Source organism: Mytilus galloprovincialis, chromosome 1 (assembly GCF_965363235.1).
Source record: "Mytilus galloprovincialis chromosome 1, xbMytGall1.hap1.1, whole genome shotgun sequence".
In the NCBI taxonomy this organism is placed as follows: Eukaryota; Metazoa; Mollusca; class Bivalvia; order Mytilida; family Mytilidae; genus Mytilus; species Mytilus galloprovincialis.
The window spans coordinates 74,964,160-75,025,107 of record NC_134838.1 but is presented as its reverse complement, the minus strand read 5'-3'; the positions used below and the strand labels follow the sequence as shown (position 1 = coordinate 75,025,107).

General features: G+C 33.7%; 1 protein-coding gene across 1 annotated transcript; it reads right to left on the bottom strand.

The window, feature by feature from the left end:
• Positions 1-7,912: 7,912 nt before the first annotated feature.
• Positions 7,913-39,147, bottom strand: LOC143083617 (sodium- and chloride-dependent creatine transporter 1-like). Its single transcript, XM_076259896.1, has 15 exons — positions 38,965-39,147; positions 38,008-38,178; positions 37,371-37,502; positions 32,737-32,881; positions 31,473-31,565; positions 29,629-29,761; positions 28,968-29,102; positions 24,821-24,924; positions 22,955-23,079; positions 21,963-22,075; positions 20,920-21,057; positions 18,104-18,206; positions 9,350-9,450; positions 8,758-8,928; positions 7,913-8,194 (listed from the first exon to the last, which is right to left on the bottom strand). Exons 2-15 carry the CDS (start codon positions 38,135-38,137, stop codon positions 8,048-8,050), a joined length of 1,770 nt encoding a protein of 589 aa, XP_076116011.1. The 5' UTR covers positions 38,138-38,178; positions 38,965-39,147; the 3' UTR covers positions 7,913-8,047.
• Positions 39,148-60,948: the final 21,801 nt, after the last annotated feature.

Sequence of the window (60,948 nt, the reverse complement as noted above, 5' to 3'; positions counted from 1 at the left end):
GTTAGTATAAGAGTCCCAGCTCAAGCCAAGCTTGACATTTTGCAGTTTCAAGTTAGCAGTTTTCATTTCCAACTTGGAAGATACATGATTCCAGTATTTCTATATATTTTCTATTTGTGTTGCTAGGAAGATAGGAAAAGATCAACATAATATTTAAATAAGGCAACAGTAGTATACCGTTGTTCGAAAGTCATAAATCGATTGAGAGAAACCGACCAATCCTGGTTACAAACTAAAACTGAGGGAAACACATCAAATATAAGAGAAAAATAACGAAACAATAGAAACACCAAAGTGCAACAAAAAACCCAAAGATAATGCCACACACACAGAAACGAACTATAAGATAACAATTGCCATTTTCCTGACTTGGTACAGGACATTTTAAGAATAATGGTGGGTTGAACCTTGTTTTGTGGCTAGCCAAATTGAATTATCCCGCTTTTATGGCAATGTTAAATATATAACTAAAATGAAAACATTTTAATTAACATGACAGGACTATAATACAAGTAAATGGAAGAACATTCAGGACAGAGAAATACACACATTAACAATACAGTAGCTAGAACATTACGACAGCTAATAGTTATCAAATTTATCAGGCTTTAAATTTTATACGCCAGACGCGTGTTTCGTCTACATAAGACTAACCAGCGACGCTCAGGTCAAAATAGTAAAGAAGGCCAAACAGAGATGGAGAGCATTGATGATTCAAAATTCCCAAAAGCTGTGCCAAATAAAGCCAAGGGGATGACCATTTGATATTCGGGAGGGGGGGGGGTCTTCTATATTTCCAACCACATATACATGTATTGCATACATACACAGTATTAAAGTTTGTTTGTATGTATCCTTTTTTAAAAGTATTGGCAAACATTTTGTTTTGAAGGGTTTGGGAGCCACTGAAGGCCCCAAAAGCTATAGAACAAATGATGCAAAATCATGCTTTCTGGGTGTTTCCCAGACCCTTTCTTAATCTGAAAATGCAATTTTTGACAATATTTTGGTTTCAAAGCAAAATGTATAGATTCAATGTAAGATTTCAGTTTCTAGGGACAGCATCAAAAGACCAATAAGAATGATAAAGCAAAAATGTGATTCAAATAGTTAAGTCTGTGGTTTCTGTTTTTTTAAACTCATGATCAAGTTAATAACAAAATTACTAAATTACAACAGGAATGCTGACACTAACAGAATACAGAAGGGCAATCAATGAACAAAAGACAAAAAAAAAGGAACATTGATCCCAAAAAATCAGAGGCTACGTCTGAGGGAGAACAGAGCTTGCTTCTTGCAAGGCACCTGCTGTGAACACAATTTGATAATGGAGACAGGCGTTTGATTTTCAAATTTCCTACATTAGGCATTTGCCTCAATGTAGTTTAATACGACCCTGTACTAAAAGTGTTCCTGAGAAAATATACATCCAAGTAAAATGAAACCAATAAGCAATTTGCAGAAATTTCAAGTATAATTTAATAATATTTATACTTTTATTATAAAAGATTTGGGAAGTGTTTCCCGATTTTTTTTGTTGGAAAAAAAGATGAATTTATGGAGAATCTGGTGCCATCTCATACTTTCGATTGGAACTGCTGAGTTATTTATTTTCAACACATAGCAAGTCAGGTAAATTTATTTTCAAAATCCTTCTGCTAAAATCTTATAAATAAACTATAAATATTAAATTTTTACCTTTTGTCCTTGGTCATTATGCAATGGTTTTTTAATAGATACATTTTTCACCCGATACTTCAAATTTGTTGAATAAAAAAGTAAAATCACAAAAATACTGAACTTAGAGGAAAATCAATTCGGAAAGTCCATAATCACATGGCAAAATCAAATAACAAAACGCATCAAAAACGAATGGACAAGAACTGTCATATTCCTGACTTGGTACAGGCATTTTCAAATGTAGAAAGTGGTGGATTAAACCTGGTTTTATTCAATTCAATTCAATTCAATATTTTATTGGAAAGAGCACAATAGAGGCGTGATCCAAATACAGATAATTATGATATTAAAACAACATACAGATGAAATAAAGATGCATGTAACAACAAGTTATAAGACAATTCTATGTATGTCATTACATTATAAACTGATATTGATACCATGATAAACTTATACATCAGTATTATTCTAGTTTTTCATAAATTTACTTAAAACACACAATATAAGATATATATGTTTATCATATACTTAGACTAAATATCATGTGATTTTTACCGTATGATAATAGCATTAAATTAAAGTATTTTCCATATTTTTCGAATTGGTGTTCAGCGGGCTGATATGAAAAGTTTATCACATGCTTCGATTGTTATCACATGCCTTTCCGTAACGTTATCACATGGCATTCCGGTGATACTCGGCAAATTCCGGAAAATACACCTCAATGCTACGTTTTCAGTGAAAAACATTACAAAGTAGTGCACAAAACAATTATTTGAATAGTGGGAAGTATATTGTGTAAAATGATTACATTAAATTAAAAAAAAAAAATATTAAATAAATGCAGTTTTTAAGTTTTTCTGAAACATAATTTAGAAAGTTACTTTAAAAAAGTTGACTTTTCCGAACAATGTTTGTTATGCCATATTGTTGAATTATTTTTAGTCGATTCGTCAATATTAAAATGTGGGTTTTTTCCTCTGTTGAGGCATATGATAGAAAGATTTCATATTTTGTATCAAATTTTGGGTCCGACGTCCGTGAACTTTTTACTCTTTCAACTTCTTTTCGGGAACCACGTAGAAGGATCAATATATTAATCTGTTATTTTTCTCTACTGTTGAAGCATATGATAAAAAGATCATAACATGTCATTTTTCATATCGCATGTATTATCAGCCCTCGGTCAACATCAGCCCTCGAGCCATGCGGCTCTTGGGCTGATATTGAACCTAGGGCTGATAATACATGCGATATGAAAAATGCCATGTAATAATCTGATAATATGCACAAACTACTGTAGAAGATTATTACCTGATGAAACGGTATGGTGGTCTCTCAAATCAAGAGCTTCTTCAATATACATACAAATAGGTTTTAATTCTTTTTCAGACATAGGATTTTATATTTTGGTAAAATTTTCATCCAAATTATTTGAATTAATATCATTAATTTTATATTTAGATCTAATTTTGTTATATTGCGGACATTCAATCAAGACTTGTATCTTATTTTCAATTTTTCCTGTGCAAAATTTACAAAATCTCTCATTAGAGGGTATTTTTGGTCTTGCATACCTACCAGTTTCTATTGCCAATGAGTGTGCACTTATTCTTAATTTAGTGAGTTTTTTCTAAGGTATTTAGGAATATTAAAGTTTAAATATTCTTGTTGTTTAAATTCAGTATAAATTTTACTAAAAAATAAAAGTTTACCACAGTTTCCATCTTTTATCTGAGATAGTTCAAATATAATTTTATTTTTGTAGAAATCTTCTAGTTTCTGTTTGAAATTACTATTACAATGCTTGTTTAAGGGTATTCCAATATATTTCATTAATTCAGATAGTTTATTAGACCATGAATTTTCTCTATTTGTAAGAGTTTTGTCCACTTCAAAAGCAGCCTTAGGAATTTCATGCGGACCAATATCACTGAGACGCACATAGTATTTATACATAAGTTGATAACATTTAATGCTAATGGGTAAAGTGCCCAATTCACACCGCGCTGCTAGATAGGAAGACTTTCCATGAACCCCAAGTATGTTTTTAAATATGGAGTTTTGTGTTTTTTCTAATCTAATTTTGGCTAATGCTTCAAAATTTGGTTTGAATTCTGATATCCATACTTCTGATCCATAAGTTAAAATAGGAATTATCATTGAATTAAAAAGCTGGAGCCAAGTCTTAACAGACAAATTTTCACTATATGGTAGTTTTTTCTTCAATGCAAAATAGCGCTAACCCTCTCACTTTGATGACAGTCTCATCAAATTCCGTTATATTTACATTGAAGCGTTAACTAAACAGACATAATAAATAAAATAATTGAAATATGGGTACATGTATCAGTCAATATCGTATAACAATTTTAAAAGGAACAATTTAACAGAACACAAATCATCTGTCTACAAACACATTCATTGATATGTGTAACTGACGTCAGAAAATTTTATACGTACCATAAATTTGTCGTTCAATGTGCATACAAACAATTTTAAATTTACATAGGTAATGTTAGCATAAAGGGTTTAAAAATCAAAAGTATGTAAGATTAAATTTCAGCAACAGACCGAGATTGAAAATAGTCTAAAAGCTATATATAGAATTTATAAGAATCCACAAATAGTCAATTCCACTACGCGATTGAATGATTTTGACGTTAACTTATGGTTCAACGTATTTTGTTATTCATAATAGAAATATATCATAATGACATAAACTAGAACAATATCATACTGACGGGATCTTTTAAAGTACAGAGTCACGTTATAAGAACCAACGAAATACAAAAAGTCGCATATACAAAGCACGCCACCAAAAAATGAAAGACAATACAAACACTTTGACGAGATGTATAAGTACCGAGCCACGTCAAACGGATATCACATAAAACCATTCAACAGTACTAGTCAAAGTAATATTAATAATAGAAGAGGGACAAATGAAAGAACTATAAAACACGTTCTTAAGATGATAAACAACATCTGTACGCAGCATCTATACATCAAGATCATCGTGTATTATTTGTGAAGTAGATACGGAATATTAATCAACAAGATCTTCGTACCTTCCGATGAACTTTTCTAGAAAAAGGACTTTGACATACCCCTGGTTCATCAACTTTCTACTCAGACACTGATGACGTTTTACAAAGGCTGAGTATAGGAGCTGCAAGCTCTTGCATATCGAATAAGTTGGGAAATATATATCCCATATGCAGGTAAAGTTGGTATATTGCTACTAATGTGGGGGAAATTTATAATTTCAAAATTAAAATCGTCTCGTTTGTCATAGATTCTGGTACTGAGATGACTGTGTAAGTCAAATTCGAGATATTAGTCTAAAAATGAGGCAGATGAAGCCGTGTCTGTTGTTTCTTTAATCTCTAGTTCTGGGGGATATATTAATGGAATCCAATCAGAAAAGTTCGGATTGTTTATGGAAATAACATCATCAATATATCTGAAAGTGAAATTAAATAATCTGGCTTCTTTGATCCTCTTGTTTTTGACAAGTGTCTGGAGGAATTCCGATTCATAAGAAAATAAGAAGAGGTCGGCAAGAAGAGGCGCACAGTTCCTATAGGAATGCCGACATTTTGTTTAAAAAGACTACCTCCAAACTCAACAAATATGTTGTCGATAAGAAATAAAGACAACAGTAGTATACTGCTGTTCAAAACTCCTAAATCTATGGACAAAAAACTAAATCGGGATGACAAACTAAAACTGAGGGAAACGCATTAAATATAAGAGGAGAACAACGACACAACATTAAAATGTAACACACACAGCAACAGACTTAGCATTAGACAAAATCCGATGAAAATAACCACTATAACATCAAAACCAAATACATGAATTTAGGATTGAAAAGTACCGTGACACGTCTTATAGTAATGTGAATTCACACTCAAATATAGGAGAAAACAAACGACACAACGGGAACACAACGTAAAAATGTTACACATACAGAAACGAACTATGATATAACAATGGCCATTTTCCTGACTTGGTACAGCACATTTTTAAAGAAAAAAAATGGTGGGTTGAACCTGGTTTTGTGGCATGCCAAACCTCGCATTTTAATGGCATTGTTAAATATAACATTAAAATGACAACATAATAATACAGGACTTCAATACAAATAAATAGGGTAACGTATTAGGCAAAGAAACACATGAATAATAGCTACTCCAGCATACTGACCACTTGTTCTTCTGTGTAGCATGTTTTACCTTTTTGTTTGTCACTATTAACGAAATATGCCTTATGAAATCCCAAAGTACTAAATTTATAGCGTATGCTACCATTTTTATGTTGAAAGGCATTGTGGATTATTTCTTTAAGGCGATTTTTCAATTTCACATGGGGAATGGTGGTATACAGGGTTGAAAAATCAAAAGTTTTGATAGAACTAATTTCAGAAAAAGACCGAGATTTAAAATTGTCTAGAAGTTCTTTAGAATTTTTAAGAATCCACATATGGTTAATACCACTACGCGATCAAACAGTTTCACAGTATTTCTGAAGACCCTCTTTCACTGCGGACAGAATTTTAGTCAATCTAATGGACAACTCTTTAATGGAACATGAAGATGAGCCAGCAATATACCGTTGTTTGTACGGAATTTGAATTTGAATCCAGTCTTTCACATATGAATTTCAAATGTTGTGTATGTTAATAAATGTTGTTTCTTTTAATTTTTCTATATGTTTTATATTCGATCAAAAGCTCCCACAGAGGTGATAATAACGAACCTGGAACTGAGAAATCACTGGTCCTGATAATGCTTCCTGTCATCGTTAATACGAGTTTGAGACTAATCGACCAGTACTCCATGGCCATCATCGTGGTTAGCGGGATGCCAAGCTGACAAATCTGGCCCTGAAAGCAGCCGTTTTGAAGACATAACATCCAAATATTTAACAAAAGAAAAACCAAAACACTTCACAAAACCAAGATGGCGACCTACCAAAATGGCGTCCTCTAACCGATGGCACAAAATAATTTAAACGCTCACCAAACGTCTTCGGGCACCGAGCCGACCGTGCAAGGGATGTATATCCAGTCAAGGTCGTTGAACACTTTCATCATCAAAAAACAACCTCATTAGTCTTTTGGTTTGTGGGAAATGGCAGTCAAACGAGATATTTGGACACTCAACCATTCATAGATTGAAATGATACAAGTCATTCTTATTCATAAAAGAGGGACGAAAGATACCAAAGGGACAGTCAAACTCATAAATCCAAAAACAACTGACAACGCCATGGCTAAAAACGAAAAAGACAAACAAACAACAGCACACACGACACAACATAGGAAACCAAAGAATAAACAACACGAACCCCACCAAAAAAATAGGGGTGATCTCAGGTGCTCCGGAAGGGTAAGCAGATCCTGCTCCACATGTGGCACCCGTCGTGTTGCTTATGTGATAACAAATCCGGTAAATAGTCTAATTCGATAGGTCACATTCATGAAAGGGAAGGGGATTGTAGTTACGACGTAAGGAACATGTGCGATATAATTTGTGAAATGGTTATTCCATAACGGTCAACCAACTCGTGATGGCGTCCGTAAAATTTACGAAGGGATGATTTCAACTTCACCATTTGGAACTCTTGGTTTAATAGCTTCCTTGTGAGCAGCAACCCTCTATCAAGAAAATCATGATAAGAAATGCAAGCACGGGAATATCGTATCAATTGGGAGATATATACCCCGTATGCAGGTGCTGCTGGAATGTTGCTACTTAGAAATGGAAAGTTCACAATTGGAATGCTCAAATCATCTCTTTTGTCGTAAAGTTTTGTTTTCAACCGACCCTCAGTGTCAATTTCTAGATGTAAGTCAAGATATGAGGCCGACTTAACTGTATCTGTATTAAGCAGATCATGCTTTTTTTCTGAGGCTTGAAAAGATAAACAGATGCTTTGATACCAGTTGGCGTTCATTGTCACTGAACTAGTATATATTTGTTTAGGGGACAGCTGAAGGACGGCTCCGGGTGCGGGAATTTCTCGCTACATTGAAGACCTGTTGGTGACCTTCTGCTGTTGTTTTTTTCTATGGTCGGGTTGTTGTCTCTTTGGCACATTCCCCATTTCCATTCTCAATTTTATTATTGAGTAAAATTGGTAAATGAGGTATTTTGTAAAAAAAGTCCATTGAAAAATTGTTTTGAACATGACCTTTCCTTAAAAAAAAATAATAGCAAAAACGTCAAGCTATAATCTTGAGGCAAACTCAAAATATTATTGTACATAAATATTATATCATGATTATTTATAATTATTATGTCAAGTCATCAACATTTGCGTATCTTGAACATATCATTTCTTTGTACACGTTTTGATTTTAAGCATCGACAAATGTCTCAGATAACGGCATCGAATTTTCGTCCAAGTCATCTTCACAAGCCCAAAACAACTGGCTTTTATCAGCTTTCCATTTCTGTGGTATTCGACTAGCTTTAAGTATTGGTGTTTTCGTTGAAACGAATCGCTGCAATTTAGAACCATTCGCATTAAATTATATTATCATTATAACATTATAGATACATAACTGTGAACAGGATGGTTCAATTGTGTTCCGATGTAAGAAAGTCTTATAATATCTTGAGTTAATATGCAAAAATTATTTCACTTTATGTTATGAAAACTTTTCCTCAAATTGACAATTTTATAAGTTTTTGCTCTGTTACTGTACTGTATGTCCTTAAAGTTTCGTATGTATTGCGATAATATCGAGTCTCACTATAAATGGAGCAGGACATGCTGACCCTTACGCAGCACTTGATTTTACCCACGGTATGGTTGTTAATTTCTGTGTCATTTGGTCTCCCATGTAGAGAGTATCATTGGCAACCATACCACAGCTTATTTTTTATAAGTAGCTTATAAATGATGTTTATTCTGAATTTTATTATTCAAACAATGGTAATGCTTATCTGAAACACACATACACAATAAAGAAAGCGTTTAATGTATAGACGGTCTTCGCCAATCAAGTGTTACCATTTAAGACATGAATAAAATGGTCAATATAAAAATGATATATATACGAACCTCGGTTAAAGAACCTTCTGCTTTCAATAATTTAATGATACTATACGTTGGAATACATATAATAGATACCGCTGCAAGCATAATTCCAAATGCTTGAGCCCAGTCTGGGTATACATATGTTGTGTTGTACTTAATTGGTTTGAATTTGATGATTTGAAACAGCAATATACCCTAAAAGGAAAAACATTCAAATCATGACCTGGCACAAAATATGACATATATTATTCAAATTACATAATTTGATTTTTCCATCTTATATGATGTTAAAGGTAGCTTACCACTAATACCTACAACATTATATAACTTTGAGAATACTTGAAAAAAGTCAATTAATGTCACAATTATTAAGACGTCTTGCAGTTGCCAGACTGAATTATCGTTTGTACTTCTGTACAATTTAAGCAGTTTGCAATATTGTTAATTTTAATAAAAGTGTTGATAGTTATTTCTGATCTTGTACAATTACAAAATGTATTAATCATTATAGTCGCTTCGAATACCTAAAGAACATAGCAATAAGGCTGTATTCATTTTGGAATTTCTTCGATAATAATTTGTAAAAGTAAATAGTAACCAAATCCTTTATTCTTACCAAAGTTATTGCTGGCGTTATGAACTTCCAACATATAAACAGCCACTTGTTGATTCTGTATCCAATCATCAACTCGATAATGTCATAAAACTTATCTGCACCTGTATACATAGGACCTTGTATTAATCCAAATGCATTTATATAGGGATAACACAATATAATATATTCAACACTTACAAAACAAATTTTGACTATGAAAGCTTTGAATTCATACTCGTGTCGCAATGAGACGGGTTTATGCATTTATATACCGTTTCGGTTACGACGACTCTCACAAAAGAAAAATACTACAACATTGGAATTGCCTTTTAGTGTCTAGAAGCACTTCAAGGACATGTTTCTAGGAAATACAGCGGTGTTTTACTTGAAATAACAAAGTTACAATGCGCCTTTTTAGCTGCACTAGAGAAGTACTTTAAGTCAGTAAACTTTAATTGTGCCACAATTTTAAGATGCTCATTTTGCTTGTTTTTCTGATATAAGATATACCATCGAACTGTAAGAGAACAACTTGTTTAAATAAGATTGATTGATTAATTGTTGTTTATTTATCTTCAGATGACCAGTATTTCATTCGTATTCACGACAAACAATACAAAAAAAAACAAACCACAAAAACATCATATATGTGGGCTCTGTAAAGTGTGACGACCGGGACAATGAACGGGAACGTTGACAGCCACCAGAAAATGAGGATATGTTTGAAGGGGACAGGAAAACCCACAAGAGGTCGCATAAAAGGGTTGTAGCAAAGTTTTTTTTAACGTGCAGATATTACGACAGTATTCATTATTTAAACACCATCAGTTCGACTGGACGTGTGTGCGTTTTACAAATACATCCCGCAGAGCCAAACGGACACCACTCTTTAGAAATGGAATTGATATAATGACAAAATTACATGACAAAATATCGATTAGCTGCGCCAAAGGGTTACTATGTATGCCTGTTAGGTTTTGAGTAACCGTTGTGATAAGACTAGGTTGATTCTCAAGAAAATACTACTGTACAGTTCAATATTCTATTTAAGGAATGACTGTAATATTTTTTTCTGTCTATGAAGAAATAACATCAAAAATGTGATGCATAATGAATAACCCGCGTAGCGGGTTATTTTAAAACGTGCACCACATTTTTTATGTTATTTCGAATAGACAGAAAAAATATTACAGTCATTCCTTAATTATTTAATTCTAAATTCCGTTTTAAGCCGGCGTAAACCATGAAAAAACGTTGATGACGTCACGGTCATATGACAAAATTATGTCTATGAGCTGATAGACAAAACACTGTCAGACAATCAGAAGACGCGTTACATCCAAAATTAAATTATTCAAACATAAGCATAAAAGTTACAATATTCTACATAGATACGCGACGTCATATAGTTAGTGGCGACGGCACATATAGTAACGCTTTACGTTCCCGCAATCCTCGACATCCTGGGGGCCACCGAAATGGAAATTACTAAGAAATAAAAAAAAAATTACAATCACAAAGAATAAAAAAGATTCTACTGTTACTGTCTCTGTAATATATGATATTTGCAAATTTTACTTTAACTAAAATCACAATCTATAATACTAAAATTACGAGGTCAAATTTGTCAGCCGTCATCACGTAAAAACGACGAAACAAAGAATTCAACTTTATATATAACTAATATAGTACAAAGGTTTAGATTAAAAATTACACCACTCCAGGCCCTTTTGTTTTCCACGTAATTAATATTGCCAATAATTAAGAAGTTCCGGGTTGAGTCCGATACCGATACCAATAGTATATTCACCTGTTACCTATTACCTTATTTGTACGTTCCGCATCTGACAGGCGCACGACCAAACCGCGTATTCAGGATTATTATGCTATATACACGGGTCATATTCACAGGGTTGACACTACTAGATTGTCAAATTGTTACCTATTGTATCATTTTAATCAGTAAAACTTTCTAAGATAACAATACAAATGCTAAAAACCTGGACTAAAATAAGGCGTATAGGTACAGTTTTCAATTTGTTAGCGGGCATGACGTAAAACAGAGAATCAAAGAATTCAACTTTATAACTAATATAGGACAATGCTGTTGATTAAAAAATATTCCATTCCAGGACCTTTTGTTTTCCAACTAATTAATACTACAAATAATTGATAAGTTCCAGTTCGACGGATTCAAACAGAAAGATTTGAAAGCAGAGAAAACTGCGTATCTTATAATCGGCATGACTTTATCAGATGACAATACTAATATCAAAATAAGGCTTGCGCATAGTTATATACTTTAATTCAGTCACGGACCCGCGATATCACGGGTGTGTTCTAGTTGCCTTTAAATTTGCCCCTCGAACATCGAACGTCATTGAAAGTGAACACCACTGTTACAGTCCATAAAACGCTTTCTACAGTCCAGAATTACTATTATGTGGATGCTTTTATTCGTTCAGAGTTGTTTAACTCATTTGATATTGAAATAGTAGATAAAAGTGTTGAACGAATATTGTGGATATATTTTAATTGTAAATATAGTGATCTTACTTTTTCTCTTGGAATATGCTATTTACCACCAAGTATATCGACACGAATGAATGATCAAGAAAAATTCTTTGAAAATCTTTTACACCAAGTCTACTGTAATCAATTGAAAGGAAATACGATTATTTGTGGTGATTTTAATGCTAGATGTGGATTTAACACGGATTATATTGAAGGCATTGACGATGTTATACCTAGATCGGTTATTGATTCTATCGAAAACCATAACGGAGATCTATTTAGCGATTTTTTATCAGATGTCAATTTTGCTATGATAAATGGTCGTTTAGGCGTTAACGATTATACATATATATCACCAGCCGGAAAGTCTGTTGTGGATTATTTTTGTGTGCCGTATGAGCAATTAAACCGTATTTTAGATTTTAAAGTATTGCGAATGTCAGATGTAATTGATTCTGTGAATTATCACCCGGAAAGTATCCCAAATCATTCCATCCTACTATGTGATCTTAAATGTGTTATGAAACAAAATAGTGAAAACTACGATTGTAAAGTCAGTAAAAGGATCAAACGCAATACCAAAAACGTCCCAAATGATTTTCTTACAGACGAAAGTGTGCAACAAATGGTTCGAGACACAATTACGAAAATAGAAAATTTTATTCACGTCGACCAGGATATCCAAAGTGCTTATAATGAATTTCAAGAGCTTGTCCAACGTGAAATGAGCAATAGATTACCAGTGGTGAAACAAATACAAAACAAAAGGTCGAAATCCTTTTATAAACCGTATTGGAACGAAACACTACAGAAACAGTGGAATATTGCTTGCGAATATGAAAAACAATGGCTGAAATTTCATGGATCTCCACAACGTAAAAAACTCATGAAAGATAGATACTGCTACGAAAGGAAAACTTTCGATAAACTTAACCGGAAATTTAAAAGAAAATTCAACATTCAGAAAGAAAGAGATTTACAAGAGCAGCTGAATTCGAATTGTAAGCGTGATTTCTGGAGAAGTATAGGAAAACTGGGTATTGCAAACGAAAGAACGGAAAATATACCATGGGAAATCGTGAACCCGGATGGTACGGTAAATACAGACAGGGATGACGTTCTCAATACTTGGAAGTCCGATTTTGAAACATTGTACACAAGAAATGATGACAATGACGATCTTGATAATTTAGTCAATGAGGGAAACATAACTGATTTACCTGATCTTAATAATAACATAACTCGTGATGAAATAGTTAAAACCGTTGAACATACGAAATTACGCAAAGCAGCTGGATATGATGAAATTCCATCAGAGGTGCTAAAGAATGAAAGTGCGATCGACTTACTGCATGTTATATGCAACGGTTGTTTTGAACTGGGTAAAGTGCCTGAACAGTGGACATCTGGAGTTGTAAATCCCATATTGAAACCGGGAACAAACGATAAACGCCTCCCAACAAACTACAGGGGAATCACGATTACATCCGTACCGAGCAAAATCTACTGTAGTGTCTTGAATTCACGTTTATGTAAGCAGTTAGAGGACAACGATATCCTGTGTGAGGAACAAAATGGCTTTCGTCCAAAACGCAGTTGTGAAGAGCATATATATAGCCTTACTTCAATTATAACAAACAGAAAAATATCAAAACAGTCTACATTCGTCAGTTTTATAGATACTGAAGAGGAAGGCGTTTGATTCTGTATCTAGAAGCCTTTTATGGTATAAACTACGACGTGCAGGTATTCAAGGAAGATTCCTATCCGTCATACAGTCACTTTACGAGAATGTCAAATGTACAGTCCGCGTGAATGATAGATACACTCCATGGTTTGATGTTGACTGTGGTGTGAAACGAGGGTGTTTGTTATCACCGGCAATGTTTGCGATCTATATTAATGACTTGGCCGAACGCATTAACAATCTACAGTGCGGCATTCGAATAGGAGATGGTCTTTTAAGTATCCTTCTTTACGCCGATGATATAGCGCTTATTGCACCCGATGAAGATAGTCTGCAAAAAATGTTGGATGTTGTCTCCGATTGGTGTAGTCAGTGGAAGCTTGATGTTAATCCGTCCAAGAGTAACGTATTGCATTTCCGAAATCCATCTATCGATCGTAGTAACTTTAACTTTACTTGTTCCAGACAAAACATTGCCTATGCTACATCATATAAATATTTCGGCATGTGGTTAGATGAACATTTAACGTTCGACAAAGCCGTACGTGAACTATCAAAATCAGCGAGCAGAGCACTCGGTGCGTTATATGGCAAATTTATAAGCGCAGGTGGAATGACACACTCTGTATACTCCAAGTTGTATTCTACTATGGTTGAACCAGTGTTATTCTATTGTTCGGGAATATGGAGCGAAAAGTGCATTCAGTAATAAACTCTATCCAGAACAAAGCAGCTAAATTTTTCATGTCTGTTGGAAGGTACACTGCAAATACTGCGATTCGAGGAGATATGGGTTGGACCTCGTGTTTTACAAAACAAAGAACGATTATTAAGTCGGATATTGCGATCTGATGATACGCGTTTAACTCGAAAGATTAACGAGTGGACTAAAAATCGACGTAAAGGATGGTACGTTAAAGTGAAACGTTTTGCGGAAACCATTGATGCCACTGCTATTCTTAATGATACATTAATTTCTACAAAAACTGTTATGCGAACAATAAAGGAACGCTTTGATGTGGTTGATAACGATGAATTCAAACAAGCGTTATTTGACGATTCGAACAATGTAAACGGAAATAAATTAAGGACATACCGTTTATACAAAACAAACGTTAAAACTGAGCGATACCTTAAGCTACAACTCCCAAAAAATGTGCGTCGAACTGTTACCCTGTTCCGTAGCGGGTCTCTGCCGTTGGCGATCGACACAGGACGATATGCCCGACCGCGAACACCAGTAGATGAAAGACTATGCCGACTATGTAATAGCAACGATGTTGAAAGTGAAAAACATTTTTTGTTGTTTTGCCCATTATATGACGATATTAGATTTGAATTGTTTGCTAAAGCTAGAACTTTAATTGAAAGCTTCGATACTTTGGATATGGACAGTAAATTTATCGAAATAATGTCTTGTGAAGATATACACACTTTTTTGTCATATGCAATTTTTAAATCTTTTCAGAGACGAAAACTATTTAGCACATGAGAATTTATCAAGCAAAAATATTTAATGTTTTTCTATTTATATTTATAAACAGTGATTTTAACTCAAATTATTCAGTCATTTTGGAAAAACTTTTACTTTTTTGTAAGTTTATCTGTGATAATTAATATTTTTCTACTGTTAATTCTTATTTTTAAAGCTCAGTATGATGATAAGTTTATCTTTTTAAATCTTTTTTAAATTTTTAGAATTTGAATTTTTGAACATTTAGACTACAATGACTTGTTTAATGAAATCTTTTAACTTTTTGACTTTAGAAATGTTTGTACATAAGTGTCTCATAAGTCTACATAAGGCTGGATATTTGGTCTTTTTATTTTGTGTTGTTTATGAAATTGTGTATATATATGTAGGACTCGGAGGTGCGATGGGGACGCTGATGTGCGATGGTCACGCTGAGGTGCGATGGTCTACGCCGAAGTTCAATGGTCCTTTCGCTGAAGTGCGATGGTTTTGCAATAACGTTTGGACAATGTGACGATTTCAAATACAACGTTATTAAATTAAATTGTTCCGTGTTAAAGACCTTATTTTGACCTATAATGGTTTACTTTTACAAATTGTGACTTGGATGGAGAGTTGTTTTATTGGCGTTCATACCACATCTTATATCTACATAGGCAGGAGAATAAGATTTTGTAGATGAAGGTTTTATACTTACAAAGGAAAGGAAACAGAATGCAACGAACGATTCAATTCCCGAACAGTTTTGAGCATTAGAGGTGGGGGTTACAAAAATATGTCAAAAGAAGTCGGAAAAAAACCCCATTGGGGTAAGGCAATTAAAGAGAGTGGGCAGGACCTTTTTCGGGACGTCGGGAACGGGTGTTTTTAAGCTGGGGATTTTGGGATTGATCCTTTCGGGATCCGGGAATTCTTTTTTTTCGAATTTTAGGAATTTCGGGATTTAAATTTCTTTAAATTCGAGACCTCGGGATTTCACGTTTTCAAGTCCGGGATTTCGGGATCAGGACCTTCCAACGCCCCCCCCCCCACTAAAAGATGATCTTGGTATGCAGATGTGCTAACCGGTGTTTGCGGAAGCATGTATAATGCATGCCGAAAACGTTTTGTAAGACAAATAAAATGTATTAATCTTTATATTAATTTACTCTTCTCCTCACGTATACATCACATAATTTTGTGTGAACAACTTAATAATAAACTAAAATTGAGTATTAACAATGTTTTCGTGATATCAAGGAGGTATATTTTTGTTTTATTCTTGAGATGAAACCTGCTTTGTACGAAAAACGCAATTTGAAGAATTCTATTTTGCGTATACAGTTATCATCTTCTGCAATTGGTTAGGCCAAAATAAACCCGAATGGTCCAAACTTGGTGTACTTTGTGATGCTCAGCAGTGAAACAGGTAATCGTTAAGCTTTTTTTAACAGAAAAGGCGTCACGTCGCACTATATATTTATATATATGAGTCAAGCATGATTGTACTTAGTGGTTTTTATTTCTTAAAAAACTGTTACGGTATCAGATAAATAGATACATGAGTGTTGTGAGCAATTTCTTCGCTATGACATGACAAGAACAAGTTACTAGTATATTTGACAAAATTAAATGTGTCCTGTTGAGTTAGTTCTATAGACATAAAAGATAGAGCATCGCACTTCAGCGTACCCACCAACGCACTTCAGCGTATCTAACAACAAGTAAGCGTCACAATGCCACCATCGCACTTCAGCGTGGACCATCGTACTTCAGCGTGACCATCGCGGTTCGGAGTACCATCGCGGTTCCGAGTCCTACATATATATGTCTGATCAAATATGTGACACTATAATAAAATAAATCATAAATAATATATATAAATAATATATTTCAATCGTAAAAAGTCCTTTTCCTTCCTAATTCTGTAAAATTGGAATTAAATTTTCGCGGGAAGGAAGAGAATAATGCGTTTTACAATTTTCACTATTTGGTCCTTGTAATTCCAACGGATACAATTTAACAATTGGTCGGTTTGTTATACCCGTGTCTGTTTTGATGATAGCAGTTCGTATAAGTCCATCTTTTCCACAAATCAAATCCTTCAGGACGGCTAATCTCCACATATTAAGTCTATTAGAATCGTTGTGAACTTGTACGATGTACCCCTACTTCCATATTTTGAATGTTATAACCAGTTGCACGGTGAAATTCTAGTAAGGATGTTAAATATTCATTCCTCCAACATGTACGGATATATTAAATAAGTTGATGTTGTCTCTGAAGTTTTTTGTTACAAGACGAATGATTAGAATTGTGGAGGTTTTCAATATCATCCATTTCATGTGGTAGAGAATCCAATCTCCTCTCGTTAAGTAAGTGTGATGGCGTAAGTGGTTGTAGATCGGTTATGTCTGTTGATATATACGTAATCGGAAGTGTTATTTAGCATACTTTCCACTTCGGTTACTATTGTTCGAAGCATGTCTGACTCAATAGTAACAAAATTGATCGACCTAATACTTTCTTAATTGCATTTTTTGTAAGTCCTATAAGTCTTTCCCACCATCCACCAAACCATGGGGCTCTATTTGGGATAAATTTCCGTTTAGTTCCACGATCCACAACTTTTTGTTGAATTGATTCGGCTGCAGCTTTGAATGTATTAGCGTTATCTGACATCATTATTCTCGGAAGTGAACGACGTGCTACAAATCTCCTAAAAGCAAACATGATTGACTCCTCTGTCAGATCCGGTACAATTTCAAGATGCACTGATCGTGTTGCTGCACATGTAAACAGGCAAATATAAGTTTTGCAGTCAATGTTATTTTGTCCTTCTGTACATAAAGCGCCTGTAAAGTCGACACCTGATACAAAAAAGGGGTAATCGTCGTAAAGTCTATCTTTCGGAAGCGGCAGTGGCTCAGGTGCGCGGTTAGGTTTTCATGTTACTTTATTGCACTGTGTTCCCGCAATCCTCGACAATGCCCATATGATAGAAAAATTGTGTCAAGACGTCACAGGGTTGCATCACTTGGAAAGCAGCAAACTTTCGAAAAGTCTAGTGTTGCATAAATATGCAAAACAGTACTTGTCTTGACTACAGCAAACTACTTACCAAAAACCCATCCAATGACAATTGACTCCATAAAGCAGACAAACAACAATACCATTCCACTCGCAGAATAATAATCAAACAGTTGGAAAACGTACATCCCACCCTTTATAAAGAATAAAAAGTGACATATTGTTATAATTAAGTTTCTAAAAATGTGTTTACCAATTAATGTGAAGGGCCTGAAATTACATCACTTTATTTGTTGGTTATATACACCGCGTTGATTGTTGGCATTATTCCTTATTCTTTGTTGGCATCATACATTGTTATTAATTGACATCATACTTAAATTATATGTTGGCACCATACCTTGTTTTTGTTGTCATCACACCGTTGTTATTTGTTGGAATAGTATATGGTTATTCGGTGGCATTACACTTTATTTGTTTGAATCATACCTTGTTAGCATTACACCTTGTTATTTATTGGCATTATACCGTTGTTATTTGTTGAAATAGTTCCTGGTTATTTGGTGGCATTACACTTTATTTGTAGGAATCATATCTTGTTTTTTTTGTTGTTATCATAACACCTTGTTATTTGTTGGCACCATACCTTGTTATTTATTGTATACATTGTTATAAAATTATATTGGCACCATATCTTGTTTTTGTTATCGTTACACTTTGTTATTTTTTGGCATCATACTTTGTTATTTGTTGGCATCATATCTTGTTATTTATTTGCATCGCACCTTGTTATTTGTTTACATTACACCTTGTTATTTGTGGGAGTCAAATCTGCCGTAAACTTTAGTACAAGGGTTTTCTACGTTTTTGTTTGTTTTATTATATTTTTTTATCATTGAAAAAGGTGATGTTTTGTTGCTCCTGCAGTTGCGTGTAAAATTGTTGAAAATGAAAATTTGTACTTTACCATTATTTTTTGTTTAAAGCCTATACCTCAGATAAAACAGCTTAAACATAATTATGAATATAGTATAAATGTAACGTCTTTTAAGGTTCTAACTCCTTCTGGTAAAATTGACCTTAGCTTGTTTTGGCCCGTATAGGCAATTTAGCTCCTAACGTATCTACGAAGTAATATATCCCTAGATTCGAAATGTTTGGGTTTGAACGTTTCCGATTAAGGAAAATTCAAAAAAGCGAGAAAAAGTAACGTATGATGTTATTCTAAATTGAGAATGGAAATGAGGAATGTGTCAAGAGACAGCAACCCTATCAAAAGCAGAAAACAGCCGATGGGTCTTCACCACAGCGAGAAAATCCCGCACCCGGAACTTCATAATCATATCGAAATTGACATATTTTACATAAAATGGCCTTTGACAAATGATGTGTCATGTCGGGGCCTTTTACACCTTAGTATACAAACGGTGTTTTACACATAGTTTTGGGGCAAAATAGATATGAAAACAAGCCTTACCTAAAAAGATGTTTTACACACATTCATATCTTTGTAAAGTTTATTATTTCAATTGGTAAATGTATATACTAAGCAATACTTTTTGATTGTTAAATTCAAGGAGCCAAAGAAGTTGGTCTTACCAAGGCAGACCTTTTGGACAGCCGTTGTATCGTATTGACAATATTTGCACTTGCACTCCACTTTAATCAAAATAACTAAATTCTTGTTTCGAATCCCTGTGCAGTTTGTTGGTGTGCTCTATATACACATATTAACTTCACAGGAAGCACCAGTAAAAAAAAATCAAAGGATTATGTACACTAAGCTTTAAATAAAGAACAGACGCAGGGTCACAGAGTTGCTCGAATCAACACATTTGGAAGGCTGAATCAATTATGAAGTGTTGGAGCATTGAAAACTAGAAATTCTAAATATTTAGCGGTATATGGCTAAAGCTTTCTTTGCCTGGGGTAGAACAATGTGTTTCGAAATATTTCAATATTTACGAACAGAACATTTACAGGAAAGATCCGCATCAATGACATTTAATGTCAGCAAATCAGCACTGACTTTTGGGGCGTTAACAAGTAGAAATTAATCAAAGGATATATGCAAGTATGTATATCAAGAGTTAGTTCATACAGAATAGAGAATAAATCTGACAGGTGGAGTTTTACTTCGTAGACACAACCCAGCCATGATTTACCTGGTACTTCATTGTAAAAATATTTAAATTATTTATAGTTGTAATAAAATTAATGGTTGACCATGTTTGCGTTGTTTTTTTTTTTGTTTTTTTTTTTATCAAACTAGATGTTTTTTACACAAACAACATAGTTGGCTTTTCCAAAATGTTAAGCTGATGAATATACATGTACCAGAAACACATGATGATTTTTTACACAACCAAGTGAAAGTGTTTGAATTTTCATAATGTTATGACAGAAACACATGATGTTTTTTACACAACAAAATGAACGTGTTTGAATTTTCATAATGTTATGACAGAAACACATGACGTTTTTTACACAACCAAGTGAACGTGTTGAATTTTCATAATGTTATGACAGAAACACATGATGTTTTTTACACAACCAAGTGAACGTGTTTGAATTTTCATAATGTTATGACAGAAACACATGACGTTTTTTACACAACCAAGTGAACGTGTTGAATTTTCATAATGTTATGACAGAAACACATGATGTTTTTTACACAACCAAGTGAACGTGTTTGAATTTTCATTATGATATGACAGAAACACATGATGTTTTTTACACAACGAAGAGAACGCGTTTGAATTTTCATAATGTTATGACTAATGAATATGCCACAAACAGATGTAACGCACAACTCATTTAGATTGCTTATATATTTTTTGGTAATTTAGTGTCTATGAATATCCCGTGCCCCCCCCCCCCCTAATGGCTCTGTTCTAAATAACTTACCCTCGATGTCATACATAGACCGATCAGAAAACTGACAAAACAATAGACTGCCGCTATAACCATTCTCGACTTTGAAGTATTAAAACGTTTTGGAAGAGAATCCATGACATTTGTAAGAAATCCTTCTACAGCTACAAACTAAATAAAAACAACAATACATCTGGTACTATAAAGACCATTAAAACAATGTATATTTTAATTTTAAACAGATTTAAGTTCAGGAATTTTAGATATTACCACATGTACAATTTATTTATTTATTTTGCATATTGCAATCCTTTTTGTCTGTTTTCGAACACTCAAACTACAGTTGTTCCACATAATTTTTGTGTAATTGTCTGTTCATTGAACTAATTGATTTTTTTTCATGAAAAGTAGACATTGTAGAGATAACCACTATCAGTAGAGCTCCTTAAAATTGGTTAATACTATAATGGCAGAGTTATTCAAAATAGTATTTCATGGACAAACGCTTCCTTTACTTATAACATTTAAGCCCTTATACACTACTTATTGTCTTACTTGTTGCCAATGCGCATGTTGGAAAGTTCGTTAAAAGTGGATACAACCCATTGTTTTGCAATGTTGTAATAAAATTTTACGGACGCCATCACGAGTTGGTTAATCGTTATGGAATATCTGTTTCACAGATGGCGATGGTTATGTTTCTAACAACAATGCCGTCACCTTTTCCTTGACTGTGACTTATACCGAATGAGACGTATCACCGGGTTTGTTCTTACATTAGCAACACGACGGGTGCTACACGTGGAGAAGGATCTGCTTATCCTTCCGGGGCACCTGAGATTACCCATGGGTTTTGTTGGGGTTCGTGTTGGCCAGTCTTTTTTTTTCCGTGTTGTGTTTTGTGTACTGTTGTTTCAACTTGACTTTTCGTCGTATTTCATTTTTTTGCCATGTCATTGTTAGTTTGTTTTCGACTTATGTGTTCGAATAATCCTTTGGCATCTTTTGCCTCTCTTTTGTAACATATTAGCTTTTGGTAAAAACATAGATTTCGTGAAAAAAATACGTCATAACACCTGACTATCAATTCCAATCAGAAAAATCATGAAGAAGAAAAGAGCTGCCCATAATGGCGATACAGGCATCTGTGTAACAGCCTTCGGATAAGTTATAAACGCAAGTCCTGGACCTGTAATAAAAGCACTGATCGTAACAACTGTCAACAAATTATTGAAAGACTACAATTTACATACTCCGAGGACAAATGAAAGAGCAAGAAGTATTTAAAGGTTTAATCAGGTTAAAGAGAAATCAAGAACTGATAATAATTGTTATAGATTGAAATGGCCGCCTTACTGGTTGTACACTATTATATTAAAAGTCGGTGTTTAAGTCATAAATTGCTGATCTTGTATTGGCCGAAAGACGAATCGGTTGATTCCGTCATATTTCCATTTTGTATGAAAACAACCCATGCCGTTTCAACCCAATATCATATAATTATAAACTCCGTCCGCCTAATTAACCCAACAATAAATATTGTTTTGCATTGTACGTGTACTTCATTGTGGAAGCTCGTGTCATCATGAATGTTACATTTCATTTTGAAATGAAGGTTAATTTCAGAATGACGTGAGAGAATTAGCCAATCAATTTAACGTATTATAATGAAACATATAGGTAATGTAAATATTGCTATGTGTTAAAAATATTTGTACCAAATGAATGAAGTGACAATCACATTTTCAGCAAGGAGCGCGTTCGCATACCGACTGCGTTGTTTAAAATTAAGAAACGAAAACCTGGATAACGTGTCTGATGAAATAATCAACATACAAGTCACCTCTTCAATTTCGATAAAGTGGCTTTTTCGGATTATTTTGCATGTATTTTTCATTCTCTATTTTACAAGATAGTATAGATCATAGCTCATTAACACAGAGCGTTTGTGTGCAATGTTTAGGCTAAACTGTGGTTGGAAGACATTTTATACATTTTTATTCTCTAATATCTTTGTTCTTTTTCACGTGTTTTGCGCTTTTCTTTTTAGTGATAATACTGCACTAACCTGCATTCACCACATCCGATATATCTACATTTTGTTGTTTAGCCATAAAACCCAACACAGAGAAAACAACAAATCCACCAAAAACACTGGTACCACTATTTACTGATGCAATCACCATACACTGTCTATATAAAAACGGACTCTAGACTTAATCATTAACGAAATTAAAAAAAAACAACCCCACAGGCACTTACATATACACCTTTAAGTATATATGTAACATTAATTCAGTGAAACCTTTAGATTAATAGGTCAAATAAATGCAGAGACCAGTGTCTGAAAAAATCCCATGGCAAAGTAACTTTATATCGACTGGTTTCTGCGTTACGCTTGATCATGTACGCGTCCCTTTTGTCCTGGCTACAAGTCCTTTCTTATTCTCGTCATTTGTGGCTCAACGAATACGACTTATCAATAAATTTTCCTTGTCATGAGCTATGCAATGATGGGTGCCATTCCAGAAATAGGGACTGCTTACCCTTTTGGAGCATAAAGATGACGGTTGATCTTAGTTTTCGTTTGGATTGATGTTGCTTAACCTTTAGATAATTTGTTTTTGGATAGTGTTATGTGGAGTTATACTTAAATTGTATCGTCTATGTTGTCATGGTGCTTCCCGTCCTTCTATTTGTATTTTTAATTGCAGCATTCTATATTCTTTCCTTTTTTCATTTAGTCCGAATATCTATTTCAGCAGGTAACTGGTTTACGATTTTTTCTATACGTCTAGCGCTTGACTAAACAGGGTGGTACTAAACAATTTAAACTTCGTGTTGACCGAGTATCAAACATTTTCAGCAAAATCCTTTTAAAATCTTTCATGTATCCAGTCTTAACAAATTCAAGGTTGAAGAAGTTGCGCAACCGTGTGATGGTGCCAAATATGGAGCAGAATATGCTAGCCTTTATGAGTACCAGAGATCAGTCACGATCTTGGTGGTATATAAGTTGCTCAGTATTTAGTTGTGTTTTGCAGACTTGTGTTAGTCTATTTGTTGTTTTCGTTTTTTTGTTATTTTGTTGTCGGTTTTACTACTAATTATGATTTTTGATTGGACTTTTGATAACTTCTGTCTCTTTTTTGTAAAGCAATGCATAACGGTATAAATTACTAACGTTGCGTAATTGTTTAGGTTCATCAGAAAAGACGTTTAATGTTAACCGCCACTGTAAGTATGCATGTACCAGGTTTAATCCAATTTTCTTAATAAGGAAAATTAATGCCTGTACCAAGTCAGAAATATGACAACTGCATGTTTTCCATTCGTTTGATGTGTTTGAGCTTTTGATTTTGCCATTTTACAAGGGACTTTCCGATTTGAATTTTCCTTAGAGTTCGGTATTTTTTGTTATTTTACTTTTTAGTGTACAGTACATGCGTTTCTAGCAGAAAACTACAATTTGACGATTGTTAAACACACAATTAGTTTAACCATCTTTAAGTGACATTGTCATGTTTCACACAATTGGTTTAACCATTTCTAAGTGACATTGTCATGTTACACACAATTGGTTTAACAATCTCTAAGTGACATTGTCATGTTACACACAATTGGTTTAATTATCCCTAAGTGACATTGCCATGTTACACACAATTGTTTTAAACATTTCGAAGTGACATTGTCATGTTATAATACACAATTGGTTTAACTATTTCTAAGTGACATTGTCATGTTACATACAATTGGTTTAACCATTTCAAAGTGACATTGTCATGTTATAATACACAATTGGTTTAACCATTTCAAAGTGACATTGTCATGTTATAATACACAATTGGTTAAACCATTTCTAAGTGACATTGTCAAGTTACACAATTGGTTTAACCATTTCCAAGTGACATTGTCATGTTACTTTCACTTTTACCTGTAAAAATTAGTATGGAACTTGTTATAGCTGCCAAGGGTGATCATGCAACCTAGTGCAATGGCATATGAGAAGAAGATCTGTGTCCCGCCGTCAATCCAAACCTGTGACCATAGTATCAGATTGGATTAAAATTAAACATATATAATTTAATTTATAATTAAGTCTGACTTTTTTTTGTTTGTTTTATTTTGATTAATTTTCTTACTTTTGAGTAAGTATCAATTAGTAGCATTCTTATTTAATAACGAAAATCTTATCATATAAGTTTAAAATCTTCAACTTTGAGAACTGATTTTCTAAATGTATCCCGAGTCGTGCCTTCGTCCGTTTCATTCACGTGTAAGAAGGTCATTGACGAGAAAGTCCATTTACTGATGTTGTGTGCGAGTTCTCTTAACAGAATAAATTAACAATTTAATTGGCCGTTTCCGAATCTTAAGGACTATGGGTAATTTCATTGTTCGTACACCAAAATGAAAATAGCGTTACGTCATTGGTTGAATTTCTATTGTTTATCACGTTTTAAAACCAATCACAACGTTTTGGTGTACGCTTTTGAAAACATTACCCAGAATGCATTAGATTCTGAAACGGCGAATTGCACCAGATGCATTTCGACAAAAAATGTTTCTTCAGTGTTTTTGATTTCCTGCTTCATTTTTATTCAGTATTACTGTTTAATTCCTTTATATGATGATGTCTTAGGAATCTGTCCTACATGATACCTTTAAACAATGATGTCTTAGATAAAATATACCATATCCCTGTAAGGCCAAATCAAAATATATTGTTTGTTTTCCGTTACATAGACAAACATAGGTAGGTAGGTCGGAAATTATTATTTTTTATTTCATTTTTAGCTCACCTGGTCCGAAGGGCTAAGTGAGCTTTTCTCATCACTTGGCGTCCGTCGTCCGTCGTCGTCGTCCGTCGTCGTTAGCGTTTACAAAAATCTTCTCCTCTGAAACTACTGGGCTAAATTAATCCAAACTTGGCCACAATCATTTTTGGGGTATCTAGTTTGAAAAATGTGTCCAATGACCCGGCAATCCAACCAAGATGGCCGCCACGGCTAAAAATAGAACATAGGGGTAAAATGCAGTTTTTGGCTTATAACTCAAAAACCAAAGCATTTAGAGCAAATCTGAGGGGAAAAATATGTTTATCAGGTCAACATCTATCTGCCCTGAAATTTTCAGATGAATCGGACAACCTGTTGTTGGGTTGCTGCCCCTGAATTGGTAATTTTAAGGAAATTTTGCTGTTTTTGGTTATTATCTTGAATAGTATTATAGATAGAGATAAACTGTAAACAGCAATAATGTTCAGCAAAGTAAGATTTACAAATAAGTCAACATGACCGAAATGGTCAGTTGACCTCTTTAGGAGTTATTGCCCTTTATAGTCAATTTCTAACCATTTTTCGTAAATCTTAGTAATCTTTTACAAAAATCTTGTCCTCTGAAACTACTGGGCTAAATTAATCCAAACTTGGCCACAATCATCTTTGGGGTATCTAGTTTGAAAAATGTGTCCAATGACCCGGCAATCCAACCAAGATGGCCGACACGGCTAAAAATAGAACATAGGGGTAAAATGCAGTTTTTGGCTTATAACTCAAAAACCAAAGCATTTAGAGCAAATCTGACCGAAATAAAATTGTTTATCAGGTCAAGATCTATCTGCCCTGAAATTTTCAGATGAATCGGACAACCCGTTGTTGGGTTGCTGCCCCTGAATTGGTATTTTTAAGGAAATTTTGCTGTTTTTGGTTATTATCTTGAATAGTATTATAGATAGAGATAAACTGTAAACAGCAATAATGTTCAGCAAAGTAAGATTTACAAATAAGTCAACATGACCGAAATGGTCAGTTAACCCCTTTAGGAGTTATTGCCCTTTATAGTCAATTTCTAACCATTTTTCGTAAATCTTAGTAATCTTTTACAAAAATCTTGTCCTCTGAAACTACTGGGCTAAATTAATCCAAACTTGGCCACAATCATCTTTGGGGTATCTAGTTTGAAAAATGTGTCCGATGACCCGGCCATCCAACCAAGATGGCCGCCACGGCTAAAAATAGAACATAGGGGTAAAATGCAGTTTTTGGCTTATAACTCAAAAACCAAAGCATTTAGAGCAAATCTGACAGGGGTTAAATTGTTTATCAGGTCAAGATCTATCTGCCCTGAAATCTTCAGATTGATCGACCAACCCGTTGTTAGGTTGCTGCCCCTGAATTGGTAATTTTAAGGAAATTGCCGTTTTTTGTTATTATTTTGAATATTATTATAGATAGAGATAAACTGTAAACAGCAATAATGTATAGCAAAGTAAGACCTTAAAATAAGTCAACATGACCAATATGGTCAATTGACCCCCTAAGGAGTTATTGTCCTTTATTGTCCATTTTTAACAATTTTCATAAAATTTGTAAATTTGTAAATTTTTACTAACATTTTCCACTGAAACTACTGGGCCAAGTTCATTATAGATAGAGATAATTGTAAGCAGCAAGAATGTTCAGTAAAGTAAGATGTACAAACACATCACCATCACCAAAACACAATTTTTTCATGAATCCATCTGCGTCCTTTGTTTAATATTCACATAGACCAAGGTGAGCGACACATGCTCTTAAGAGCCTCTAGTTTTATTTACTTATTTTTTTAAGTTTCCTCCAATTACTAACATAAATTTTAGGTAGGTATTGATAACAGGAGTCTGTCATTATAACATCCTAGCTTCTTTGTGTCAACAGGGGTGATCTCATCCAGATCTGATAACACTTTTTAAAATTTTTACTTGAAACTATATAGAAATTGATAGATACAAGTAAAATTTACTGAAAAATTTCATACAGTAATACTGAATAAAAATGAAGTGGGAAATCTTGAAGAAATCAAGAGGAGCATTTTCTATTTTTACTTTGAAACTGAATTTTTAGGGGCGAGCAATTCCAAAGAACTAGTAATTTATTTGATGTGGCCTCAGAGAAATCTGTAATACATGATACCTTTACACAATGCTGCTATAGAGGAACAGGTCACACATGATATCTTTACATAATGATGCATTTGGGGAATCTATCTTTACATAATGATGCCTTAGGGGAATCTGTCATTAATATTGTATAATAACTTTATGCACTATGCCTTTATACAACAATGCCTTTATAGGGGAATCTGTCAGAAATGATTCAAGAGTATAATGATCCCTTATAGGAATCTGTTATATTATATAGTATGATACCTTTATACAGCGATGCCTTGGAGGAATCTGTCATGCACGTTTCCTTAATACAATGATGCCTTATAGGAATCTGTCATATAGTATATATTGTATAATTATACAAAGAAGCCTTAGAGGAATATATAAGACACAATGCCTTGATATAATGATGCCTTTGGGGAGTCTGTCAGACATGATGCCTTTATACATTGATGCCTTAGAGGAATCTGTCAGGCATGATGCCTTTATACAATGATGCCTTTGGGGAATCTGTCAGACATGATGCCTTTATATACAATGATGCCTTAGTGGTATCTGTCAGGCATGATTCCCGAGTACAATGATCCCTTATAGGAATCTGTTATGTAATGTAGTATGCTACCTTTATACACCAATAGGGGGAAAGGGGGGGGGGGGGTCTGTCATACACTATTTCTTGATACAATGATGCCTTATTGGAATCTGTCACATATATATATAGTCTTGTATGATAACTGTATACAGTGATGTCTTAGAGGATTCTGACATGTAGTATAGTATGATAACTGCATAAGTGGAATATGTCATACCTTAGACATGATACCTTTATATATTACTTTTATTTAATGATGCCTTAGAGGAATGTATCACACACGATGTATACGAACAATTTTTGGATTTATCCGCGATATTCCTTGGATTGATTCCTCTGAGGAACTTGCCAGCGTGACAATCTGTCTCGTGCATTCCATCATAAGTGTCAAAACTTTATTTTTTATTGAAGGTTATATTGTCGAGATCAACCATTTGTTACAAAATCCGACAGATGAAATGATTTGGCGTTTTTTGTTTGTTAATTTGAGTATTTAACTTAAAACAGTTTATATATAAAAAATAAACCAATTTGGGATACTTTTTTCACTATATCATTTACCTGCGGGTCAGAAAGTCGACTGAAGTCTGGGTTTAGATAATATTTAATCCCATAGATAGCACCATCTAATGTTACTGCCCTAATTAACAGTGTAGTCAGTACCAAGTAAGGAAATATAGCTGTGAAGTAAACTACCTGAAACATGGGAAATAAGAACTTTGTATATTATGAGAAAAAAACCGAAAAGACACCGTCTTTAAGATGGTCGAAAATTGACATTCTGAAGTTTTGACTGTCCTGATTTTTTAATTTTATTTCTAATGCCCACTTTAAAAGGTTCAAATATCAATGTGGGTTCCTACAGCTGTATAGTAACACAGTTGGTCTTTTGTTCTCGAGTGTACCCGATATACCACGTCATATCGTATCCATATATATCATATATCAGAGCCGCATGATTTACCAGATGATTTTCATTCAAGTCAAACGCGTTGTAAACAAAATTTAATTTGTTGGGAAAAAAGTCACAAATGGAATTTTTTGATAATTCAATTAAATCATTTAAATATCATATATGAATTTGTGAAGATGCAGCTAAAAGAAAATGTGGGGGAAAATCCCGATTGAAGGAAATTTAACAATTATAGTATATAGTAATAAAAGACCGGTAACATTTAGAAGTTATCTTCCCCTGATATACAAGTGGTAAGAATTTGATCACCTTGCCCGACCACTTTATTCCTCTCCAAACACAAAAATACACCATAATCCATACAAATAATAAACAGAGGACTGTTTCCCAAACCAATCCGCCTGGTTTGTCGATACCATCTGTTATCTGTAGAACACGTCTCCTAAAATGAAAGCAGTATCGACCCACATGACTAGTAAAGTATCTATTACACTATATGATTGCCAATGAGCCAACTCTTCATTTCAGTGGACATTTACTTGTTCATAATCATGTCACCAAATTTAATCCGTAAATCCTATTATGAACCCTTGTTTACAAAGAAAACCATAGAAATCGCAATCATTGGAATATAGCATCTGACTTAGAGAAACAATGCATCGACCGGCGGTATATCTTATGATAAAAAAAAATAAGCAAATATTTCGACCAAATAGGAGACCGTCAAGAACAGTTTTAACGGTCCTGTAAAACGTTATAAATTTACAGTATAAAACGAGCTAGTCACATGATTCCTTCAAAGGAAAGATGAATTTATTCATTTCTTTATTTCGTGTTCTTGGAGTGTGAAAAAGTATATGATAGGATTCACAACTAAAACGTTAGATACTTTCGAAATGATAAATGCTTAAGCACTATAAATAGGATAATATATTGATGATAAAGTTTACTTTTGAATTAAAATGCATTTAACTGACACCAACTGATGCAGTTGATACCTAAACGATCATACATAAACGATAAGTAAATAAATATTGATTATATTAAACTAAATAAATGAATGAATCTCTGAATTGAATTATAAACAAATATATTATGTTCAGGAGGATTATTTGCGAACAATAAATGTTAAAAGAAGGAATTTCTTCTCAAGACTGGTATTTTTTCGCAAATACTCTTCCTGAACATTTTATATCTTTTCAATTGCACTTAATACAAATATAGATGGTTATAATATTAGGTGGTTAAGTGAAACATTTGAAATACACTTCCATTATTCGTTTGCTTCAAGACGTTAGTAAAACAACCCCGCTTTTGATAAAGCGTTCAAAAGATCAAGCGTCATTTAAAGGTTAAAAACGGCATATACGTTTTGCCAATTCTGGACAGAGAGGGTAAAAATGCATATACTCCGGCGATGATGAAAGTATGAACATTCAAAAATGTTTTCAGAAAATACACGAAACACTAGCTATCAAGCAATCAAAATCCATGATACTTATATGAGATGTAAATATTTTTTTCACTCGAGACAGCTTTAATTCCAAGAAGTACGTTCATGTAAATATTTATTCAGAACTCGCATAAGCCACAAAATAAGGTATCATTATATGTATAATTATTGAAATTAAAAAAATAAATTCCAACCGTTTAATCTTGGTAATTGTTCATATATTTTTAAATATAAAAAAGAAGATGTGGTATGATTGCCAATGAGACAACTGTCCACAAGAGACCAAAATGACACAGACTGAATATCTATCAATTATTTTTAGTCGAAAATTACATGATTTTCTCTAAGCCAAACGTGTTCTATAGGCTTTCGCTCGCAATAATGACTGATCACTAGTAGTATTTTTTTTTTCGTATTGAAGAAAATCACACAATGAATTCTGTTGCTTGGAGAAATTTCCAAAACTTTGTAAATATGAGAAAAGAGTAAGATCTTTCGTCGGAGTGAAATTCGGATAATGTTACAGCTGAATTGATATTTTGTTGTAAAAATATAAATTTCCGATCCTATATCAGACATTCAATCCTTTAGGAGTTGTTTCTAGAAAATTTTCGTTCACCAACTTAATGTTGTCTACCTTGCTAAAATCCCTAAAACTCAAAATTAAACTGTATGGCTTAATTAAAAACCCATTGCTTACTCCCAAAATTCTACAGTTGAATCAACAGATGTCACATTTACTGTACAGTTATTTCCAGGACAGCTAACATTCCACTTCTCGCCAGAATAACACCTACAAAAAAACAGTTGTACAGATAAACGCTCTATCACCAATGAGGAGAGTGGTTTGATGTCATCATTTTGACAAATTTATATAATTATCAGCAATGATCAATGGCCACATTTCGAACTCCAATGAAAATTCTAACTGAGCTATTTTTTTTAGATTCGCCGTAGCTAATACTTTTGCTACATGATTTAAGTAACACATGCATTCGGACTATGAACTTCCATTATACAAATCAAATAAGTATTGCTAACTAACGTTGCCGCTCGCTCAGACAAATTTGAATTACAATTTTTGCTCACCATGAGTCAACGTGTCATGTGTTGATCACTAACACTGATGCGTGACATCTCCTCATACCTTAATATTAATACCACATGGTTTGTTTAGCTGCTGCATACATTAATATTACTACCACGTGGTTGGTATATCTGCATATGTTAATATTACTACCACGTGGTTGGTATATCTGCATATTTTAATATTACTACCACGTGGTTGGTATCTGCTGCATACGTTAATAGTACTACCACGTGGTTGGTAAATCTGCATAGTTACGTTAATATTACTACCACGTGGTTGGTATATCTGCATATGTTTATATTACTACCACGTGGTTTGTATATCTGCATATGTTAATATTACTACCACGTGGTTGGTATATCTGCTGCATACGTTAATAGTACTACCACGTGGTTGGTAAATCTGCATAGTTACGTTAATATTACTACCACGTGGTTGGTATATCTGCATATGTTAATAGTACTACCACGTGGTTGGTAAATCTGCATAGTTACGTTAATATTACTACCACATGGTTGGTATTTTCTGCATACGCTAATATTAATACCACGTGTCTGCTGCTGAAATTATTTGTGTACAATGTATATATGAATAAAATGTTTCAGTTTCTTTTCAAATTAGCATACCCAACATTGTATGTCTATGCAAAAAACATATCACGTGGGTTTATATCTTGTATGCTGTGTCGATAAAGTAAAGCATATGTCCATATAATGGAGATGTATGCTAATTATTCCAGTTATTAAGTATTCATTCATGAATACATTTTATATAGTTAAATATAATTTTACGTTAATATGTGTGCGTGTGTTTCAACGTTATGTTAATTCTTTAATGAAATTCAATTTTACTTATTTATCTACCGTGAACTTACCTCTCAGTATTCCATGAATTGTTACAGTGAGACCAAGGTAATGTTGTAGTCAAACTCATTATGAAATAAAAAACGGCCCATGCCATAATGAAGATGTAATAAATGTTCATCAGAAATAGTATTACTGTCATGGCAATACCTATACCTACAAAAAGCAAAAAAAAAGAAAAGAACAAAGAATACAGAAATGAAGGACCCTACATCCACATGCATCCTCATATGTGTAGGTCAAATTGGATATAAAATATAACATTTGATTCAATTATTTAAAAAAAGTATACAATTTCAACGAATATAATAATAATACTGAAGTACTGAACATCGGATGACCGCATGTTCTGGTGGATGGTCACAAGCACTTTACTCAGAAAAAAAATCACATCTCTATACCTGAAATTTAGGTTAAGGTACATAGATATATTTTTTTCTGAGACAAGTGTGTGTGTGGATGATGAATAAATGACAGGGAATTCAACCTCACCGTAATAACTATTATATTGTAGTGATATAATCATTTGAATTTTTTATCAGTATACCGGTTGAATTAAAATATTTACGTAAGCATCAATAACTTTATTTTTTCAAACAATTCCAGTAAATTACTATTCATTTCAGCAAACTAAGGAATTGACCATTTAACTTAAAAAAAGGGGGGGGGGTATGGTTTTTTTCTTACAAAAAATAATATTTTGATCCCCGATTTTATGAGAAAAAAATTATTGTGGTCAAGCAGATACAAAATAATGTTCTGATTACTGATTTTCCGAATACAGTATATAACAGTGCTAATTTCGAAAAAAAAAAATATTTGGGTGATAGCGTTGAAAAACTAAATAATTTTCTTACTCAGAAAAGATCCTTTTGAAGCTAAATGGTCGGTCTGTAAATGTATTTTTTTGATACATTTATATTGATAGGGATTGTGCCTGATATTCATATGATGAAGACATAATCTTTCAATCAGTTTATCGCCGCGAAATAGCCTTTTTGTGCTAATGCGGCGTAAAGCAACCAACAATCAATAAATCAAGCAGTTTAATTGGGGTCTGGAGCTGGCATGTCAGTTAACTGCTAGTAGTCTGTTGTTATTTATTTCATTTTGTTTATTTTATTTTGTTACATCTTCTGACATCGGACTCGGACTTCTCTTGAACTGACTTTTAATGTGCGTATTGTTATGCGTTTACTTTTCTACATTGGCTAGAGGTATAGGGGGAGGGTTGAGATCTCATAAACATGTTTAACCCCGCCGCATTTTTGCGCCTGTCCCAAGTCAGAAGCCTCTGGCCTTTGTTAGTCTTGTATTAGTTTTACTTTTAGTTTCTTGTGTATAATCAATCTAATTAAAAACTCACATGTGACCTCAAAGCGGGTTTCGTTAGATCTTCCACGCGACATATCAGAAACAGGAGCGATGAGAGATCGAATTTTAATTAGATTGGTGTATAATTTGGAGTTTAGTATGACGTCCATTATCACTTAACTAGTATATATATTTGTTTAGGGGCCAGCTGAAGGACGACTCCGGGTGCGGGAATTTCTCGCTGCATTGAAGACCTATTGATGACCTTCTGTTGTTGTCTGTTCTGTGGTCGGGTTGTTGTCTCTTTGACACATTTCCCATTTCCATTCTCAATTTTATATTGTTATTGAATTCATATATATTGAATTCATATATTTGGCAGCAAAAGTACGATTTTTTTTACGATTTTTTAAGGAGGAATGGGGGGATGGAATGGCACATCCTGCATTTTTTCAAAAAAAAAAAAGATCAATATAAAAAAGAAGATGTGGTATGATTGTCAATGAGACAACTCTCCACAAGAGACCAAATGACACAGAAATTAACAACTATAGGTCACCGTACGGCCTTCAACAATGAGCAAAGCCCATACCGCTTAGTCAGCTATAAAAGGCCCCAAAATGAAAAATGTAAAACAATTTAAACGAGAAAACTAACGGCCTAATTTATGTACAAAAAATGAACGAAAACCAAATATGTAACACATCAACAAACGACAACCACTGAATTACAGGCTCATGACAGGTACATACATACAAAATGTGACGGGGTTAAACATGTTAGCGGGATCCCAACCCTCCCCTAAATCTGGGACAGTGGTGTAACAGTACAACATAAGAACGAACTATAAAAATCAGTTGAAAAAGGCTTAACTCATCAGATGGATACAAATAGAAATACATCTAACAGAGTGGACGTGGCCGGGTACTTGTATATCCCAACAACAAAAAGACAATAAGTACAGATCTGAGAATACTCGCAGTCACTAGTCACTCGCTAGTTCAAAGTCACTAACAACTAATAAAAAAAATCATGCATCAAGCCTGTTTATTTTTTTTTTACCCCCTCCCCATTTCCCGTTTCCCTCCAATAAAAATCAAACAGCTTACTTTTGAAATCTTTTTTATACATTACTTTATACTTGCGAAGTTGCATTTTAAAAAGTCTCAAATGTGTACAACATTCATCTTTTAATTGAAATGGTTCTTTTATTTTAAAGTGATTAGATTCTTGAATTTTTGAAAAAAAAAATCTCGGCTGAAGGGAAGTGAAAAAAGTGTGTTTAAACTGTAACTTATATGGCCATTTAAGTTTCTAATATGTTTAGTTTTGCTACCTCTTCTAAATGCAAAATATACTAATTCTTTCTTGAAACGTCGTACAAGTCAGATACAAAACAAAGGTAACAAAAAAACAGACCGGAAACAACCTGCCGTATAGTTTTTCTGCACTCGCCTCGGATCTTGACCTGACTACTCGTGCAGAAAAACTATCCGGCAACGGTTGTCACCGGTCTGTTTATTTGTTACCTTTGTCTTGTCTGTATCTAATTATACGCTCGGTTATCAGTCAAAAACGCAAGTCACGTGGGTAGAAATTTCTGTGGCAACAATACACCGGAATGCCCTCACGGTCTTCCGCTCTAAAAATATTATCATAGTATACTAATATGAAATGTTCAAAATGTGTGTCATTCTAGTACCATGTCACATTTTTTTTAATGACATAAATATTCAGTCATGCTTGAATTGCAGGTGTTATGGTGATTTTACACAATATTCTTCTTCTACATTAGTATCTTTGTGATTAAATGATATCAATTCAAGCATTAAAAAATAAATTTCAAAGAACTTTTTTAAATTGCATATATAATATATGCATAAAATCAATAAAATGAATAAATTAGACAAGATTTACAATGTTGCGTGTATTCATCATAATTCATAATATTAATGTACGCATTGTTCACGCATAGAAATACATAAAATGAATTTATGTTACTATCATCCAACAATATTACTATACTATTTCAATTATTTTCGTGGGTGCCAATTTTCGTTGATTTATATAGGAAAACATGCATAGATATTGGACTTCATGGTTTTGATAAAGTCTACATAAAAGCCTATATAAATTTGTATTTCGTTTAGCATATAAATTCGTGGAGTACCTTTACCAAAGAAATCCACGAAAATTGGTATCCATCGAAAATTAATAAATCCTCAGTATTTTGTCAATCTAATATTTATATACTCATCATAAGGTGTAACAAAACATTCTCAAGTAAAATCAAGAAATTTTGTAAAATATTACACTAATTTCGTCATGGTTCCATGGTTTATCCCGGTCCTCCGGCTTTCTCCACCAACATAAACTGGCCGCCCAGACATAGACAGCGTTCTGAACGTGGCGTTAAGCTCCAATAATCTATCAGTCAATCATGGTTTTTTGATATTATAATTTGAAGTTTGAATTTCGTTTTATATTCAAAGGACTGTTTTTTTTTACATTAGTCTTGTGAGGGCAAACTTTAAATTAGATCATAAATGATAACTTTTAATGTTGCACTACATTTTGGGTCTTTTTGACTCTTCTCCTTTTGTAAGATACAAAAAATCTTCTTGTTCTGAGAACCTTAGACTAGAGCCATATTATTAAATGCGATAAACCTATCTCACAAAGAAAACTTCCTATCTCTGAGAGAAGTCAATGTGCTGTTATAAATTAGAAAATCTGAAAGATTCCTTTTGTATGTAACACTTATAAATATTGGGAAAAAATTGTATTATTTTTTTTAGTTGAACAAATATAATTATTAAGTTGTTTGTTTATGTAATAAAATAAAGTATGTTTTAAATAGGAATTATATAGAATTTTCATAATTGGTATAACTTGTAACTTATGGGGTAAGGTAGTGGGTTCCCTCGGCGAATGAAGAAAACAGAAATTGCTTTTAATTTATTTCGATACGCAACTCTTAAGCAATAAGAAGATTTTTTGCAAAGGGATGTAAAGGGATACCAAGTGATAACCAAAAGCCATATACGTTGAAAAAATTTACGATCAACAAAAAAGAAGGAAACAACCTATAGGGTCAAACAATGGTCCATTATATACTACAAAAACCTCCTGATTAGAGAAACAAACCCGATCAAACTGGTGACTACTGTTGCTTTCCCGCAGTATAATAACCTGATAAGTAAAAGTCTGTTAATCAGGCTAAAGTGAATTGGTTTATGTCTCTTGACAAACCCCAAGATGTTGCCAACTCCTAAAACAATCGGCAGATGAAATTCTATAGCTCTAAAACATAAATGCATATTGAGATTACCTTTGAATAATGGTGCAATATTCCAAGCATGCAAGCCACCTTGACTCATGTACTGTCCAAGCCCCACCTCCAACATAAATACTGGAATTCCGCCACATATCAACATTATAATATATGGAATGAAAAAAGCTCCTAAAATCAAAGAAGTGTAATAAATATAGTTTTACACTAGTTTGAAATTATTTAACGGCAATCAATACAAGTGACGTTTTTATGGGCTATGCAATATTTACGTTATTTTGACCATAAATCATGATCGTTTGAACATAGATATCACTTAAGATAATTTCGTAAACATATTTGAGAACACATCAAATGTTAAAAGCTTGTGTTTTATATATTTTTTTTTTATAATTAAATATGCATATTTAAAGTAAAGCTTAACAAACCTATTCTGTTTACTTAAGACTGTGGATCGTTTCACCGTGCTTTTTTTTGTTTATGACGGTTATTAGTATTATGATTTCTTGTTCTTGTTTGTGATATTTTCGTTTATGCTGCATTGAATTTGAACTTACCATTATTTTGTATCTTAACTTTTATGCGTGTTTTCTATTTTTTTCTTACTGTTGTACTTTATAAACACGATAGCAACATATGAAAATATGAAACTTCGAACATGCATATTTATTCATACCTCCGCCGTTTCTGTAACACAAATATGGAAAGCGCCAAATATTTCCCATACCAACAGCAAATCCTACACAAGAAATAATAAAATCCAATGATCTTGTCCATGTAACTCGCTCGTTTCTACTTCTCTCCATATTTCGAATTTCGGCAGTTAATATGGCATATCCTGTTATACCTGTAACGATATTTGAAATGAGATGCTTATTTGTACGCTATATTGTAGGTGGCATACAGTGTATATAATTTGTACTTCGTCGTGTGTGTGTGTGTACGTAAGTGTCCTTTACAAATGACTGAATGTTTAAAAATACTTTTAAAAGTCACCGAGGTGTATTCTCTTAACTCGGTCGTTACTCACTGTGTCTAAACTACACCGGCAAAAAATGTTTCAACTGTCAACGTTTATTTGTTCCGCCTAACAGAAGTTCCACTGGAAACTTTGTTATAAACAATGTAATAATAAGTTGTCCTCTGAAAGAAATCGTTTTCCAACGAGAAACCAGGCTCCTTTCAAACACCGAAGTTCAATTATGTTATGCGATTATCACATGCATTTTTTTTCTTTGACAAAACCGAGTTCTGCCTTGTGAAATCTAGGACAAAACCGGGTTGTACACATGGACAAAACCGGCTCCTTACATTTTGACATGACCCATTTCTTTCGTTCCATACACAGAAATACAAGTATTGAGGTGCTCAAAGTGGCTAGTTTTGCAATCTCCATGTCAATATCTTTCTTTCCGTACCTTTCTTTCCGTACAATGTGAACAATTTAACGAGATATTAAAGAAATTCGAGGCAATGTTCACTCAATTCGTCATTTTGACGTGCATTTTTACTTATTTCTCTGTTAATCTAGAACGGTTGTAGAAAATATTACATCTCACAATAGAAAATAGTTATGTTTGTATATATATTCTTCGATATCATAAAAATAACAAATAAATAAACAGAAAACTACCTTTTCTCTGTCCATTAATGTTCCGTCACCGTGCCGGATATTAGATACCATTGAGTCCAAAAAAAATTTCCCGCTGTAGTTTAGACACAGTGTTACTGCTCCAATTAAGAGAATGAACAGACCAATTTGATTTAAAATCTGATCAATCGTAACCCGCTTAAAACTGATATGAGGATAACGAAATCCGATATATTTTATTCAGATTGATGAAGTGTCATACAACTTTATAATATATATTAAAAATATTTGTAATCCCTAATATTGTATGTATAATTATGTACTTAGACAACAATCCATTTCTTCATGATTAAGTACAAGTGGAGTTTTAAGTCATTTAGTAGTAGTACATTTAAAAACATTGAATTATTTTTTAACGGTCGGACAACTTTGTAACTAATAAACACAACTATAATCTCTACGGCTGACTTCTCCTCTCGTATAATCGAGGCGTAGCCGAGGGTTTTAAATGTTCATAAAACATGACCAAGTATTGTCTGACCAATTTAGAACATAATTATTCACACCTTCGAGTGACATAACAAAATATGCCTCTCATTGTTATAATCAAACTTTGATATTTAATTTAGCTCAAATATATGTATAACATTTATCATTTGCATCTGGTCCAGTTTAATCAGATATCATTGAAAAGATGGCTGAGTGTCTGGATTGGAGGTCAATCATTTTTATATTCTTTCATTTATGGGGGCATTTTTTCTCATTTCTTTATATTTCTAGCGCATTATTCTCTATTCTTCATCATTTTATCCTATTTTTGTCTATTCTGTATTGATTTGTCTTATTTTCCCGCCGTATTGGCCCATTAGTCTCTATTCTGTATTGATTTGTCTTATTTTCCCGCCGTATTGGCCCATTATTCTCTTTTCTGTAAACCCCAACCAGACCCTCATGGCTATGAGACCACTTGAAAATTTCAGTACTGGAAAATTTGATAAGATATATACTTTTTGAGTCATTCATAACAAAAGGATGTAGTTATGTCTTTAAAGACCTGCGTTGTTTCTGCGATTACTATACGTGTGTTATGGTAATCTCAAGTTGAATTATTTACTCGAAGGGGATGGGATTAAAGGCGCTTGAAATAAGACGTTTCTACATATCATTATAAATATTTTCACATAAACATATTATTATACAATAAAGCATTAGTGAATTGGTTTTGTCAGCGGATGTAAACTATGTCAATAACTATGATGTTGTTAAAACTATGGAAGGTGTTTATCGCCGTGATTCTATGCGTTTTCGTTCTTTACTATTGTTTCCTTATTTAATATGTCTTTACGATGAAATTCCCACCCTATTCATGTGGCGTTTTTTGTTTTTGTGATTTTAGTACTAAACAGACGACATTTAGGAGTACATGTATATATAAGAGAAAAGACCGGTTATCCGCCCAGTGCAAAACAGCATTCATATATACATATCACATCCACATCAATCTTCTCATCCTGATATACACTTTATACCTTGCCAATGGATGCTAAGCACCAAAGTATCATCATCGATTATCGAGACAAATAACATAGTCAAATAGCCTAATGGAAAATTTTCTATGGTTAAATAAAAAAAAAAAAAGAAACAAAAGAAATGGTTCGGTATTAGTATCGCCATTCATCTTTTTTTGTTTAGCATTTCCATATTAAACAAAATAAGTCGTCATTTTATTAACACATTAAATTTCATAAATTGAAAAAAATGATATGTTGACAGTTTGCAGGTTGACAGTTTGTTTAGCTGATTGACGTTTTATTTAATGTCTTAGAATAGTTCGCTGTTATAAATTTTCTTGGTTTATAAGGACTCAGTCTGGCAACACTCTTCACACGGCTCGCAGATTTGTCTTTTATTATTGATGGCCTTCCTTAGCCTGTAATATGAATAATTATTCTCATTTTGACCGACTGCTAATTCTCAGGTGCTTAGTTCGTTCTTGTAGGGCATGGACAGTCAGTGAATAGTCCTTTATGGACTTCATTTTTAAAATTTCATTTTTTATTCGACACAATTTTTTTTTATAAATCATAAATATTGGACTCTTTCGTAATTTTTCAGTACACAACATCGAGTTACACCAGAACGAAGTTTAACGCTAGTCGTCAAATAAACACATTGACGACATTTTACATAGTTCGTCGGTTGATAAACATTAAATATTCAAGATATCATGTATTAGTTACAATACAAAGGTAACAAAGAAACATGCCGGTAACAACCGTTGTCGGATAGTTTTTCTGCACGAGTAGTCTGACTACAAGTGCAGAAAACTATACGGCAGTTTGTTTCCGGCCTGTTTTTTTTTTGTTACCTTTGTTTTGTATCTGACTTGTACGACGTTTCAAGAAAGAAGTACTTACATTTTGCATTTAGAAGAGGTAGCAAAAACAGATTAGAAACGTAATTGGCCATATACCAGTTAATGTAAGTTACAGTTAAAACAAACTTTTTTTTTCATTTTCCTTCAGCCGAGAGTTTTTTTATCAAGAAATTCAAGAATCTAATAATTTTATAAAAAAGACCATGTCATGTAAAAGATGAATGTTGTAAACATTTGAGACTTTTTAAAATGCAACTTTGCAAGTAAGTTATGCAAGAACACGATTTCAGGGGTAAGCAAGCTAACATTTGATTTTTATTTTGGGGAAAACGGAAAGGGGGTGGTAAAATAAATTTAAAATAGACAGTCTTGATCATTTTTTTGTCGAAAAAAATGCAGGAAGTACCATTCCATTCCCCCTTTAGAAAATAATAAAAATCGTACATTTGCTTCCAAATACATGAATTCAATATATATGAATCCAATAACAATATGAATGTATAAAAAGAATGAATTTCCTAATTCATTAGTGAATGAAATGTTATGAAAACATGGATTTTGTCTTGTTATTAGATATAAATAGGCATATATTTTGGATTTGTTTTAAAAATGTCTTGCTTGTAGATTTTTACATATATCTCTAATAGTGTTGGTCAGGATTAAACACGTGTCACAATATGATCCAATCGCAGCTTAATTACCGTCCAAAATTGGTGACATAAGTTGAATGATTTTCTTCAAGATTTGAACATGTATTACTGTAAGAGATAAATTTGTCCTGGTAAAATATGTCTGGGCGGACACATATAACTAGTAGAAAAAGTCCATGGTTACAAAATTTACTAGTATTTTTTGTCCAATGTTAGTAATTTATGTCCCCAGACTAATTTTCCTAGGAGTTCTAGTCCATGTCATTAATATTCCTAGGTAAAAACGTCCATGTCCTCTTTATAGGAAAAATATTAATGAATCAAATAAACAATGGAAACTTATAAGAGTTGTTTATTTATATTTTTAATAAAATGTATGTCCCCAGACTAATTTTCCTAGGGAATCATGTCCATGTCATTAATATTTCTAGGTAAAATCGTCCATGCCCTTTATTTTGTAATGTAAATAAAAATGTTATATTTTGATATTGTTATATAGAGTTGTGTATCAATTCTTTTAATAAAGTTAATGTTCCCAGACTAATTTTCCTAGGAAATTTTGTCCATGTCATTAATATTCCTAAGTAAAATCGTCCATGTCCTGTATTTAAAAAGGAACGTTTTAATGAAACAAATTATTTACATGGAAATGCAATTTTGATGTTTTAATATATTGTTCGGATCAAGAGCTCGGGCATTAAAAATTTAATGACATGAATGTTCCCGGACTAATTTTCCTAGGAAATCATGTCCATGTCAATAATATTGCTACTGCCTAGGTAAAATGTCAGACCTTTTTTTTCAAAAGATTAATAAAAATTTCATGTTTCAATATTCAGTTTTACAGTTGAATATGAATATGTCCCCAGACTTATATTATTTTCTTAGGAAATCGTGTTCATGTCAATAACATTCCTAGGTAAAATTGTCCATGCCCTTTATTTTAAAATATCAATATAAATGTTATGTTTCAATATTCATTTATAGAGGTGTGTATTATATTTTAATAAAATATGTCCCCAGACTTATTTTCCTAGGACGTCGTGTCCATGTCATTAACATTCCTAGGTTACAAAGTCACTTTTCTTTATTTTAAATGGGAAAAAATAATGTAACTTTCAAATCTTAACTAAAAATATGATTCTGTTTTTATTTTCAATAATTGTTATAAAATAATAAAAAATATTAGTATAACATATTAGGACAATTTTTCCTAGGAAAATATGTGCCAGACATATTTTACTACCTATGGACTTATTTTCCTAGGAAAAATTGTCCTGGGACATACATTCCTAGTAAAATAATGATCAAGGACTTGATTTCCTAGGGAAAAAAGTCTGGCGGACAGATTTTACTACCGGACCAAATTTACTGTTACATTACACGGACACATTTAATCTATAGGATCAATCGTGCATTGGTGAGTTGATTTTATCTTTTGTTTAGATTTGATTTTTTTATATATATTTCCTGTCTTTTTCTATTGAAATATAAACGTCGGTACCAGCATTTCTTTACGTTCAGCATTGTCCAGAATACTATACATGCCCATATATTGAAAAAAAAATCAGAAAATAAGGAATCAGAACATTAGTTTGTCATCTGCTTAACCACAATATATTTTTCTCATAAAATTGGGGACCAGAATATTTTTTAGGAAAAAACCCTAACCCCACTTTTGAAATTAAATGGTCAATCCCTTAGTGTACATGAATAGTAATATACTGGAATTGTTTGAAAAACGTAAATATTTTAATAAAAAAGACAGGAAATATGTCGGTGAACAAAAAGTTCAAATCTAATTGAAATTTAAAGTGAACTCACTGATCATGCACGAGTGATTCTATTGATAAAAAGTGTCCGTGTAACAACTAAAAAGTGTCCATGTATCATCTAAAAAGTGTCCGTGTAAGTAATAATTATCCCATGAGGACGCGGTGTGTCAGTGTAAGATCACCCCGATGGCCGGAGGCCAGAGGGTGATCTAACACTGACACACCAAGTCCGAATGGGATAACTATTTTACATCCCAGCTGTTTTAGATTAGACGAAAAACCATTTACAATTCATAAAATCTAGTTTAGAATGCCACACAACCATACTAATATACTTTATATATTACTATATAATATATAGCCTGTATGACCCCCGAACACGATGTTTAAATATGAAACCATGTCAACTCGCCCCACTGGCCAATCGGCCCACACTAAATCGCCACTTTCTAAAAAAATCGCCCCACTCTTGTTTAACAACTCGCCCCACTTATGAAAAAGGATAAAATCCCATTGAACAATCAGTCTGACAACTCGCCTTATTTATGAAAAGGGTTAAAATCCCACCGAATGAAGGTCTGCCAACTCGCCCCACTTATGAAAATATATTGCTTCCTTTAAATATGTTAAATTACTGAGAGTAGGTATCCAGTCGTCCTGGTGTAGGGGTATGTGTCGTGGGTTGATATGCCAAAGGTCTTGAGTTCGAATCCCAGCATAGACAATGGATTTTTTCTACATAAATTTTGAAAGTGTTTTATTGTGGATTAGGCATTCCCGCCAAAATGTTTCAAAACAAAGGGAAGCATGCAAAACAAAGAAACTCAAGCTGGGGTGATCTAGTAGGGATGATCCGGCTCATATCACCCCTGATAGAACAAAGGATGTAACTACCGTTAATGTACTGACGGTACAGAGGTCGAACAAAGCTAATGTGCACAAACAATGGGCTATATGCCTTAGGTAAATAAATGTATTGTTAAATATTTGGACATTTTATTTGAAAATGATCGTTTTAGCTAATTATTCACAATAGGTAAAGTGTCCGGATGGAAATGTGTTTTTTCGAGTGATTTTATCGTTTTTTCGAGTGTGATATCAAAGAAGGTAAATTTGTCTAGAAATGAAAATAAAGAACAATGTTCAAATGCTGTTACTGTGAAGTGGAGTCTGATCAATACTTATAACAGAGAGTTAATTGGTGCATGCACCAAATTTTTGGGCCGGAAATATGGAGGATTTTGGTGTAAAAACAGTGCAAAATATTATATAAACAATCTGTATATTGAGTTGACTTTAATCCTCGATTGCCAGAACTGGTCCAATCCAATTAGTTATAATAGTGCTATAAAATATAACTAAATTGTGCAGTTGATGAAATCGAATATCTTTTAAGTGCAGTTGATGAAATGGAATATCATCTAATTTATTTTCAAGACTTGATTTTGAAACTCGTGACTATCAAAGTTGCATCTACTGACAAAATATGTGTATTCCTCATCTCAGATATGGACTTAAACGCAGCCTTTCACCTCATTTACTCATCAATGAATTTTATGTCAAGATGACATATTTTTAGGACCCTCGATTCTGACTATTACAGACGCATCTACTGACAAAATGTTATTTCTCCACGAGTTGTATCTCAGATTGGACTCTAACGCAAACTTTAATCAGTCACTCATATGTGAAATGTAGGTCAAGATAACCTTATTTTTATCAGGACCCCTTGGTTATTCAAGACGCATCTATGAACAAAATCTCATGAACTATGACTTATACTTCCACAGATAGATGGAGAGCCGTGGTGTAGTGGTTAGAGCATCGGACTACTAACACAAAGGTTCCTGGTTCGATCCCCGTTCCGGAGAAAACATTTCAGGGACTGAATATTCGGCTCTCCCTTGACACCATTTGCGAGTGTGGTCTTGAGAAACGATGATAGTCCGTCGGAAGGGGACGATAAATGGCTGACCCGTGTTAAGAGAGAGCCATATCTCTTGCACGTAAAAGACACCCTTGTAGATTTCGAAAAAGAGAAGGTTAATTCCGCTATAAAGGCAGCACTCGCACCCGCAAAGTGGAAAGGGATTAATATAAGTTGCAATAACTTCTTTCCCTATCCACTATAAATAAATATGTTTAAACTAGATAGATAGAATTTAACTTTGTGATGGACAGATGAAACACTATATCCCTTCCCTAACTTCCCTCCATAGTCTCAGAGACTGTCCATAGTACACGGATTCCCCACTCGCACTATAATTTTCCATGTTCAGTGGACCGTGAAATTGGGGTCAAAACTTTAATTTGGAATTAAAATTAGAAAGATCATATCATAGGGAACATGTGTACTAAGTTTCAAGTAGTTGTGACTTTAACTTCATCAAAAACTACCTTGACCAAAAACTTTAACCTGAACTTCGCACTTTCGTTTTCTATGTTCAGTTGACCATGAAATTGGGGTCAAAACTATAATTTGGCATTAAAATTAGAAAGATCATATCATGGGGAACATGTGTACTAAGTTTCAAGTGGATTGGACTTCAACTTCATCAAAAACTACCTTGACCAAAAACTTTAACCCGAAGTCGGACGAACGAACGAACGGACGAACGAACGGAGGCACAGACCAGAAAACATAATGCCCCTCTACTATCGTAGGTGGGGCATAAAAATCAGAAAGCTTCAGACAGTATAGCAAATTATTCTCTTCGTAACAACTGACAAATCCTTGACAAAATGTTTTCATTTCAATCTGTTTGGTTGCAGTAAAATTGCAAAATATTAACAAACACCAAGTGAATATTTGAGAGGTTTGAAAATCACTTTCAGTTACTGAAACATGTTACCTATAAAAACTCCCGAGATCGTTTACGTTGAAAGAAAAGATATCTTTATTATGAATATTTTTCTAAATGATGAAAACTGTACATATAATAATCAAAATAGAATATAAAAAAACTATTTTGAGAAAATAACGCAAACTATAATAAATCATTTCCCATGTTCCGACGACGAGTTGTTGATAGAACATGGTCCCTTGTTTACATTTCTAAAAATAACCTGGTTTGGGAAATCCCCAAATACGGGTCACGCATTCTGTGCATAATAAAACAATGAACATTCATTGTTATAAATATTTGGCATCTTCTTCTTATATCAAACTTAAAAAAAATGTATTTATTTCAATAACCTAAAATCTTTAATTTTCATATACCGCAGAAAATAATAATGTAGATCCGCAGAAACTCATGTAACAATCTCAAACCCATATCATATAATGGACCGGCTTAGTGCCGGCCCATAATAAATTAGGCTGTTAGTTTTCTCAATTGAAATGTTTCATATTTTTCATGTCGGGGCCTTTTAAAGCCGACTATGCGGTATGTGTTTTCTCATTGTTGAAGGCCTAACGGGTGGCTATAATTGCTTGCGTTCACTTCATTTGATTTTGTTTTTACCCATAAAGCATCCCCATAGCTTTATTTTGTTGTTTATTCAATACATTGGATAAGTCCCCGAGTTTCTCATCAGCTCAACAAGATTTATAACAAACCTTTCTAAAATTATTTACCTCCAAGGGGAACTGGGGAATAGAAATATGGTCACTTGGGTCTTCTTCCGATCGGCAGTAAAACCCTTGCCAAAGTGGTGCGTATGTTTGGATGTGCGGGATGTTCAAGTACACAGCCACGTCCGGTCAGAATGGGTTCGGTAGAGGGTGCAACGCTCACTGCACGTTAAGAACCCTTGCAACAGCTCTGTGAGGGCTCCGTAGGTGGCATGTTACAAGGCAAAATTTCTGCTCATATCCAATATACCATAATTTTCAGTGGCAGCATAAATTTCCCGACCTTCAACCCGAACGTCCTCTGTTACAGGACCTACATATTGGATTTATAATTGTTAATTGGTTCTCGTCCTGAACATGCATGAACTATTTACCACTGGGCGTTAAGCAACAAACAATCAATCATTTAAGATTGTCCGTTTATAAATCTAAATTTTTAAAAGAAACTAAGGTTTCACACTCCATTTACACCCACCATCATGACAGGGCTTACAAAGCTGCTTGTCAATTGAATTAGGATTAAACAATCTGATTATGTAGTAGCCCCTTTTGTTGTTTATACAACATTGTCATTTATTTTATGACAATGTCATTCGATGTGTTTGAGCATCACCACTCTTCGACACTGTGTACATTGGATACCAATGACCGTTTGTCCCGCCTTCTTAAATTGATTGACAACCGTATTTTGAACGTCATATCGGGACACTTTACATGGATTCGAAATAAATCTATTAAATTAAAAATAATTTTCAGAAAAAATCCAAATAAACTACCTTTTCCATCCATTTCAAAACAAGCAATACATTTTTCAAGAAATTTAGTCAAACATTTTATTTTATAAAAATGCATCCTCTTCCAAGAAAGGAAAAACATCGGTGCATAAGAAAGAAAATATCAGCATGATATATTTAGTACGGTAACCGATGTTTCAAATACCAATCAACTGTGAAAGATATTCTGGAGTCGTAAATTTTACGATATCCATTGATTTCATATAAATATGAAGAGGAGTAGAGTGATCATGAGCTGTATGAATGTAAGATAACATTGTACTTGCTTGAAAATATTGCGTATTATTACTATAAATTAGTGTTGTCAACGGTTAATACCGAATACCAAAAACGCTAACCGGTTAACCGGACTTTTTTTCAATTTTGATAGATTTGATATAAATTTGTATTGAAATAGTATAAATATAAATGGAAAGTTCTCTTTTCAGTAAAAACGTACCTCTCTTTGTCATTTGAAATTTATACATTTTCGCTACGTGCGTGAATATACTTTTGTAAAAGAGGCAATGCATTTTACACACAAGTCTTAAATGTTAATCTTTACTAAAAACTCACGATGTCTTTTATGAACAAAAATGTGATCATAGATAAAAAAAAATATCGTTTTCGTCGGATATTCTTCTGTGCAAAAAGATGCGGACAATTTCCCTTGTATTTTTTTTAACTTGCAAGCTAAATATCTAAAATTTTGCATCGCTAACCAAATTTAGTTAGTTTGAATCCGAAAAACATTTATTTACATTATAAACCTTCTTTATCATGGTGAATTGGTAATAATCATGTACTTTCCAACTTATTTTTTGAATAAAGAAAGTCTGTGGTGTAATTTAAAACGCACACAATTATGTTTGACTCTCATTATTTATGTGTCGGTCTCAAATCAGGAGATTGTAATTTAGTAGTTATCGTTCGTTGTTGTTTATCATATTTGTTACTCGTTTCTTGTTTTGTGCATAATTCAGGCTTTTGTTTTCTCGTTTGGATTGCTTCACATTGTGTTATGTCTGGGCCTTTTATGGCTTGCTTATTGCGGTATGGGTTTTGCTTATTGATGAAGGCCGTACGATGACCTATAGTTGCTAAAACATCTTCGGATATTTTTACGTTAATTTCAAACGATATGAACCTACGAAGTCTTATATTATAGGACAAGGGACGGAGTGAATTTTTTTTTTTATAAAACAATAGTTGTTTTTCCCGTTTGAATGGTTTTACACTTGTAATTTTTGGGGCCCTTTATAGCTTGCTGTTCGGTGTGAGACAAGGCTCCGCGTTGAAGACCGTACTTTGACCTATAATGGTTTACATTTAAATTTTTTTTTTGGACTTGGATTGAGAGTTGTCTCATTGGCACTCATACCACATCTTCTTATATCTAATGATTGAGTTTGAATCAAGTTGAAATGACAGCATTATTCTACATAGATGAATATGTTTATTCAAATTATACATACATTGTACCTCGAACCCTTAAATCGTCATTTCTCTGTATAGACCCTACATTGTTTAAGTCGGTGCGACTTTATCCACCAGCAACATATGTCCACAAAACAAAACTTCGGGTACACGAGAAGACCTTCTTGCTTTAAGACGGTTCACATTTTCTTTATTGTGAGCTAGTCTAAGAGCTAGTTTCGACCTTGGCGTCTTATTTTTAAAATTACTTCGTTGATGAACTTATCACTACAAAGTACTTGCAAAATCTTCGTTCCCGTGAAAGTAAAGAGTTGTTCAAATTTCAAAATTCATCAAGGTCTCTTCTGTGGAACTGTCTGACGGGTTTCAAAGTCGGCATGACAGGAGGTCAATGTATTCAGGATAATTTAAGTTATGTGGTACAATGGGTAAATGTCTGGTTAAAATATATCTTATCATTGATGTGCCGCATTAACATCCCTTTAAAGTATGTGACCCATGACATACGATATTTTATGCATTTCATTGGCTATTTTCTAGCAAAATCTAAACTATACCTGTATCAATGAACGTGTCTGAAGACGAATCATTCCAAAATATTTTTGTTTCATTTTAATCTTTGAAAATTTAAATAAACTGAACTCTTAAATAGATCTTTTCGGGACGTCGGGTTGGGTCTATATTTTTATATAGAATTCGGAATTTACACTTTTTGGAACTCAGAAATCAATGATTATTTTTTCGGGATTCTGCATGAAATGCTTTATTTTTTCGGGATTTCGGTATTTAGCTTTTGTATTTTTTTTTTCTGAATTCGGGATGGCACTCCTCTTACCCCTCCTCTCACTCTCTTCATCAGGCAATGTTTAGGAAAAAATGAAAATCATTCCGTATGAGAATTTTAATTTGTTAAATATTTGCAATTCGCATAAAATCACAAAACCTGCAGATTATTTTTATTTCTTTATGTGGAATGACTACAAAAAGGGGGTGTATACGACTTCCCAAACTTAATCTTCGATTCATGTTCGTTACAATTAAACAATTAAAGATTTCAATATATTTTTTTTAATATCGAATACTTGTTCCCAACGAAATGTCTAAATATATATTTTCCCTCATATTGACAGCTATCTGAAGTCAGTTCACAGTAGCCTGGGATCCTATCCCACTGCTAGTATTATATTGGGTAAGGACGCCAGGCTAAGTTCATAGGACCTCAGCAATCCATCACTTTTATTCAATCAACTGTCCTTTATGATAAATATTGGCGTGCGATTGTAGTCGAAACAATTTAATATATACTGCAGAATGAGATACTATATTCCTGGTTCTATTTTTACTTTTTTTTGTTTCCATATTAATAAGCTTTATATCATATTCTTTTAATATTAAATCGACCTCATTACACTCAATGCCTCTTACCATAATTATATCCTACATTGCTCATATTATCAAATTATTATTTGTGTATTACTTATTGTGTATTTCACTAATGTTTATATAATCATTGTATTATGATGTTTTTGTATCTTTCCCGACAAGGGCCCATGATTGGTATAATAAAATAATGTCTAATGTCTAATGTCTATACAATGACATTGTAATAGTTTTAGGACACATTTACATCAGCTTCAAACGGTAATGTATTTTACTGAGGAAGCTGTGGACTACTGGTTCAAAATAAAATTGATTTCTACAAGTTGCTTTGTAACCGCTGTCATGATGTTGGGTGTAATAGTTTAATACAAACTAGAGGAAGTCATTTTTTAAGCCCAAGCTTGTCTTCTTTTTTATAAACATTTCTTAAAAAAAACTCGGACCATTTGTTGAAAATCCGGATGTTTTAGATGTTTCTCTCGAAAAAACACGAGCAATGTAAAACATTGAATTGTGAGTGAACTACAGGGAAATTGTGCGTAGTTTGTGCCCTTAACATGTAAATAAAATTGAGAATGGAAATGGGGAATGTGTCAAAGAGACAACAACCCGACCAAATAAAAAACAACCTCAGAGGGTCACCAACAGGTCTTCAATGTAGCGAGAAATTCCCGCACCCGGAAAGCATTCAGAATAAGATGAACAGCCCACGAATACAACTAATAATATATTCGCGAAATAGCAGTAAATAGATCTGATCGTATGTAATATCACTCGAAAAAACCTCATCTACACTTGGAAAAAAAAAGACCGATGCACTCGAAAAAACACGATCACAGCCGGATACTATACATACCGTGCAATTATTCAAATTCAATTCACTTTAGTATTTTATTTCAGTTAAAATACCAATAATATATAATACAACATTAAATTATGTGTAAAATATATATATAGATATGAAATAGAGAGCTATTCTGTTCAGAATTATAAGAGCGTACAATTACATAAAAACATTATAGCTATTTCGTATTTTATAAAACACACATTAATGTATTTCTATGTATGCATGGTTGGAGACTTATGAAGACCTTTTATATTTTACAATGTATGAACAGCATTCTTTAACTGATATCAATTTCATTTTTTTTCACTGTCGAAACTTTTCGGAATAATAATAAAAATGTGTGCCTTGTATTTTAATTTATATAGATCGAATAAATATTCCCACCATTACGTAACATTCTTTATATATGTAATTTAGTCGATAAATCTTTATATGTGAAAACTTGCTATATTTTCTATAAATACAAAAGAGCATAGATTTTATCATATTACAAATCAAAGTACTGAAGTACTATTTATATAAAAGCGAGGCTGGGTACTGTCTATGAAGCCTTAATTACATAATAGTTATTGAAAAACTGGTCATTATCGTGATATAGAGACTGCCCACAGGACAGTGGTATTGACTAAGACAGCGATAATGATGTATCACGATATTGACCAGTTCTTCAATAACTATTATGTTTATTTCATTGAGGAACCATGTTTTTTAAAAATTCTCATCAATTCAAATTGTTCAAGAAAACTCGAGTTATTGTACGAGTTCTATAGGAAAGAGTGAAAAACAGTCATAGTGATATATGGATACAAAATAAAGTTTTCTATAATTTTACAAGTAACGAAATCACTCTAAACAGAGAAACCACGCGCCATTGGTCATTAACATGTAAAAGTCCGTTAACGACCTGTTTTCTGTTCCGTTTTTTTCGGTTAAAGACCGATGGAATTTTTTACTGAAGAATAAAGAATGTCATGTGGCCCTTTGTAATCAAATAGGAAAAGCTCATTATTAACCGATATAAAATAAAAAGATACACATATCTAGTAGACAACAACCCAAAAACATTATTGATAGTCTCACCTTAGGGACCGGTCCATACACTCGCTAAATGACTTCATGAGCGTCTTGATAGTTTAAAGATTAATTTGGTATAATATAATATGCCTTATTATAATTAATACTGTGCGTTTATGAAATATAAGATCTGCTGGATCTTGTAGCTTCTATGACCTTAAGCTCATATAACTATACGCGAACTTTGACCTTGTCTTTGGTGCGACTTACATCTATACCATTATGTAATACAGTCTTGTTTACTACAATCAATAAGGAGACAGGACAACCCCTGATTGTGCACCAAAAAAAGGTTATCGACGGTAGTTTATAAATTCACAGGTGATGTCACAAAGTCAGGTGTCATGGAAAAAGTTTCAACAAATTATTTATCTCATCTGTTGCATAAATCTCGAGCTAAATCTCGGATGTGATATTTCTCAGTATGTTTGATTTTAATTCTAACATGAAGAACCAATTTCAATCTTACCGTATTGTTATATTTAGAATAAAAGCTATCACAACAATGATAAAGGTGTAAAGCCTCGGTCACACCTTACCGGATAGCTCGAACGAACGCCTAACGGATAACTTTTTTTCAATCCGTTCATGTCCGTTAGACGTCCGTTCGTATCCGTTAGACATCCGTCCATATCCGTTGCATGTCCGTTTAGCGTACGTTTTATCCCTCGACGTCCGTTCTGTCCGGTGGAAAATTTTGAGCATGTTCAAAACTTTGAACGGACGTCCAACAGATAAAATGTCCGTTGAACGTCCGTTAGGCGTCCGTTTTGTACGGTACTCGTCCGTTTCGTTTCCGTTTTGTATCCGTTACGTGTCCGTTATACATCCGTTGGAGGTTTGGAAGATAAATTAAAGCCTCGGTCACACCTTACCGGATAGCTCGAACGGACGCCTAACGGATAAAAAAAAAAGTTATCCGTTGACAAAATTTTTATCCGTTGGGAGTCCGTTGGTGTACTAACGGACATGTAACGAATGCCTAACGGACATACAACGGACATTGAACGTACGTGAAACGGATACGTACCGGACAGAACGGACGTCGAACGTACATCCAACGGACGAGTACCGGATAAAACGGACACTTAACGGAAGCGTAACGGATAAAACGGATGAACAAAATAATCTGAAAATTAAAGGCAATAAACCATCTAAAAGTTTAAGGCAATAAACCATCTGAAAATTAAAAGCAATAAACCATCTGAAAATTAAAGGCAATAAACCATCTGAAAATTAAAAACCAATTGTTCAGAGAACAATTGAAGGTCTTTCCACCAGTTAATATCTATTTTGATATTAAAATATTAAAATCAGTCTAAAATGTCAGTTCATATGGCTTTATGATGTATAGATATGAATTTAAAGCAAAGGTCAAAATGTAGAACGTCAAATTAACCTATGACCTTGACCTCAATTTGAAGGTCACAAACTGAGGATATCAAATCAAAAGACCCTAGGTCTCTAATACGTATGGTTGATAAGTTATATCACTTTACACATAATTTTAGATATGATAGGGGCAAAAACTCCCATTCATTGTCTACGCACCCTTTCAACTGAAATTATTAAGTTACGACATGTTGCAACTAACAATTTAGTCAAAATATTTTGTCGATATCTTATACGGTTTCTGGAAATGAGTGGAAATAAGCCTAATTCAAAAATAAGATATGACCTTGACCTTTGACCTTGACCTAATTTTCATTTTTTTGGACCAAGGACCTCAAATCAAAATATCCTAGGTCTCTATCACTTATAGTGTTCCAGTTTAAAATACATTTCAAAATTTCAAATACAAAAGGGGAAATAACTCTCATATGGAGCGTTCATATTGCTTCGGTCAAAATTGGACAAATCATGCTCCATGCTCATGCTCTTACTCCAAGATCCATCACGAATAATAAATATTCACGACACTCAAGAAAATCTGACGTACCAATTATTGGCCTTTCTGACGCGAAATTTCAATTGGAATTTGTCCGTTTTACATCCGGAAGACATCCGTTTTATCCGTTATCCTTCCGTTAATGTCCGTTTTATCCGTTAGGCGTCCGTTAGGCGTCCGGTAGACGTCCGTTGGTGAATTGGTCTACCGGATCTCCAACGGATGCATAACGGACACGTAACGGATACAAAACGGACGAGTACCGTACAAAACGGACGCCTAACGGACGTTCAACGGACATTTTATCCGTTGGACGTCCGTTCAAAGTTTTGAACATGCTCAAAATTTTCCACCGGACAGAACGGACGTCAACGGATAAAACGGACGCTTAACGGACATGCAACGGATATGGACGGACGCCTAACGGATAAGAACGGACGTCTAACGGACATGAACGGATTGAAAAAAAGTTATCCGTTAGGCGTCCGTTCGTGCTATCCGGTAAGGTGTGACCGAGGCTTAACCAACGGACTTCTACCGGACGTTTAACGGATAAAACGGATGTTGAACGAATGAGAAACGGACTTCTACCGGACATATAACGGAAAAGCGGATCTGAAACGGATTAAATGCCAATTGAAAATTTCGCGTCAGAAATGACAATTATTGGTATGTCAGATTTCTTTAAGTTCATGAATTCTTATTATTCATAATCGATCTTAGAGTAAAGGCACGTCTTCACAATCAAGCAGCTCTTATTCAGGCCAGACACTGCCCTTTGGCGGCATTTTGAAGATCAAACCAAAACCAGTTACACAGAAACATTTTGAATATTTGTGCGATTTACATGTATTATTATTGTCGCCTTTAATTTTTCCGTATATCTTGTTCATCCGTTAGGTGTCCGTTTTATGCGGTACTCGTCCGTTGGATGTACGTTCGACATCCGTTCTGTCCGCTACGTATTCGTTTCTCGTACGTTACATATCCGGTGTGTGTCCGTTATGCATTCGTTACACGTTCGTTTCATCCGGTCAGTACATCAACGGACTCCCAACGGATAACAATTTTGTCAACGGACAACTATTATTTTCATCCGTTAGGCGTCCGTTCGTGCTATCCGGTAAGGTGTGACCAAGGCTTAACAGACTGACGTAAATGTAACTAGCCTGACCTACTGATAGTGGTCGTTTCAAGGGGACAAACAAAATTATAGGCCGACTTTTCAAAAGCTAGCTATCAGGTTCAAAACCAATAAAATAAATCAGAATAAGGGTGTAAAACTCGTTCTGTCATGAATATGCTTACTCGCAAACGGTCTGCTGACAGAAAAAACGCAAAAACATTTCATATGAAGTACAAAATGTTCAACCACGACAGAAAGTGGAACTGGGTAAAATCTTAGTAATTTTAGGTACAAAGAGAAGTAACCAGGGGTACATTTATATTCTAAAAATTAATTCCGATAAGGGACAAGGCTTTTATCTGTTATTGAATAATCCAGTAAAGAACAATTTATAATAAACAACATAGAATTGATAAAAGAAAAGACAATATTATTTCAGCTGCAAAGTCTAAACTACATGTATGAATTTGCAATTCAACAACGGTCTCTAATGCAGCAATGTCTCAATATCTTTAGACCACAAGTTTCAGCATCTAACACCTGTAATTGATGAACCCAAGATCTGATGGCTGGCGACTGAATCATATATATATATATACATGTATACCAGTCTAAATTGAAAACAACGTTCAAACCTATGATTTCGTTGGATAAAAACCGCATTTTTTATACGTGTGCATGTAACAAATTTCGTTGTAGAAGGGTATAAATCACAGGGTTTTATATAGGATAGCGACCGCCATTGACAGTAAAACCTCGTCTGACCCACTAAACAAGCCCCTGTGTCTAAATACAGCACAAACAACATTTCCCAAAAGACCAAAAGAGTGAAAAAATATATTTTAACAAAACGCATTTGACTAACAGGTTGAACAACTGATGTTCTTAAACCCTGCTGACTACCATTGACGATTGCCAAATAAATTGATCACAAGGTGTAACAAAATGGATCTATATTAATTTAATGCCAAATAGAAAACAATAAACTTGCGGCAAAGATGGTTACCTACAACATGAGGTGCTAATTTTTTTTTACACCATATCCCGGATTTCGACAATTTATGTCTCTTCAGTGATGTAAGGGATCGAGTAAGGGATCGAAAAGTAATTAGAAGGCCATTTAATTCACCTCAATTTAGGATAGACTCTTGAATTTAAAGAGTGAAAATAGGATGAACGGTTTATATAAACCGGAGGGAAAATATAATACAACTTGAAGCCCAAACGTAATAAATATAAACAAGTCTAAATTGAAAACAACGTTCAAACCTATGATTGCGTTGGATAAAAACCGCAATTTTTATACGTGTGCATGTAACAAATTTCGTTGTAGAGGGGTCTAAATACAGCACAAACAACCACAGGGACTCGGTTAAGCAGATTAAAATTTTGTAAATCAATGTTTTTAATTTATTTTTTATTATTTCCTGTCCATTTGCATTACTATATTTACGTATTTAACGTTGCCATCACTATTTCTTTGTTTTCTGGCAATGTGCAGTTTACTATCCATATCCATATACTGAAAAAACCTAAAGGGATCTAAGTCGCCATCTTGAATTGCCTTCCCTACTGTAGATAAAAAATAATTAAAAATATTAATAAATTACTATATACCTTTCAACAGCCCTCATTTTCTTCCGAAATTATTCGTCTATCACATGCATATTTTGATTTGTGGATTAACAGAACCCTTACGCAGTTTCAGTTGCATTCGTGTCAGAATATTCAAATTTCCCGGCGAAAGCAACGTATCATTCGGAAACTTCCAGGTTGATGCGTTTACTACAACGATAAATCCTTATAAACAGACGAGTGCTGTCCCCTGATTTATTATTACATATCGAGCGCAAAATTATTAACCATGTTAACGAATAGAACCTTTCTTCAAACGGGGTAACATAAATCATTGACTTTTTCGTAGACACATAAATAAAATGAAGAAGTTACTTAAAATATTGACACGTTCAATGGGATTTATAAGGTTTACTAGCAGTACCAGGATATAAAAAAAAGGGGAGGGCCGGTTGGTAGATCAACTTGGAGTAATACTTTGAAAAAGTATATTAACTTATCATACATGCATGTATGAAGTTCAATCAGTAGGCCGCTTTTCCATATACATACATACTCCTCTGATTATATAAGTGTTGTACTGCATAAATCCATGATTTGAAAAATATCAGGACGATGTCAGAAGATCTCAGAAATACAACCCGATAGTTTGGGACAATCATTTGATATTTTTAATGGGCGGAAGGATAGGAGGATAATCTGATATTGAAACAATACATGCACTAACTGTTCAAAGACATTTTTGTTTGATATTTAATTTATATGAAGGATATCTTGGTGTGGCGTAGGTATGAAGTTAGGGGACAGCACTCGTCTGTTTATAAGGATTTATCGTTGTAGTATACGCATCAACCCGGAAGTTTCCGAATGATACGTTGCTTTCGCCGGGAAATTTGAATATTCTGACACGAATGCAACTGAAACTGCGTAAGGAATCTGTTAATCCACAAATCAAAATATGCATGTGATAGAAGAATAATTTCGGAAGAAAATGAGGGCTGTTGTAAGGTATATAGTAATTTATTAATATTTTTAACTATTTTTTATCTAAAGTAGGGAAGGCAATTCAAGATGGCGACTTAGATCCCTTTAGGTTTTTTCAGTATATGGATATGGATAGTAAACTGCACATTGCCAGAAAACAAAGAAATAGTTATAGCAACGTTAAATACGTTAATATAGTAATGCAAATAGACAGGAAATAATAAAAAATAAATTAAAAACATTGATTTACAAAAATTTTATCTGCTAACCGAGTCCCTATGCAAACAACATTTGCCAAAAGACGAAAAGAGTGAAAAAATATATTTTAACAAAACGCATTTGACTAACAGGTTGAACAACTGATCTTCTTAAACCCTGCTGCCTGCCATTGACGATTGCCAAATAAATTGATCACAAGGTGTAACAAAATGGATCTATATTAATTTAATGCCAAATAGAAAACAATAAACTTGCGGCAAAGATGGTTACCCACAACATGAGGTGCTAATTTTTTTTTTACACCATATCCGGATTTCGACAATTAATGTCTCTTCAGTGATGTAAGGGATCGAAAAGTAATTGGAAGGCCATTTAATTTACCTCAATTTAGGATAAACTCTTGAATTTAAAGAGTGAAAATATGATGAACGGATTATATAAACCGGAGGGAAAATATAATACAAGCCCAAACGTAATAAATATAAACAAGTCTAAATTGAAAACAACGTTCAAACCTGATTGCGTTGGATAAAAACCGCAATTTTTATACGTGTGCATGTAACAAATTTCGTTGTAGAGGGGTCTAAATACAGCACAAACAACATTTTCCAAAAGACCAAAAGAGTGGAAAAATATATTTTAACAAAACGCATTTGACTAACAGGTTGAACAACTGATGTTCTTAAACCCTGCTGACTGCCATTGACGATTGCCAAATAAATTGATCACAAGGTGTAACAAAATGGATCTATATTAATTTAATGCCAAATAGAAAACAATAAACTTGCGACAAAGATGGTTACCCACAACATGAGGTGCTAATTTTTTTTTACACCTTATCCGGATTTCGACAATTAATGTCTCTTCAGTGATGTTAGGGATCGAAAAGTAATTGGAAGGCCATTTAATTCACCTCAATTTAGGATAGACTCTCTAATTTAAAGAGTGAAAATAGGATGAACGGAATTTATAAACCGGAGGGAAAATATAATACAAGCCCAAACGTAATAAATATAAACAAGTCTAAATTAAAAACAACGTTCAAACCTATGATTGCGTTGGATAAAAACCGCAATTTGTATACGTGTGCATGTAACAAATTTCGTTGTAGAGGGTCTAAATACAGCACAAACAACATTTTCCAAAAGACCAAAAGAGTGGAAAAATATATTTTAACAAAACGCATTTGACTAACAGGTTGAACAACTGATGTTCTTAAACCCTGCTGACTGCCATTAACGATTGCCAAATAAATTGATCACAAGGTGTAACAAAATGGATCTATATTAATTTAATGCCAAATAGAAAACAATAAACTTGCGGCAAAGATGGTTAACCACAACATGAGGTGCTAAATTTTTTTTTACACCATATCCGGATTTCGACAATTAATGTCTCTTCAGTGATGTTAGGGATCGAAAAGTAATTGGAAGGCCATTTAATTTACCTCAATTTAGGATAGACTCTCTAATTTAAAGAGTGAAAACAGGATGAACGGATTATATAAACCGAGGGAAAATATAATACAAGCCCAAACGTAATAAATATAAACAAGTCTAAATTAAAAACAACGTTCAAACCTATGATTGCGTTGGATAAAAACCGCAATTTTTATACGTGTGCATGTAACAAATTTCGTTGTAGAGTGGTCTAAATACAGCACAAACAAGATTTTCCAAAAGACCAAAAGAGTGGAAAAATATATTTTAACAAAACGCATTTGACTAACAGGTTGAACAACTGATGTTCTTAAACCCTGCTGACTGCCATTGACGATTGCCAAATAAATTGATCACAAGGTGTAACAAAATGGATCTATATTAATTTAATACCAAAAAGAAAACAATGAACTTGCGGCAAAGATGGTTAACCACAACATGAGGTGCTAATTTTTTATATATATATATATATACCAGCTTTTGAAAAGTCGGCCTGTATATATGTATTATTGATATCATTGATACAGCTTTCGAAAGAGCTAACACAACTAGTCGTCAAGAACATCTAGAGTACAAGGATAAGAATAAAGAAACCAACATAACACCTCTTGTACTCACTTACCATCCTGGTTTTAAAAATGTGTCATCCGTTGTTCAGAAGCATTGGAAAATTATAGAAATTACTCAAATCTAAAGAAAGTATTTTCTTCACCACCAGTCGTGGCCTTCAGAAGACCTAAAAACATCCGTGACAAATTAGTGACATCTGTATTAGCAAAGCAGCCTACTCCACCTCCCGGTTGCTACAAACAATGTGGTCGAAGGAATTGCTTATGTTGCCAATACAAGCAGTTCTTTCATCAGCTCCGTTACTAAACAAAATTATACCATCTACTCAAATTCCAACT

Excerpts from the sequence above, each read along its gene's own strand:
- LOC143083617 (XM_076259896.1), bottom strand. The coding sequence starts at position 38,137 with ATGGAGAGAAGTAGAAACGAGCGAGTTACATGGACAAGATCATTGGAT. Across the intron at positions 29,103-29,628 it reads GAATAAAGTGGTCGGGCAAG|GTAGTTTACTTCACAGCTAT; the intron begins GTGATCAAATTC and ends CCCATGTTTCAG. Across the intron at positions 22,076-22,954 it reads ATCGGATGTGGTGAATGCAG|GTCCAGGACTTGCGTTTATA; the intron begins GTTAGTGCAGTA and ends CTTTTATTACAG.